Raw genomic sequence first — 62,118 nt, 5'->3', positions numbered from 1 at the left:
AGGATACTCAACCTTGATAAGTCAAAAACTCATATTCTAAGGATTAGGATTGCCAAGAGAAAAGCTCCAGATTAAAGATCGATGCAGCTGAATGCTCATGCCACTTTGCTGTTTCTTACCTGTATAATGTTGGTCCAGTGCTTGAAATTCTGGAAGGCAGCAGCGTTTAGGTTGTTTTTATAGACAGCTTTGGAACGACTCTTGGCATGTTTAAAGACGAACACATGTTTAAATGGGAGAGAATATAATGATCTGACCGGTTATTTTGAGTTCTAGCATTTCATTCTATGATTTCATACTTCGGGTGGCTTCATATGATGTATTATGATTTGCGTGTATGGTTGATGTTAGTTTTCAAGTGGTTCGGGATAGATTTGATATAATGATTCTCAATTTGGAAGCTTTAATTTGGAAGAGTTGACCAAGGTTTGACTTTTGAGTAAACGACCTCGGATTGGTGATTTGATGATTTCGAATAGGTTCGTATGGTAATTTTGGACTTGGATGTATGTTCGGATTTGAATTTGGATGTTCCTTGAATATTTTGGCTATATTTTTTGAAAGTTGGTAATTTGAAGAATTGGAGAGTTCATAGGTTTGATCGGGAGTTGATTTCTGTATTATCGGACTACTATTGTCTGTTTGAGACCTTGTATAGGTTTGTTTAGTTGATTGGAACTTGTTTACAAAGTTTGGATGTGATCCGGAATGTTTAGGTGTGATTCGGACACGTTCGGTGAAGTTTGAAGGTTTGAAAGTTAAGAGAATGATTTCTATCTTTGATTCTCAATTTTGATACTAATTGTGGTGTTTCAAACCTTTGGATAAGTTTGGACGATGTATTTGGACTTGTTTGTATGATTGGACGGGGTCCTTAGGGGCTCAGGTGAGTTTTGGGGTGGTTTCGAACCATTTTTAAGCCCTTTTTAGTTGCTGATTTTTTGCTACAGGTGTATGACTTGAAATCGCGTAGCTTTGGGCCGCACGAAGAGTAAATTGCAGTTTTGGTCTTGTGAATCGCGATAGCGGAAGTCTTGTTCGCGATCGCATAGAAGAAATTTCTGTTGTCACTAGGCTGAGTTTGAGAGCTTATATTTTGCAATCTACAAGGAACTTGGAGATAATCCAAAAATAAAAGTTGTAGGCCATTATGTATAGGTTTCACAAAATTAAACCGTTTGTCATTTGGAGATTTTTACAGAAAGTTATGGCCATTCTTCTAGAGGCTGTCTGGAGAGAGTTGAGCAAATTTATTCAGGTTTGTTCATCGCGACCGTGAAGCTTCTTGGACGCGATCACAAAGGGTAAAATCATGTTGGACATTTTGTGAACCGTGATTGCAAGGTTGGTGACCGAGATCGCAAAGAAGGACGATAGCAGGATTTTAAAACATCTAATTTTGGGATTTGGAGTTTTTTTCTTCACTTTTTGACTACTTGGAGCACAAGTATGGTGATTTTGGAAGAGATAAATACCCAAATCATGAGGATAATTAATTTTAATATTTTTTTTCATTATATATCTTGCTTTTTCATTTATTATTACACATAAATTCAGTATTTAAAGAGAAGAAATTGGGGGGGGGGGGACTTGATCTTAAGAGAATGAATTTTGGGGTTTTTAACATAAAATTGGAGTTGGATTTAGAAACTAATTATATATTTGGACTCGATAGTTTATGGGTCATCAAAATTTGGTTTTGGTTTAGAATTTCGGGCATGCGGGCCCGAGTTGACGTTGTTTATTTTTTGGGAATTTTTAAAAAATTGAAGCTTTATGGATTGGGATCGCTTTCTATCGCATTGTTCGATTTCCTCGCGATTTGAGGTTGAAGGCTAGACCGTATGAGGTAAGTATATTGCCTAATCTTGTTGAGGGAATAACCCTTAGGATATGACTTTATTTGTCTAATTGAAATGTGTGAGAAGCGACATATATGCGAGGTGATGAGCATATATATGATTGCTATGTATGATTCATGACCGAAGTAGTCTTTAGCCTGTACCACGCCTTGATTTGGATATTGTGCTTCTTGTATTAATGCTTTATATATTTGTATGACTGCGTGAACTCCATGAATCATGATAGAGATCATGTGTAGGTGATGACACCCTGTTTGAATATGATATTCATTATTGTATGGTGTATCTTCCTAACCTGAGCTGTATTTGTACACTTCGCACATGCATACACCTTAGCATGCTATTTAACAGTCCATGGGTACGTGAGTTGATATTCGTTGATCATATACATGTATTCTTATATGCTTTCTGTGTGATGGACTAGATTGTTAGCACTTGAGTTATCTGTGCGGTTGTTGGGATTATGGCACGTGACTTGCCTCTACGGTGGTTATGATTATGGCATGTGAGTATTCTGTGCAGTGATTAGGCACATGAGTTATTCGTACAACGTGTGGTGTCATGGCCCAAAATTCTACCTTAAGGATCGTGATGGCACCTAATCTCTAAAACTAGGTAAGTCGATCACTTACAAAAGTTAAACCAATTAAACATGACATAATGAACACAAGGTTTAATATAAGTAAAGAAATAAAGGTGATACAAGCCTACGCGGCAATAATCACAATAAATTCCCAAGACTAGGTAGTACAAAGTCATAAAATCTAGCTAAATACATATAAATATCTCAAAACAAAAGACAACACTGATCGGATAGAGAATTGACAGTATAATTTAAAAGGAAAGGACTCCAAGGGACTGCGGTGATCTAGCAACTCAACCTTGAATCCTCGCGATCAAAGAAGCTAACACTGCCTGGAACCATTGCCTCCAATACATGTATCTACACAAAAATGAGCAGAAGTATAGTATGAGTATACCACGATCAGTACCTAGTAAGTATCAACACTAATCTCGGTGGAGGAGTGAGGAGGTACAAGTCAAGATACTCACTTACATTTAAACTTGTGCAGAATATTACTATAAAGCTAACAACGAAAAGAAAATAAATAAATGGCAACGAAGGATAATCGATAGATAAAACAACAAAAAAATCAAAGTACATATAAAATACGAGTGAAAGCAATTAAGGGAAAACAATGACAGTTCTAATCATCAAACCGTTACGATAAAAGAGTTACAACAAGAATCACCCCGAGGTACCACACCTCAAAATCACAAATCACGAGTCCCAAATCATGTATCATATACACATGGCACCTCGTGCCCACATTATCAATAACCCTCACACGGCTAAGATCTCGTGCCACAATATAAGTCACAATCGCATGGACAACTCACGTGTTGCAAGGACAATACACGTGACAATATCACAATCCGTTCGACATGATCACATGCTCAATATTACAACTCGTCTGGCGTGGTCACGGGATCGATATCACAATTCGCCCGGCATGGTCACGGGCTACCAGTCCAACCATATCGTAGAGAAAGCAGATTTACAAGAATATATGTACATTATCAATGACCATCAAGTTGCATACTCCTCGACTGGTATAAATGACATGTTACGTTGTATGCATGTGCAAGTGTACTATCACAGCTCAAATCAATAAGTAATATCAGAGACACCGAGTAGCACATTGGAAACAACACAACAAATCACGTAATATGCATGACACGCATAAGGAAGTCAAAAATCAACAACCAGAATACTCCTTTTTCATCAACAATATGTCCTCAGGCCATCACATAACATCCCCATATAGCCACCCTTATCTCACCATGTTGAAAATTTCATAATAGCCACCCGTATCACTCTGTCTAGACAATATATCAATAGCCACCCGTATCGCTCCGCCTAGACGATATATCAATAATCACCCATATCGCTCCACCCCAACAACAACACAATAGTCAGCCATATCACTCTGCCCAGACAGTATATCAATGGCCACCTGTAATGCTACATCCTGACAATAACATAATAGCCACCCGTATCACTCCGCCCAGACAATATATCTATAGCCACTCGTATCGCTCCGCATAATCATCAACAGTGAAATACCACCCTTATGCTTCACACAATAACAATCAATCCCTACAACATGTCCATATATGCCACAATATTGCCAAAATAACAATACCAATATCACAATAAAGCATAGCTGATCACGCCCAACTATGCCTTATAAAAAGGACTAAGCGGTCATTGAAAATTTAAACCGATTTACAAGTTCGGAGTCGAATCTCATAGAGAACTAAGGCTTAGCTACAGCTGTTCAATATTGCAAAGAAACACAAGTTCAAATAATTTTCTAGTTATAAAGATTTGATTTTTATTTTTACTAATTAACTAGCAAATATTATAAAGCAGTACAATTATCAACTAACATGGATGAAATTCTAGAAGTGACTAAGGAGGTCTAGAGTTATGATTTCCCCAATTATCGGAATCCTTTCCGCTACGTTTCCTACAAATTTGCCTAAGTCTTCTCTATCGACCATGAGCACTCTAATTGTCGTAACTCTCTCCTGAGTAATTACCATAATTTACAGGGTATATTCTCCCGAATTACGCTAGCTGGCATTAAGTACAGATCACTCAGATCGCATCAAGGTTTCGTTATCCCTAAATCCACCTTTAAACCTTCGTGTTGATCCCTCATATACGTTTAGGAGTGATGTTTTACAACAACTATCTAAATATGCACTCTCTCCCGAGTCATACATACTAAATAGGCAATGCTAATTGAGGGCCCTTCAATCAACGACAAGAATAATATAGTTGAACAAATAGTGAAAATACTACGGCAAATCTATATTAACGTAACAAGAAAATCATCCTTCAATAGGTTCCATCAACACCCTAGATTAGGAAATTAGCTACTCAAACTCATAGTAACAATATCCCAAATATTTTGCATAATTAAAATACAGAGTAAAGATGAAAAGATGTAGAAATAGATGATTCTAACTCCTAAGAGGTAATTCCACTAGCTTTCCTTGCCTCTGGCTGCTGAAAAACATTCTCTCCAAGTGGTGTTTTATGTCTATTTATATGTGTAGAAGAAACCCTAAATGTGTGGGCCGAGTCCTAGTCAAACCCGAAATGAATTAAGTCTTCAAAACTCGGATTGGACCTGGCCTCAGGCCTGGCGTCGCCAGCCTAACGCCTGGAATTTGGCTGGCCTCGCCAGGCTAAAGCCTGGTCCAGCCTGGCCTTTGGCTTGCCTCGCTAGGTCTCTCCTTTTTACTGTTCTCGGGCACACTTTCAACGTTTAAGTATCCCTTTTGCTCTACTTTCATCTCTAATTCACCTAAACATAAAATAGACTCCATTATGCACAAATAAAGTGTAATTTATCATTAAAGCATGTAAAATGCAAGGCACATAATGTACGAAACTATGGAATTATAGCCACACATCAATACCCCACACTTAAACATTGCTCGTCCTCGAGCAATCAATCTACACTTATAGATACGACCTTTTTAAGCAATTCTCCTAACTCATTACACTAAGAATTTTTAAAATAGTTTAAGCACACAAGTGTGACATCCTCGCCTCAAGATTCGACTCACAAATACCATGCCTTATTCACAATTCACTTACTTACTCTAACATGGATGTCAACAACATTACCTTTCCTTTATGAATCACGTTCCCTCACACAACAAAAGAGATTAGTTCCACACACAATAAATTTTAAGACCGTAGGAACTCAAGAAAGGAAGAATTCACTCGCTCTCAGAAATAACATTCTTATGCTACAAAAGATGCACCATAGGCTTGCCTATAGTGTAATACTCTACTAATCGATTTCATTCAGTCTAAGATCAAGTAGGACTTTCATTGGTTATAATGTAGGATGCAGGTCGGGTAGGATACATTTGGATATGAGTGACTACACCTCCCTTAAGCACTTCAATACATATACTTTAACACACATCCCATACTTATGCCAAACCAAACATTCCACCTTCACTTCAATTTATATTTACTCCATATTTCTTTAAGCACAATTACGTCAAGAGTCACCACTATCAAGGAATATTTTTCACAGCAATATAGCTAATTTTTCTTTTCTTTCTTTTTCAATTCAAGTGGCTCTTACTTTTTCAAAATAGTGCACATTTCTCCTTATTTCATTAGTTCCACAATTCAAGTGCTCATGAGTGGTGAAAAGGTTCAAATATATGGTCGATTAAAACAAATGGGTACGGCTTGTAATGTGGTTACCACAGAAACAGGATTATAGGCTCAACCGGGTTAACTACGATACATAACATTTAGGTGGAAAAGCTTTATTTATTTGGTTTAACAAAGAAACGCCTATATCACTTCCTAGACTAAACAATACTACTATTTCGCTTTGCAAACACACGGGGCAAGTTCTAGACATCAAATGCAATGCATAGAATACATACAAAACCTCACACAGACGTGGCACATCATTCATTCAGGATTGGTTTTATCGCGACACTCGAGTCAAAGCAGTTAAGCAAAATATAGAATCTACGATTTTAGGTACTTATGCGAGAGTCAAAAACCGAGCCTAAGCGTCACAATCATAGTACTAACTATTCTCAAGGCATAACAAAGTCAAGAGATATTGCTTCAATTCAATTTATATCACAATGGTTCCTATTCCTAAAAAACAAATAAAACTAACTACACCCGGTTCAAACAAAACCCTTGGAAAAGAACCGCGGCACAAAGAAAAACCAAGGGGGAATTGCTACACTACCTAACAAAAGAAAATCTTTTTGTTTGTTTTCTTTCGACTTAAATCCCTCAAGAAAATTGTCTAATAGATCCATCGTTGGGAAAAGTCCAATCTTTTCTATTTCTGTTCTCTAAAAAATTTATTCAATTAAATTAACACAAATAAAATAGCATAGAAAGTCACCCAGACAATCTCCTCACCCCACACTTAAAATTGTGCATTGTCCCCAATGCACACCATAACTAATAAGAGGGTAAAAGAAACTCCCTGGTAGGCCAAAGACCGAAGAATCCGTAGCTCATGGGGTACTCAGACTTCTCCCAGGCTTGGTCCTTCGTGCGGGTACCTCACACTTAGTTCCAACCATCTGGTTTGTTGTTGCATCCTTCCAATAGCTTTTCTTTCCATGCTCCTAGAAAATGAAAAATCGACAATACCAAAAATAAAAAAAATAATTAAAAAAAGCAGTAAAGCTGGGTTGCCTCCCAACAAGCGCTTGATTTAACGTCGCAGCACGACGCGAATCACTTTCTTCCTCCACTTTGAACTTATGAATTGGAACCCAAGTTTTGATTCTGCTCTATGATCATTCTCCTGGGATGGTGGAATGAATCTGACTACCCAATAAAACAATGTAGTATTCTGCACTTCTTGGCCTTTAGATGAGATGTGTATTCCTGACTTTCTGGCAAGAAGAATTTCAGAATATTGGCACCTTGTTCCTCATTTATTGACTCCTCAAGTGGCTCGGATGACTCTATTTCTATATCATCATCCAAACACAATGTGGAAAAATGCTTGGAGTGTAGACCAATGCGCTCAACTACATGAACATTGGGACTTCCTACATCTTCAACACTAATGACACTAGAGTCAACTAAATATATATCATCAATGTCCTTGCTTGACTCTAGTATCTCTTCTACAACATCGGCATCCTCAAATTCTAGTTTGATTGATTGTTGGTGTTCTACTATGGACCTCTCTATTGGTACCTCAATTTCTGCATCTAATTCACGCTCTTCCTGGATACTATTCACAATATTGGCTTGTTGATCATTAAGATCTTCAACCAGTTGACTCACTTGAACTTTCAAGTTATGAATAGTTTCCTCTTGCCTTTCTATCTGCAGCTGTCTTTTACTATTTTGTTCCACAATGCACTTTAACATATCATATTGTTCCACAAGGTACTTTTACATATTCTTGATCTCTTTCAGGTCATCTTCCCTGGGTTCTTTATTCCTATTAACTTCACAAGAAAAAGAAGAACCATCAAAGTAAGGGGTTGGGAAAACATAAAAAATATAAGCACAACCATGAAAGTGACTATCTTGACCACCACACATATCACACACATTCCACACATAATATTGAGTTGATGCACATAACTCGCTCTCGGGAATATTTTGACAATTTTATCCCGGGTGGTTTCCTCCACTATATGCATAAGGAGGATCAAAAGTAAAATTACCAACATCAAAACTCATATAATTCCAAGATGTCATGTCTGTTTTTAAAAAATTAACAAGTAAAACAAAAAAAACAAAAAAAATCAAATACAAGAAAGCAAAAATAAAAGTTCAAACTTGCAACCTAGCAATATATACACCTACAGCTATAAGTGTTTCTTTATCAACCTAGCAATGTATTTCTTTGCAATATAAACACCTACAACTAAACCGTTAGTTCCCCGGCAATGGCGCCAAAATTTGATCACGCCCAACTATGTCTTATAAAAAGGACTAAGCGGTCATTGCAAATATAATCCGGTTTACAAGTCCGGAGTCGAATCCCACAGAGAACTAAGGCTTAGCTACAGCTGTTCAATATTGCAAAGAAACACAAGTTCAAATAATTTTCTAGTTATAAAGATTTGATTTTTATTTCTACTAATTAACTAGCAAATATTATAAAGCAGTAAAATTATCAACTAACATGGATGAAATTCTAGACAAGACTAAGGAGGTCTAGAGTTAAGATTTTCCCAATTGTCGGAATCCTTTCCTCTACGTTTCCTACAAATTTGCCTAAGTCTTCTCTATCGACCATGAGTACTCTAACTGCCGTAACTCTCTCCCGAGTAATTATCACAATTTACTAGGCATATTCTCTCAAATTACGTTAGCTGGCATTAAGTACAACTCACTCAGATCGCATCAAGGTTTCGTTATCCCTAAATCCACCTTTAAAATTAGGTATTGATCCCTCATATACGTTTAGGAGTGATGCTGTTCAACAACTACCTAAATATGTACTCTCTCCCGAGTAATACATACTAAATAGGCACAGCTAATTGAGGGCCATTCAGTTAACCAAAAAAATAATATTGTTGAACAAATAGTGAAAATACTACGGCAAATCTATATTAACGTAACAATAAAATCATCCTTCAATAGGTTCCATCAAAACCCTAGATTAGGAAATTAGCTACTCATACTCATAGTAACAATATCCCAAATATTTTGCATAATTAAAATATAGATTAAAGATGAAAAGATGTAGAAATAGATGATTCTAACTCCCAAGAGGTGATTCCACTAGCTTTCCTTGCCTCTGGCTGCTGAAAAACATTCTCTCCAAGTGGTGTTTTATGTCTATTTATATGTGTAGAAGAAACCCTAAACGTGTGGGCCGAGTCCTAGTCAAACCCGAAACGAATTAAGTCTTCAAAACTCGGATTGGACCTGGCCTCAGGCCTGGCGTCGCCAGCCTAACGCCTGGAATTTGGCTGGCCTCGCCAGGCTAAAGCCTGGTCCAGCCTGGCCTTTGGCTGGCCTCGCCAAGTCTCTCCTTTTCACTGTTCTCGGGCACACTTTCAACGTTTAAGTATCACTTTTGCTCTACTTTCATCTCCAATTCACCTACACATAAAACAAACTCCATTATGCACAAATAAAGTGTAATTTATCATTAAAACATGTAAAATGCAAGGCACATAATGTACGAAACTATGGAATTATAGCCACACATCAATACCCCACACTTAAACATTGCTCGTCCTCGAGCAATAAATCTACACTTATAGATACGACCTTTTTAAGCAATTCTCCTAACTCATTACACCAAGATTTTTTAAAATATTTTAAGCACACAAATGTGACATCCTCGCCTCAAGATTCGACTCACAAATACCATGCCTTATTCACAATTCACTTACTTACTCTAACATGGATGTCAACAACATTACCTTTCCTTTATGAATCACATTCCCTCACACAACAAAAGAGATTAGTTCCACACACAATAAATTTTAAGACCGTAGGAACTCAAGATAGGAAGAATTCACTCGCTCTCAGAAATAACATTCTTATGCTACAAAAGATGCACCATAGGCTTGCCCATAGTATAATACTCTACTAATCGAGTTCATTCAGTCTAAGATCAAGTAGGACTTTCATTAGTTGTAATGTAGGATGCGGTTCGGGTAGGATACATTTGGATATGAGTGACTACACCTCTCTTAAAGCACTTCAATACATATACTTTAACACACATCCCATACTTATGCCAAGCCAAACATTCCACCTTCACTTCAATTTATATTTACTCCATATTTCTTTAAGCACAATTACGTCAAGAGTCACCACTATCAAGGAATATTTTTCACAGCAATATAGCTAATTTTTCTTTTCTTTCTTTTTCAATTCAAGTGGCTCTTACTTTTTCAAAATAGTGCACATTTCTCCTTATTTCATTAGTTCCACACAAAAGCCGAACCAACCACCCTACACTTTAACTTTTAAAAAGTTCATAACAATTCAAGTGCTCATGAGAGGTGAAAAGGTTCAAATATATGGTCGATTAAAACAAAGGGGTACGACTTGTAATGTGGTTACCAAAGAAACAGGATTATAGACTCAACGGGGTTAACTACGATACATTTCATTTAGGTGGGAAAACTTTATATATCTGGCTTAACAAAGAAATGCCTATATCACTACCTAGACTGAACAATACTACTATTTCGCTTTACAAACACACGGGGCAAGTTCTAGACATCAAATGCAATGCATAGAATACATACAAAACCTCACACAGACATGGCACATCATTCATTCAGGATTGGTTTCATCACGACACTCGAGTCAAAGCAGTTAAGCAAAATTAAGAATCTACGATTTCAGGTACTTATGCGAGAGTCAAAAACCGAGCCTAAGCGTCACAATCATAGTACTAACTATTCTCAAGGCATAACAAAGTCAAGAGATATTGCTTCAATTCAATTTATATCACAATGGTTCCTATTCCTAAAAAACAAATAAAACTAACTACACCCGGTTCAAACAAAACCCTTGGAAAAGAACCGCGGCACAAAGAAAAACCAAGGGGGAATTGCTACACTACCTAACAAAAGAAAATCTTTTTGTTTATTTTCTTTCGACTTAAATCCCTCAAGAAAATTGTCTAATAGATCCATCGTTGGGAAAAGTCCAATCTTTTCTATTTCTGTTCTCTAAAAAATTTATTCAATTAAATTAACACAACTAAAATAGCATAGAAAGTCACCCAGACAATCTCCTCACCCCACACTTAAAATTGTGCATTGTCCCCAATGCACACCATAACTAATAAGAGGGTAAAAGAAACTCCCTGGTAGGCCAAAGACCGAAGAATCCGTAGCTCATGGGGTACTCAGACTTCTCCCAGGCTTGGTCCTTCGTGCGGGTACCTCACACTTAGTTCCAACCATCTGGTTTGTTGTTGCATCCTTCCAATAGCTTTTCTTTCCATGCTCCTAGAAAATCAAAAATCGACAATACCAAAAATAAAAAAATAATAAAAGAAAGTAGTAAAGCTGGGTTGCCTCCCAACAAGCGCTTGATTTAAGTCGCGGCACGACGCGAATCACTTTCTGCCTCCACTTTGAACTTATGAATTGGACCCCAAGTTTTGATTATGCTCTATGATCATTCTCCTGGGATGGTGGAATGAATCTGACTACCCAATAAAACAATGTAGTATTCTGAACTTCTTGGCCTTTAGATGAGATGTGTATTCCCGACTTTGTGGCAAGAAGAATTTCAGAATTTAGGCACCTTGTTCCTCATTCCTTGACTCCTCAAGTGGCTCGGATGACTCTATTTCTATATCATCATCCAAACACAATGTGGAAAAATACTTGGAGTGTGGACCAATGTGCTCAACTACATGAACATTGGGACTTCCTACATCTTCAACACTAATGACACTAGAGTCAACTAAATATATATCATCAATGTCCTTGCTTGACTCTAGTATCTCTTCTACAACATCGGCATCCTCAAATTCTAGTTTGATTGATTGTTGGTGTTCTACTATGGACCTCTCTATTGGTACCTCAATTTCTGCATCTAATTCATGCTCTTCTTGGATACTATTCACAATATTGGCTTGTTGAGCATTAAGATCTTCAACCAGTTGACTCACTTGAACTTTCAAGTTGTGAATAGTTTCCTCTTGCCTTTCTATCTACAGCTGTCTTTTACTATTTTGTTCCACAAGGCACTTTAACATATCATATTGTTCCACAAGGTACTTTTGCATATTCTTGATCTCTTTCAGGTCATCATCCCTGTGTTCTTTATTCCTATTAACTTCACAAGAAAAAGAAGAACCATCAAAGTAAGGGGTTGGGGAAACATAAGAAATATAAGCACAACCATGAAAGTGACCATCTTGACCACCACATATATCACACACATTCCACACATAATATTGAGTTGGTGCACATAACTCGCTCTCGGGAATATTTTGACATTTTTTTCCCGGGTGGTTTCCTCCACTATATGCATAAGGAGGATCAAAAGTAGAATTACCAACATCAAATCTCACATAATTCCAAGATGCCATGTTTGTTTTTAAAAAATTAACAAGTAAAACAAAAAAAACAAAAAAATCAAATACAAGAAAGCAAAAATAAAAGTTCAAACTTGCAACCTAGCAATATATACACCTACAGCTATAAGTGTTTCTTTATCAACCTAGCAATATATTTCTTTGCAATATAAATACCTACAACTAAACCGTTAGATCCCCGGCAACGGCGCCAAAATTTGATCACGCCCAACTATGCCTTATAAAAAGGACTAAGCAGTCATTGCAAATATAATCCGGTTTACAAGTCCGGAGTCGAATCCCACAGAGAACTAAGGCTTAGCTACAGCTGTTCAATATTGCAAAGAAACACAAGTTCAAATAATTTTCTAGTTATAAAGATTTGATTTTTATTTCTATTAATTAACTAGCAAATATTATAAAGCAGTAAAATTATCAACTAACATGGATGAAATTCTAGACAAGACTAAGGAGGTCTAGAGTTATGATTTTCCCAATTGTCGGAATCATTTCCGCTACTTTTCCTACAAATTTGCCTAAGTCTTCTCTATCTACCATGAGCACTCTAACTGTCGTAACTCTCTCCCGAGTAATTACCACAATTTACTAGGCATATTCTCCCGAATTACGCTAGCTGGCATTAAGTACAGCTCACTCAGCTCGCATCAAGGTTTCGTTATCCCTAAACCCACCTTTAAACTTTCGTATTGATCCCTCATATATGTTTAGGAGTGATGTTGTTCAACAACTACCTGACTATGAACTCTCTCCCGAGTAATACATACTAAATAGGCACAACTAATTGAGGGCCCTTCAATCGACCACAAGAATAATATAGTTGAACAAATAGTGAAAATACTACGGCAAATCTATATTAACGTAACAAGAAAATCATCCTTCAATAGGTTCCATCAACACCCTAGATTAGAAAATTAGCTACTCATACTCATAGTAACAATATCCCAAATATTTTGCATAATTAAAATACAGAGTAAAGATGAAAAGATGTAGAAATAGATGATTCTAACTCCCAAGAGGTGATTCCACTAGCTTTCCGTGCCTCTGGCTGCTGAAACACGTTCTCTCCAAGTGGTGTTTTATGTCTATTTATATGTGTAGAAGAAACCATAAACGTGTGGGTCGAGTCCTAGTCAAACCCGGAACGAATTAAGTCTTCAAAACTCGGATTGGACCTGGCCTCAGGCCTGGCGTCACCAGCCTAACGCCTGGAATTTGGCTGGCCTCGCCAGGCTAAAGCCTGGTCCAGCCTGGCCTTAGGCTGGCCTCGCCAGGTCTCTCCTTTTCACTGTTCTCGGGCACACTTTCAACGTTTAAGTATCCCTTTTGCTCTACTTTCATCTCCAATTCACCTACACATAAAATAGACTCCATTATGCACAAATAAAGTATAATTTATCATTAAAGCATGTAAAATGCAAGGCACATAATGTACGAAACTATGGAATTATAGCCACACATCAATAGCCCGCGGCTCAACAACAATGCATACAAGAATTTCAACAACGACAAAATAAAACGGGAAATAACTCGACAATGAAAGATATTTCATATAACAACAACTTCAATTAAAAGAATTAATAACCTAAGAGTGTAAATCGGTCAATTTTTACATATAAACTCGAGTACACACTCGTCACCTCGTGTACACATCTTTCACATAATTCAAATAATGCAATTAGACCAAATCCTAAGGGGTATTTTCCCCCCACAAAGTTAGGCAAGACACTTACCTCCAAAGCCCTTAATCAATACTCTTAAAAGCTTTTTCCTCTAAAATTCACCTCTGCTCGGCTCAAATCTAACCAAAATTGACTTAATAATATCAAACACAAAAGCGACAAAAATGTCGCAAATGCGAACTCTAGCTTTTCGCAAAAGCGAGGCCTCTATCGCACTTGTGAGGCTGGCTTCGCAAATATGAAGCTTGCCAGTCCACTACTTCTTTTCAAATGCGGTCTCTATTACGTAAAAGCGATAGTCGCAAATGCGACCCTCGTTTCGTAAATGCGAGAACAAAAACACAAGCAAATATGAACCTTCCTCAAAACCTCCGGAACACGTCCGAAACTCACCCGAGCCCTCAATGCTCCACACCAAACATCCACATAAGACTAAATACATCATACGAACTCGTTCGCACAATCAAAACACCAAAATAACATCCAAAATCACGAATCGGACACCAAAACACATGAACTTAATAAATTTCTAAAATCACAACCATGCGTCCGATTCCAATCAAACCAACTTGGAATGACTCCAAATTTTGCAGACAAGTTTCAAATGACAAAATGGACATGTTCCAAGTCCTGAAAATGAAATCCGAACCCGATATCTATAAAGTCAAAACATGGTCAAACTTAGAAAAATTCTAAACCTTCAGATTGCCAACTTCGCCAAAAAGTGCCAAATCAACCTAGGAACATCTGAATCCAATTCCGGTCATATGTCCAAGTCTAAAATCACCATCCAAACCTAATGGAACCATCAAAACTCCTATCCGAGATCAAATACGCAAAAAGTCAAACTTGATCAACTCTTCCAACTTAAGGCTTCTTAAATGAGAATCATTCTTCCAAATCAATTCTGAATCGCACGAAAACCAAAACTGACCATATAGAGAAGTCATAATACATAATATGAAGCTATTTAAGACCTTAAACCACCAAACAGGATGCTAAAGCTCAGAACGACTGGTTGGGTCGTTATATTCCCCCTCTCTTAAACAAATGTTCGTCCTCGAATGTGCCAAGAGTCATTCCAAAGCCATCAATTCACTGAATAAACTCACCATGCGCATACCCACGACGATCCCACATCACCTCAATCCATATAAGCCAGTTAATACCACCTAATCGAAGACCCTTCCTTCATCCTTAGTTCACAAACCTTAGATCTTAATCTCATCACCCTGGCCTCCTCCTAAGACCCGATTCTCACATATACGCATTGTGTCGAACCCAACCAGTTACAACAGGTCGTGAATACATCCACAAGGTATAACCACACGACGTAACCCATCGCTCATAAGCACATAGCAATAACTCTGATCAGAATAACTGCCCATCATCAAACCCGATACCGGTAAATAACCTCATAACAACTAAAACATTGTTCCAAACTGTCAAAACACTGCTAATAATGTAAGAAACATATGAAAACTCCTAACCACCCACCGACCAACAAGCTACACCAAACATGACCTAAACACATACGTTGCAATCCGAACCTAACAAGCACACCTCGAATATAACTGAAGGTGGAAAGAGAAACACATGAGAAAACTATCCAACCAGTCCAACAATTACCACTCCCCATTAGTATCTTACTACGAATCCATTCCACAAGGGAGAAATAAAATATATTAACTAATCACAAAGAATCTCATCCTAACATAACTATATCGTGTCACATAGCCCAGTCCAAACATACCGATCCACACAAAATGCAAGGGTCCCATTCTCAACTATGAATCACAAGTAGAATAGACATCATACCAACCGAAAAAATTTCACTACCTCACCTTGTGGAACAAAATCATAAATTGTGGCCAAATTATCTAGCAAATACATCAAAACCTGTCATATTAAGTAAAAGAAATTTCATCCTAGTCTCATAACCCTCAATAGTGAACAAACTAGAACGATAAACATGGTCTACCACAGTAGGACCCCTCAACAAGTGCAGACACATAAACGGAGTACAAGAATCACGAAACATATCCATATGTGAAGCAAGTTAGGATGACTCATACTAATAAATATTACCCGATCAAATAAAACTAATGTATCTCTATGACAAACCGGAACTAGACCTATAATAATATTATTTGGTGAACGGCCTCGACCCTATCAGGAAAATCATAACAACTAGCCTAACATCTCCCGCTAGGACGCCCTCTACCTGTATGTCCTCCACATCTAGCTGGATGTACAGGTGGAGTAACAACTAGAGTGGAACCCATATCCTGAGTACTCTGATGAAGTCCACCTCTCTGGAGTCTGGGACAATCTCTTATAATGTGCCTAGTATCACCACACCAATAATAACCTATATGCGGATGTGGTTGTTGGTACTGAGTCTGTGCCAGATGACTGGAATAACTTTTGTAGGAACCCTGTACAGTAGGCATACTGAAATATGGTTGTCCGATATGAGTACCCTTGGGTCCCTAGCTAGCGGGAGCACTACGGGTAACCTAAAGTACGGATTGAACTCACCGACTGACAGAGCCCCCGCCATGATGGGTCAGAGTCAAAGAGTATAATCCACTTAATCCTCCATGACCTCGAGGCCTCTTGGCCTCACTATCCCCCCATCTCCTAACTATGAATACACTTCATCTTCCTAGTAATATCCACAACCTGCTGGAATGGAGTATCAGTCTCCAGCTCCCATGCCATCCCAAGTTTGAGATCATAACTGAGCCCCTCGATAAAACTGCAGACTCTCTTTCTAATAGTAGAAAACAAAGCACGTGCATGACGAGATAGCTCACTGAACCTCACAACATACTCGAGCACAGTCATAGACCCCTACCGCAACTGCTCAAACTCAGAGGGCCACTACCACATCCCAAACCTGGGGGGCGAGAGCGGCATCCGGTGCCTCACTTAACCAAGCGTACCAACTTGAGACTGAGGGACTCTCAACATACAATGTCATACTTTGCTCATAGGGCCACATTTCAAGACAATTTGTGAAACAAAATATAAAATTGAACGGAAACTAGCTCTGACTGAACATCAATATAAAGTTGGGCCGACAAGGCCGTCATAACTACTATAGCTGACAACCAACAAAAATATACATACCAGGCCTACAAGCCCAACATACTGCACTGATTGACATGATATGTCTACAAGCCTCTACTGATAGATGTATTGTGGTCGGAACAAGGCACGGACCTATCCATAATATATATACATATATGCATAATATGTACTCAAAACCCTAGACCCGACAACTCTAAAGGACGTGGAGCTTACCGATCAAGCTGAGCACGGACAACACTTACGGAGAAGGCCTACCAATCTGTCTATCCAAACTTGCATGCATGAAATGCAACGTCACCAGGAAAGAGACGTCAGTAAGAAATAATGTACCGAGTATGTAAGGCAATAGAATAACTGGAAGTTGAAATTGAACTGATAATGTAATAACTGAAAGTAATTGGAAGTCAAAGATGATATGGAGATATACTTACCTGCTGATACTGACTCAACTCTCGCAATATAGTAAGTAAAATAGTTGTCTTGCCCTATAAGGCTCGGTATATGTAACTGCTCGGCCGTAGTAGGCTTGCTCATAGATGCTCGGCCATACTAGACTCGGTATCTCGGCAATTCTGGGCTCGTTCATAGGCACTCGTCCACAGTAGGCTCAGTATATAACTTACCATCTGATCAAAGGTTGCCCAATAGGGGCCTACCCACCGATTATCGCTCGATGGTGGTGAAAATACTGTAATACTATATGTATATATATATATATAGACCCTCTACTCTCTTCACTGGAAAAAAATAATACTTAACTGAATATAAAGCCCTGATAAGGGAGAATACTGTAACTTATGAGATTAGGATAATGTACATAAATTCAAGAATACGAACTTCTTTTTATGTCTTGTTATCAAACACATATAGCTACGGGATCATGCCAAAATGAAGAAAAGGTTAAGCCTTAACATACCTTATCACAATCTTTCCAATAACCACGTTGAACTCGTCTCTTCGCACCTTAATCTACAACAACGATAATAATATTATCATTAAGTTATGAAAGGTACAACTATCGGATAACGAACAAAAACTTATTTTATATTAAAACAGACAACATCTCCTCTATAATCTTTACTTCCTCCCAATTAGAGATAACCACAACAACAGAATAACACAATAATAATAACATATATACATTATTTTCCAACCTTATATACACCACAAAATACTACAAAACAGCCCAACACACACTAATCTCTTTATACACAAAACGACCACCGTAGTAGTATCAAACAGACCGAAAATACTACGATGAATGACCAGCCCACCACCCTGCATTTATGTGGTGTTTATCCATACCATATCTCCTCCAAAACTCCCTAAAACAGTAGGAAAACACACAATCTAATAGCAACACGAAACAACCCACAAAATAGTCCACTACAAGTGGAATAACTCGAACCCACGGCTTCCGATCACCGTCCCGTGGGTTCTTACAATTATAGAACGACTTTCCATACATTTCCATCAGAAACATTGGGTGAAAGAGAGCACTATACTTACCTTATTTGTTGAATATCCCAGCTCCAATAATGGTTCTTCAAACCCTAGATTTTCCTCCAACTAGAACTTGAAAAGAAGGGAAAATCAATTAGGATTTGTGTTCAATTGTTTTGGGAGGATTTTTGCAGGGGCTTATCTCTGGTTATTTTGCTATATAATGAGTGTAATATTTTCAGGAGATAATCCCTTAAAAGGTCTCATTGGCCGACCCTAAATAGCCCCTTTTTGGATATATTTAGTTCTCTCATTTAAGCAAGTAGGTGACACACCTACTTGTCACCTAGCGGTCTGCGCAGTCTCGCAAACATGCATATTTCTCTCTACTCGAATGTTGTATTGACAAACGGTTTAATGCGTTAGAAAATAGACTCATAAATCATCCATTTGATGTGTGGATCACCCCGTAGCTCTAAGTATATTGGGAGAAAATCACAGTGACATTCGAACCAAATTTCAGTAAAACATATTAACGTAACCTGTGATGGCTTTCATCGACTTTTGTTCCACAAATCATTTGACCTCAAAACTTAGCACATGACTATCATAAGACTAAAATAAATCATAATATAACCCTCTTATCATGTTAAAAACCCTAGTCTCACCCCAAAGGTACGGGTTATAACATTCCCAACTTGTCAACTTTCGACGAAACATTATTTTCTTCAATTCATTTAGCTTCTGAATCTTCTAACCCTCTTTGTACTTGTTGTTCATGATCTTCAATATTTATAACCTCCGAGGTAACATGATAACTTACTTTATATACTTTCAAATATGATCTCATTTTTGGTCTTACATTAGTTTGCTTACGACGCACTTTTACGTACGAAAATATGGGGTGTAACATCATTTCTCCCTTAGGAACATTTTTCCTCGAATGTTTACTCTTAGAGACTTTGGAAAATTTTGCTAGAGTCTCCTCCGTACACTAGACTAAAACCAACTTGCACGCAGCCAGAAAACATACTATATATGCCACACATGGCCAATGTCCATAAATAGCAACACTTGGCCTCACACGGTCGTCAATCATAAATATTGAAAGGCAAAAATAAGAGATTACTTGATGACCTATTGGCTTGAATAGAGCTGTGATGAAGTATCCCATCTCGAGCCATATCTTCAGTTTGACTTCATTTATTCCTCCGCTTCCCATGTCATCTCTTCCACATTCTTGCTTCTCCATTAAACTTTTATGGAGGCTACCTCCTTATTTCGTAGCTTGCAAATTTGTCGGTGTAGGATGGAAATTGGAACTTCCTCGTATGATAAGTCCTCCGTGATCTGTACAGCATCAGTGGGCACTACTCGAGTAGGATCGCCAATGCACTTTTATAGCATAGATATGTGAAAAACCATATGGACAGACTCCAATTCCGATGGCAAATCTAACTCATAAGCTACTCGGGCCATTCTTCGAATAATCCTACAAGGCCCAATATACCGTGGGATAAGCTTGCCTTTCTTTCCAAACCTCATCACGCCCTTCATAGGCACCTTTAATAATACCCAGTCATCAACCCCAAACTCTTAGTCTCGTCACCGCACGTCAGAATATGACTTCTGATGACTATGAGTTGGCAGCAGTCGCTCCTAGATAAGCTTTACTTTATCTACGGCCTGCTGAACCAAGTCTGGCCCATGTAACCCAGATTCTCCAACATCGAACCACTCTATAGGAGATCTACACTTATGCCCATACAAAGCCTCGTACGGAGTCATCTGGATATTGGAGTGGTAATTGTTATTATATGCAAACTCGATAAGAGGTAGATGTTCATCCCAACTTCTTTTAAAATCCAACATATATGCTTGTAACATATCCTCGAGCATTTGAATTGTGCGCTTGGCTTGTTCATTAGTATGTGGATGAAAAGTTGTGCTGAGATTCACCTGAGTCCCTAGACCTCTCTGAAATGACCTCCAAAAATGTGTTGTAAACTGGGCCCCACAGTTATATATATAATAGATACTGGTACTCCGTGTAGCCGTACTATCTCTTTAATATATAACTTCGCATAATATTCGGATGTATATGTAGATCTCACCGGTAGGAAATGGGCTGATTTCGTGAGCCTGTCGACTATCACCTATATAGAATCAAACTTATGATCTGAATGAGGAAAATCTGTGACAAAGTCCATGTTTATCGCCTCCCATTTCCATATCAAGATCTTTATAGTCTGTATTAGCCCTCCGGGCTTCTAGTACTCTACCTTCACTTGCTGGCAACTAGGACACTGGCGACAAACTCAGCAATGTTTTTCTTCATATCATTCCACCAGTACACATCCTTAATGTCATGATACATCTTCGTCAACCCAGGATGAATGGAGTACCACGAGTAATGTGCCTCGGACATAATCCTTCCTCGTAGCCCTACTACATATGGGACACACAGACGACCCTTGTATCTGAGAACCCCATCTTCCTTGAGCTCTAACAGAGGCTTTTTCTACTGCGGAACTTTCTCTCTCAACTCGACCAACTCTAGGTCCTCGTACTACCTTTCCTTTACTTCAGCTATGAGAGATGATTTTGTAGTGTTTTGGAGTACAACTCCACCATCGTCATAATCTAATAATTGAACCCCCAAACAAGCCAATTGATGAGGCTCTCTAGCTAATTCTCTTTTCTCAGCTTCTACATGTGCTAAGCTACCCATAGATCGACGACTTAAGGCATCTTCTACAACATTAGTTGTACCTAGATGGTAGAGAACGTTAACGTCATAATCTTTCAATAACTCTAGCTATCACCTTTGTCACAAATTCAACTCTTTTTTCTTGAAGATATATTGCAGGATCTTATGATCTATAAATACATCCACATGAACACCATATAAATAATGCTGCCATATCTTAAGTGCATGGACAACCGCAGCTAGCTCGAGGTTGTGGGACGAATAATTCCTCTTGTGCTTCCTCAACTACCTTGAAGCGTACGCAACTACTTTCCCATGTTGCATCAGGACATATCCTAACCCGACACCTGAGGCATCACAATACACGGCATAACCCTCTAGACCCTCTAGAAGTGTTAGAACTGATGCTGAGTTCAACCTGTTCTTAAGCTCTTGGAAACTCCACTCGCAAGCCTCTATCCACTGAAACTTAGTAGCTTTCTATGTCAGCTTCGTCAATTGTGCCGAAAGGGAATAAAACCCCTCTACGAACCTCTGGTAGTATCATGCTAAGCCTATAAAGCAACGAACCTTTGTCAGAGTGGTAGGCCTAAGCCAGGATTTCACGGCCTCAATCTTCTGAGTATCTACCTTTATACCATCATCGGATACAGTATGCCCCAAAAATGCTATAGACTTCAACCAGAACTCACATTTAGAAAACTTAGCATACAACTTACGATCACGGAGGGTTTGGAGTACCGCTCGCAGGTGGTCCGCATGCTCCTCCTCTGAATGTAAATAAACTAGAATATCATCAATAAATATTATCACGAACAGATCTAAAAATGGCCGGAATACGCTATTCATCAAGTCCATAAATACGACGGGTGCATTTGTCAACTCGAAGGACATAACAAGGAACTCGAAGTGGCCATATCAGATCTTGAAGGCTGTCTTTAGAATATCTTTGTCCCAAACTTTGACCAGGTGGTTCCCTGACCTCAAATCTATCTTTTGAAAAGAATCTTGCCCCCTGCAACTGATTAAACAAGTCATCGATCCTTGGAAGTGGATATTTATTCTTAACAGTTACCTTGTCCAGCTGCCTATAATCGATACACATCCTCAGCGAGCCATCTTTCTTTCACACAAACAGTACTGGTGCACCCCAAGGTGAGGTACTAGGCCTGATGAAACCTTTCTCCAGCAAATCTTTTAACTGCTCCTTCAACTCCTTCAATTCAGTAGGTGTCATTCTATACAGAGGGATGGATATTGGTTGAGTTCCCAGAAGCAAATCGATGCTAAAATTAATCTCTCACTCTGGAGGAATACCTGGAAGCTCATCTAGAAACACATTTGCATACTCTCTAACTACTATAATAGATTAAAGTATAGGTATCTCAGCATATGCATCTCTAACTCGCACAATATGATAAATGCACCCTTTTGCGATCATTTTCCTCGCCTTCAGATATGAAATAAACCTACCTCTGGGTGTCGCTGTATTACCTACCCATTCAAGGACTGGCTCACCCGAAAAATGAAATCTGGCTACCTTTTCTCGACAATCAACTATGGCATAGAAAGCTGCCAACCATTCCATGCCCATGATAGCATCAAAATCCATCATCTCTAGCTCAACTAGATTGGCTGAGGTCTGATGACTACAAACTATCACCGTACAACCTCAGTAAACCCGTCTAGCAATAATCCGTTCTCTGACCAGTGTAGATACCGCAAAAGGATCACTTAGTATTTCAGGCACTATACCAACTTGCACGCAGCCAGATTACATACTATATATGCCACACATGGCCAATGTCCATAAATAGCAACACTTGGCCTCACACGGTCGTCAATCATAAATATTGAAAGGCAAAAATAAGAGATTACTTGATGACCTATTGGCTTGAATAGAGCTGTGATGAAGTATCCCATCTCGAGCCATATCTTCAGTTTGACTTCATTTATTCCTCCGCTTCCCATGTCATCTCTTCCACATTCTTGCTTCTCCATTAAACTTTTATGGAGGCTACCTCCTTATTTCGTAGCTTGCAAATTTGTCGGTGTAGGATGGAAATTGGAACTTCCTCGTATGATAAGTCCTCCGTGATCTGTACAGCATCAGTGGGCACTACTCGAGTAGGATCGCCAATGCACTTTTATAGCATAGATATGTGAAAAACCATATGGACAGACTCCAATTCCGATGGCAAATCTAACTCATAAGCTACTCGGGCCATTCTTCGAATAATCCTACAAGGCCCAATATACCGTGGGATAAGCTTGCCTTTCTTTCCAAACCTCATCACGCCCTTCATAGGCACCTTTAATAATACCCAGTCATCAACCCCAAACTCTTAGTCTCGTCACCGCACGTCAGAATATGACTTCTGATGACTATGAGTTGGCAGCAGTCGCTCCTAGATAAGCTTTACTTTATCTACGGCCTGCTGAACCAAGTCTGGCCCATGTAACCCAGATTCTCCAACATCGAACCACTCTATAGGAGATCTACACTTATGCCCATACAAAGCCTCGTACGGAGTCATCTGGATATTGGAGTGGTAATTGTTATTATATGCAAACTCGATAAGAGGTAGATGTTCATCCCAACTTCTTTTAAAATCCAACATATATGCTTGTAACATATCCTCGAGCATTTGAATTGTGCGCTTGGCTTGTTCATTAGTATGTGGATGAAAAGTTGTGCTGAGATTCACCTGAGTCCCTAGACCTCTCTGAAATGACCTCCAAAAATGTGTTGTAAACTGGGCCCCACAGTTATATATATAATAGATACTGGTACTCCGTGTAGCCGTACTATCTCTTTAATATATAACTTCGCATAATATTCGGATGTATATGTAGATCTCACCGGTAGGAAATGGGCTGATTTCGTGAGCCTGTCGACTATCACCTATATAGAATCAAACTTATGATCTGAATGAGGAAAATCTGTGACAAAGTCCATGTTTATCGCCTCCCATTTCCATATCAAGATCTTTATAGTCTGTATTAGCCCTCCGGGCTTCTAGTACTCTACCTTCACTTGCTGGCAACTAGGACACTGGCGACAAACTCAGCAATGTTTTTCTTCATATCATTCCACCAGTACACATCCTTAATGTCATGATACATCTTCGTCAACCCAGGATGAATGGAGTACCACGAGTAATGTGCCTCGGACATAATCCTTCCTCGTAGCCCTACTACATATGGGACACACAGACGACCCTTGTATCTGAGAACCCCATCTTCCTTGAGCTCTAACAGAGGCTTTTTCTACTGCGGAACTTTCTCTCTCAACTCGACCAACTCTAGGTCCTCGTACTACCTTTCCTTTACTTCAGCTATGAGAGATGATTTTGTAGTGTTTTGGAGTACAACTCCACCATCGTCATAATCTAATAATTGAACCCCCAAACAAGCCAATTGATGAGGCTCTCTAGCTAATTCTCTTTTCTCAGCTTCTACATGTGCTAAGCTACCCATAGATCGACGACTTAAGGCATCTTCTACAACATTAGTTGTACCTAGATGGTAGAGAACGTTAACGTCATAATCTTTCAATAACTCTAGCTATCACCTTTGTCACAAATTCAACTCTTTTTTCTTGAAGATATATTGCAGGATCTTATGATCTATAAATACATCCACATGAACACCATATAAATAATGCTGCCATATCTTAAGTGCATGGACAACCGCAGCTAGCTCGAGGTTGTGGGACGAATAATTCCTCTTGTGCTTCCTCAACTACCTTGAAGCGTACGCAACTACTTTCCCATGTTGCATCAGGACATATCCTAACCCGACACCTGAGGCATCACAATACACGGCATAACCCTCTAGACCCTCTAGAAGTGTTAGAACTGATGCTGAGTTCAACCTGTTCTTAAGCTCTTGGAAACTCCACTCGCAAGCCTCTATCCACTGAAACTTAGTAGCTTTCTATGTCAGCTTCGTCAATTGTGCCGAAAGGGAATAAAACCCCTCTACGAACCTCTGGTAGTATCATGCTAAGCCTATAAAGCAACGAACCTTTGTCAGAGTGGTAGGCCTAAGCCAGGATTTCACGGCCTCAATCTTCTGAGTATCTACCTTTATACCATCATCGGATACAGTATGCCCCAAAAATGCTATAGACTTCAACCAGAACTCACATTTAGAAAACTTAGCATACAACTTACGATCACGGAGGGTTTGGAGTACCGCTCGCAGGTGGTCCGCATGCTCCTCCTCTGAATGTAAATAAACTAGAATATCATCAATAAATATTATCACGAACAGATCTAAAAATGGCCGGAATACGCTATTCATCAAGTCCATAAATACGACGGGTGCATTTGTCAACTCGAAGGACATAACAAGGAACTCGAAGTGGCCATATCAGATCTTGAAGGCTGTCTTTAGAATATCTTTGTCCCAAACTTTGACCAGGTGGTTCCCTGACCTCAAATCTATCTTTTGAAAAGAATCTTGCCCCCTGCAACTGATTAAACAAGTCATCGATCCTTGGAAGTGGATATTTATTCTTAACAGTTACCTTGTCCAGCTGCCTATAATCGATACACATCCTCAGCGAGCCATCTTTCTTTCACACAAACAGTACTGGTGCACCCCAAGGTGAGGTACTAGGCCTGATGAAACCTTTCTCCAGCAAATCTTTTAACTGCTCCTTCAACTCCTTCAATTCAGTAGGTGTCATTCTATACAGAGGGATGGATATTGGTTGAGTTCCCAGAAGCAAATCGATGCTAAAATTAATCTCTCACTCTGGAGGAATACCTGGAAGCTCATCTAGAAACACATTTGCATACTCTCTAACTACTATAATAGATTAAAGTATAGGTATCTCAGCATATGCATCTCTAACTCGCACAATATGATAAATGCACCCTTTTGCGATCATTTTCCTCGCCTTCAGATATGAAATAAACCTACCTCTGGGTGTCGCTGTGTTACCTACCCATTCAAGGACTGGCTCACCCGAAAAATGAAATCTGGCTACCTTTTCTCGACAATCAACTATGGCATAGAAAGCTGCCAACCATTCCATGCCCATGATAGCATCAAAATCCATCATCTCTAGCTCAACTAGATTGGCTGAGGTCTGATGACTACAAACTATCACCGTACAACCTCAGTAAACCCGTCTAGCAATAATCCGTTCTCTGACCAGTGTAGATACCGCAAAAGGATCACTTAGTATTTCAGGCACTATACCAACTTGCACGCAGCCAGATTACATACTATATATGCCACACATGGCCAATGTCCATAAATAGCAACACTTGGCCTCACACGGTCGTCAATCATAAATATTGAAAGGCAAAAATAAGAGATTACTTGATGACCTATTGGCTTGAATAGAGCTGTGATGAAGTATCCCATCTCGAGCCATATCTTCAGTTTGACTTCATTTATTCCTCCGCTTCCCATGTCATCTCTTCCACATTCTTGCTTCTCCATTAAACTTTTATGGAGGCTACCTCCTTATTTCGTAGCTTGCAAATTTATCGGTGTAGGATGGAAATTGGAACTTCCTCGTATGATAAGTCCTCCGTGATCTGTACAGCATCAGTGGGCACTACTCGAGTAGGATCGCCAATGCACTTTTATAGCATAGATATGTGAAAAACCATATGGACAGACTCCAATTCCGATGGCAAATCTAACTCATAAGCTACTCGGGCCATTCTTCGAATAATCCTACAAGGCCCAATATACCGTGGGATAAGCTTGCCTTTCTTTCCAAACCTCATCACGCCCTTCATAGGCACCTTTAATAATACCCAGTCATCAACCCCAAACTCTTAGTCTCGTCACCGCACGTCAGAATATGACTTCTGATGACTATGAGTTGGCAGCAGTCGCTCCTAGATAAGCTTTACTTTATCTACGGCCTGCTGAACCAAGTCTGGCCCATGTAACCCAGATTCTCCAACATCGAACCACTCTATAGGAGATCTACACTTATGCCCATACAAAGCCTCGTACGGAGTCATCTGGATATTGGAGTGGTAATTGTTATTATATGCAAACTCGATAAGAGGTAGATGTTCATCCCAACTTCTTTTAAAATCCAACATATATGCTTGTAACATATCCTCGAGCATTTGAATTGTGCGCTTGGCTTGTTCATTAGTATGTGGATGAAAAGTTGTGCTGAGATTCACCTGAGTCCCTAGACCTCTCTGAAATGACCTCCAAAAATGTGTTGTAAACTGGGCCCCACAGTTATATATATAATAGATACTGGTACTCCGTGTAGCCGTACTATCTCTTTAATATATAACTTCGCATAATATTCGGATGTATATGTAGATCTCACCGGTAGGAAATGGGCTGATTTCGTGAGCCTGTCGACTATCACCTATATAGAATCAAACTTATGATCTGAATGAGGAAAATCTGTGACAAAGTCCATGTTTATCGCCTCCCATTTCCATATCAAGATCTTTATAGTCTGTATTAGCCCTCCGGGCTTCTAGTACTCTACCTTCACTTGCTGGCAACTAGGACACTGGCGACAAACTCAGCAATGTTTTTCTTCATATCATTCCACCAGTACACATCCTTAATGTCATGATACATCTTCGTCAACCCAGGATGAATGGAGTACCACGAGTAATGTGCCTCGGACATAATCCTTCCTCGTAGCCCTACTACATATGGGACACACAGACGACCCTTGTATCTGAGAACCCCATCTTCCTTGAGCTCTAACAGAGGCTTTTTCTACTGCGGAACTTTCTCTCTCAACTCGACCAACTCTAGGTCCTCGTACTACCTTTCCTTTACTTCAGCTATGAGAGATGATTTTGTAGTGTTTTGGAGTACAACTCCACCATCGTCATAATCTAATAATTGAACCCCCAAACAAGCCAATTGATGAGGCTCTCTAGCTAATTCTCTTTTCTCAGCTTCTACATGTGCTAAGCTACCCATAGATCGATGACTTAAGGCATCTTCTACAACATTAGTTGTACCTAGATGGTAGAGAACGTTAACGTCATAATCTTTCAATAACTCTAGCTATCACCTTTGTCACAAATTCAACTCTTTTTTCTTGAAGATATATTGCAGGATCTTATGATCTATAAATACATCCACATGAACACCATATAAATAATGCTGCCATATCTTAAGTGCATGGACAACCGCAGCTAGCTCGAGGTTGTGGGACGAATAATTCCTCTTGTGCTTCCTCAACTACCTTGAAGCGTACGCAACTACTTTCCCATGTTGCATCAGGACATATCCTAACCCGACACCTGAGGCATCACAATACACGGCATAACCCTCTAGACCCTCTAGAAGTGTTAGAACTGATGCTGAGTTCAACCTGTTCTTAAGCTCTTGGAAACTCCACTCGCAAGCCTCTATCCACTGAAACTTAGTAGCTTTCTATGTCAGCTTCGTCAATTGTGCCGAAAGGGAATAAAACCCCTCTACGAACCTCTGGTAGTATCATGCTAAGCCTATAAAGCAACGAACCTTTGTCAGAGTGGTAGGCCTAAGCCAGGATTTCACGGCCTCAATCTTCTGAGTATCTACCTTTATACCATCATCGGATACAGTATGCCCCAAAAATGCTATAGACTTCAACCAGAACTCACATTTAGAAAACTTAGCATACAACTTACGATCACGGAGGGTTTGGAGTACCGCTCGCAGGTGGTCCGCATGCTCCTCCTCTGAATGTAAATAAACTAGAATATCATCAATAAATATTATCACGAACAGATCTACAAATGGCCGGAATACGCTATTCATCAAGTCCATAAATACGACGGGTGCATTTGTCAACTCGAAGGACATAACAAGGAACTCGAAGTGGCCATATCAGATCTTGAAGGCTGTCTTTAGAATATCTTTGTCCCAAACTTTGACCAGGTGGTTCCCTGACCTCAAATCTATCTTTTGAAAAGAATCTTGCCCCCTGCAACTGATTAAACAAGTCATCGATCCTTGGAAGTGGATATTTATTCTTAACAGTTACCTTGTCCAGCTGCCTATAATCGATACACATCCTCAGCGAGCCATCTTTCTTTCCCACAAACAGTACTGGTGCACCCCAAGGTGAGGTACTAGGCCTGATGAAACCTTTCTCCAGCAAATCTTTTAACTGCTCCTTCAACTCCTTCAATTCAGTAGGTGTCATTCTATACAGAGGGATGGATATTGGTTGAGTTCCCAGAAGCAAATCGATGCTAAAATTAATCTCTCACTCTGGAGGAATACCTGGAAGCTCATCTAGAAACACATTTGCATACTCTCTAACTACTATAATAGATTAAAGTATAGGTATCTCAGCATATGCATCTCTAACTCGCACAATATGATAAATGCACCCTTTTGCGATCATTTTCCTCGCCTTCAGATATGAAATAAACCTACCTCTGGGTGTCGCTGTATTACCTACCCATTCAAGGACTGGCTCACCCGAAAAATGAAATCTGGCTACCTTTTCTCGACAATCAACTATGGCATAGAAAGCTGCCAACCATTCCATGCCCATGATAGCATCAAAATCCATCATCTCTAGCTCAACTAGATTGGCTGAGGTCTGATGACTACAAACTATCACCGTACAACCTCAGTAAACCCGTCTAGCAATAATCCGTTCTCTAACCAGTGTAGATACCGCAAAAGGATCACTTAGTATTTCAGGCACTATACCAACTTGCACGCAGCCAGATTACATACTATATATGCCACACATGGCCAATGTCCATAAATAGCAACACTTGGCCTCACACGGTCGTCAATCATAAATATTGAAAGGCAAAAATAAGAGATTACTTGATGACCTATTGGCTTGAATAGAGCTGTGATGAAGTATCCCATCTCGAGCCATATCTTCAGTTTGACTTCATTTATTCCTCCGCTTCCCATGTCATCTCTTCCACATTCTTGCTTCTCCATTAAACTTTTATGGAGGCTACCTCCTTATTTCGTAGCTTGCAAATTTGTCGGTGTAGGATGGAAATTGGAACTTCCTCGTATGATAAGTCCTCCGTGATCTGTACAGCATCAGTGGGCACTACTCGAGTAGGATCGCCAATGCACTTTTATAGCATAGATATGTGAAAAACCATATGGACAGACTCCAATTCCGATGGCAAATCTAACTCATAAGCTACTCGGGCCATTCTTCGAATAATCCTACAAGGCCCAATATACCGTGGGATAAGCTTGCCTTTCTTTCCAAACCTCATCACGCCCTTCATAGGCACCTTTAATAATACCCAGTCATCAACCCCAAACTCTTAGTCTCGTCACCGCACGTCAGAATATGACTTCTGATGACTATGAGTTGGCAGCAGTCGCTCCTAGATAAGCTTTACTTTATCTACGGCCTGCTGAACCAAGTCTGGCCCATGTAACCCAGATTCTCCAACATCGAACCACTCTATAGGAGATCTACACTTATGCCCATACAAAGCCTCGTACGGAGTCATCTGGATATTGGAGTGGTAATTGTTATTATATGCAAACTCGATAAGAGGTAGATGTTCATCCCAACTTCTTTTAAAATCCAACATATATGCTTGTAACATATCCTCGAGCATTTGAATTGTGCGCTTGGCTTGTTCATTAGTATGTGGATGAAAAGTTGTGCTGAGATTCACCTGAGTCCCTAGACCTCTCTGAAATGACCTCCAAAAATGTGTTGTAAACTGGGCCCCACAGTTATATATATAATAGATACTGGTACTCCGTGTAGCCGTACTATCTCTTTAATATATAACTTCGCATAATATTCGGATGTATATGTAGATCTCACCGGTAGGAAATGGGCTGATTTCGTGAGCCTGTCGACTATCACCTATATAGAATCAAACTTATGATCTGAATGAGGAAAATCTGTGACAAAGTCCATGTTTATCGCCTCCCATTTCCATATCAAGATCTTTATAGTCTGTATTAGCCCTCCGGGCTTCTAGTACTCTACCTTCACTTGCTGGCAACTAGGACACTGGCGACAAACTCAGCAATGTTTTTCTTCATATCATTCCACCAGTACACATCCTTAATGTCATGATACATCTTCGTCAACCCAGGATGAATGGAGTACCACGAGTAATGTGCCTCGGACATAATCCTTCCTCGTAGCCCTACTACATATGGGACACACAGACGACCCTTGTATCTGAGAACCCCATCTTCCTTGAGCTCTAACAGAGGCTTTTTCTACTGCGGAACTTTCTCTCTCAACTCGACCAACTCTAGGTCCTCGTACTACCTTTCCTTTACTTCAGCTATGAGAGATGATTTTGTAGTGTTTTGGAGTACAACTCCACCATCGTCATAATCTAATAATTGAACCCCCAAACAAGCCAATTGATGAGGCTCTCTAGCTAATTCTCTTTTCTCAGCTTCTACATGTGCTAAGCTACCCATAGATCGACGACTTAAGGCATCTTCTACAACATTAGTTGTACCTAGATGGTAGAGAACGTTAACGTCATAATCTTTCAATAACTCTAGCTATCACCTTTGTCACAAATTCAACTCTTTTTTCTTGAAGATATATTGCAGGATCTTATGATCTATAAATACATCCACATGAACACCATATAAATAATGCTGCCATATCTTAAGTGCATGGACAACCACAGCTAGCTCGAGGTTGTGGGACGAATAATTCCTCTTGTGCTTCCTCAACTACCTTGAAGCGTACGCAACTACTTTCCCATGTTGCATCAGGACATATCCTAACCCGACACCTGAGGCATCACAATACACGGCATAACCCTCTAGACCCTCTAGAAGTGTTAGAACTGATGCTGAGTTCAACCTGTTCTTAAGCTCTTGGAAACTCCACTCGCAAGCCTCTATCCACTGAAACTTAGTAGCTTTCTATGTCAGCTTCGTCAATTATGCCGAAAGGGAATAAAACCCCTCTACGAACCTCTGGTAGTATCATGCTAAGCCTATAAAGCAACGAACCTTTGTCAGAGTGGTAGGCCTAAGCCAGGATTTCACGGCCTCAATCTTCTGAGTATCTACCTTTATACCATCATCGGATACAGTATGCCCCAAAAATGCTATAGACTTCAACCAGAACTCACATTTAGAAAACTTAGCATACAACTTACGATCACGGAGGGTTTGGAGTACCGCTCGCAGGTGGTCCGCATGCTCCTCCTCTGAATGTAAATAAACTAGAATATCATCAATAAATATTATCACGAACAGATCTACAAATGGCCGGAATACGCTATTCATCAAGTCCATAAATACGACGGGTGCATTTGTCAACTCGAAGGACATAACAAGGAACTCGAAGTGGCCATATCAGATCTTGAAGGCTGTCTTTAGAATATCTTTGTCCCAAACTTTGACCAGGTGGTTCCCTGACCTCAAATCTATCTTTTGAAAAGAATCTTGCCCCCTGCAACTGATTAAACAAGTCATCGATCCTTGGAAGTGGATATTTATTCTTAACAGTTACCTTGTCCAGCTGCCTATAATCGATACACATCCTCAGCGAGCCATCTTTCTTTCCCACAAACAGTACTGGTGCACCCCAAGGTGAGGTACTAGGCCTGATGAAACCTTTCTCCAGCAAATCTTTTAACTGCTCCTTCAACTCCTTCAATTCAGTAGATGTCATTCTATACAGAGGGATGGATATTGGTTGAGTTCCCAGAAGCAAATCGATGCTAAAATTAATCTCTCACTCTGGAGGAATACCTGGAAGCTCATCTAGAAACACATTTGCATACTCTCTAACTACTATAATAGATTAAAGTATAGGTATCTCAGCATATGCATCTCTAACTCGCACAATATGATAAATGCACCCTTTTGCGATCATTTTCCTCGCCTTCAGATATGAAATAAACCTACCTCTGGGTGTCGCTGTATTACCTACCCATTCAAGGACTGGCTCACCCGAAAAATGAAATCTGGCTACCTTTTCTCGACAATCAACTATGGCATAGAAAGCTGCCAACCATTCCATGCCCATGATAGCATCAAAATCCATCATCTCTAGCTCAACTAGATTGGCTGAGGTCTGATGACTACAAACTATCACCGTACAACCTCAGTAAACCCGTCTAGCAATAATCCGTTCTCTGACCAGTGTAGATACCGCAAAAGGATCACTTAGTATTTCAGGCACTATACCAAACTTCCCCGCGACAAATGGGGTAATATACGCTAAAGTAGATCATGGATCTATCAAGGCATAATCATCGTGAGAGCAAACAGTCAATATACCTATCATAATGTCTGGTGAAGACTCCTGGACCTGTCGACCCACTAAAGCATAGATACAGTTCATATTACCGCCTGAACTGGAACCTCTACCTCTTCCTCGACCTCTACTAGCTGAAGACTGAGACTAGCGCCCTGAAGGATACACGAACATAGATGATCCTGTTGTTGAAATCGTTGGTTGTGCCATACCCCCAGAATCTCTATTTGGGCAATATCGCATCATATGCCCCAAACACCCACATGTATAACAAGTGTCGGAACCTGCTCGGCATTGGCCCAAGTGTCCTCTACCACAAAAGTCAAACCGCAGCAGAAATGACCATGTCTGCCCTGAACTTGGATGTCACTGCAAACCCAATGCCCATGAGCTCTCACCTAGTCCTGACTGAGCATAGCGGTCATACCTGTAACCTTGTAACTGAGGCGGTGGAGGCCTAGGTGGTCGTGCGAAGTATTGGGGGCTATAACAATCCTGAGACTGCTCCTGAGACCTGGCAAATCTCATCCCCTTACGCTGCCTTTGCTCACTCCTCTCTGTACCCTACTACTGACACCTGCCCCTTTCTATATACTGGGCGAATGCCTGAATCCGAGAGATATCCATATTATCCTGCAATGCAGCGGTATCACATGCCTCGGTCAACTCTAGGGCCAACCCTACTATAAACATATGGATCTTATCCTGCATAGTAGCAACTATGGATGGAGCATATTTGGCCAATGAGTCAAAATGGAGACTATACTCTCGAACGCTCATATTGCCCTGCTTGAGGTCTAGAAAGTGATCGACTCGAGCCTATCAGACCTCCTACAGTAAGTACTGGTCAAGGAAGGCATCTAAAAAATTCTCCCAAATAGCTGGATGTGCATCATGTCCCCTGGACCTCTCCCATCCCTCGTACCAAAGGACGGCTATATCTCGGAGTCAAAAAGCTGCCAGATCAACTGCCTCTTTCTCTGTGGCATGCATAACCTGATAGATCCTATGAAGCTGATCTACGAAATCCTGCGGGTCCTCCCTCTGATCTGTCCCCGTAAACTATGGGGGACTCAAGGCAATAAACACTCGGACCCTTGAACTCCTAGACCCCTTAGAAGATCATGCACTAGTTGATGCCCTAGCTTGTTGATGGGTAGCTACCAACTATGTCAACAAATGCACCGCACTCCTTAAGTCCTGATCTGGTGGAGGTGGAAGGGGATTAGATGTGTAGTATCCCTAGGAATCTCCTCAGGTGGTGGAGGAGCCGGTAATGGCTGAGTAGGGGTCTCGCACTGGGCCTAAGACTGGGCCCCATCTACTGAGGGTACCCTGCTGGTTCCCTCACCAACTATTGTATCTCTCCTCTGACTAGCCGTAGTCTTCCTAGTCACTGTTATCTCTATTTGCAAACACCAACACATAAGTTTAACTCAAATTTCCTATAACTCCGTTCTACAGCACGATTTAGATTTGAAAGAAGGGTAACCAACTCCTAAATGCCATGTAGTTCCCCGCTTATATAATGTGGTGCACAACACATCTATAAACGAGACCCTACTGGACACGGCTTGTAGACTCCCTAGGATAGAACTGCTCTGATACCAAGTTTGTCATGTCCCAAACCTTGGGGGGGAGGGGGGAGAGCGGAACCCGGTGCCTGACTTAACCGAGCATACCAACTTGAGACTGAGGGACTCTGAACATACAATGTCATACTTTGCCCATAGGGCCACATTTCAAGACAATTTGTGAAACAAATTACAAAACTAAATGGAAACTAGCTCTGACTGAATAAAGCTGGGCCAACAGGGCCGTCATAACTACTACAACTGACAACCAACAAAAATATACATATCATGCCAACAAGCCCAACATACTGCACTGAATGATAGGATATGTCTACAAGACTCTACTGTTGGATGTACTGTGGTCGAAACAAGGCCTGACCTACCCATAATATATATACATACATACACAATATGTACTCAAAACCCTAGATTTGACAACTTCGAAGGACGTGGAGCTTACCGATCAAGCTGAGCATGTACAACACCTACGGAGGAGGTCTACCAATATGTCTATCTGAACCCGCATGCATGAAATGCAGCGTCCCCAGGAAAGGGACGTCAGTACGAAATAATGTAGTGACTATGTAAGGCAATAGAATAGCTGAAAGCTGAAACTGAACTGATAATATAAAAACAAAAAGTAACTGGAAGTCAAAGATGATCTGGAGATATACTTACCTGCTGATACTGACTCAACTCTCTTAATATAGTAAGTAAAATAGTTGCCCGGTCCTATAAGGCTCGGTACGTGTAATTGCCCGGCCGTAGTAGGCACGCTCATAGGTGCTCGGCCATACTAGGCTTGGTATCTCGTCATTCTGGGCTCGCTCATAGGTTCACCGCCATAGTAGGCTCGGTATATAACTTACCATATGATCAGAGGTTGCCCAATAGGGGCCTGCCCACCAATTATTGCTCGATTGTGGTAAAAATACTGTAATAATGTGTGTGTGTATGTATATATATATATATATATATATATATATATATATATATATATATATATATATATATATATATATATCCTCTTCTCTATTGACTGGAAGAAGATAATATTTAACTGAATATAAAGTCCCGATAAGGAAGAATACTGTAACTTATGAGACTAGGAGAATGTACATAAATTCAAGAATACGAACTTCTTTTTATGTCTCGTTATCAAACACATGTAGTTACTGGATTATGCCTAAATGAAGAAAAGGTTAAGCCTTAACATACCTTATCACAATCTTTCCAATAACCACGTTGAACTCATCTCTTCGCACCTTAATCTACAACAGCGATAGTAATACTATCATTATGTTACGAAAGGTACAACTATCGCACAACGAACGACAAACTTATTTTATATTAAACGGGCAACATCTTCTCTATGATATTTACTTCCTCCCAATTCGAGATAACACCAACAATACAAGAACACAACAATAACAACATATATACATTATTTTCCAACCTTATATACACCACAAAATACTACGAAACAGCCCAACACACACCAATCTCTTCATACACAAAATGACCACCGTAGTAGTGTCAAACAACCCGAAAATGTTATGACGAATGACCAGCCCATCACCCTGCATTTATGTGGTGTTTCTCCACACCCTTTATCCTCCAAAACGCCCTAAAATATTAGCAAAACACGCAATCCAACAACCCACAAGACAGTCCACTACAAGTTGAATAACTCGAACTCACGGCTTCCGATCACCGTCCCGTGAGTTCTTACAATTATAGAACGACTTTCCATACATTTATAGCAGAAAAATTGGATGAAAGAGAGCACTATACTTACCTTATTTGTTAAATATCTTATATCCTATCTTGGTTCTTCAAACCCTAGGTTTTCCTCCAACTAGAACAGGAAAAGAATAGAAAATCAATTAGGGTTTGTGTTCAATTATTTGGGAGAATTTTTGTAGGGGCTTATCTCTGGTTATTTTGCTATATAATGAGTGTAATATTTGCAGGAGATAAGCCCTTAAAAGGGCTCTTTTGCCTACCCGAAATAGCCCCTTTTTGGAAATATTTAGTCCTCTCATTTAAGCAAGTAGGTGACACACCTACTTGTCACCTATCAGTCTGCACAGTCTCGCAAAAATGCATATCTCTCTCTACTCCGATGTCGTATTGATAACTTTAATGCGTTATAAAATAGAATCATAGATCTTCAATTTTACGGGTGTTTCCTCCGTAACTCTAAGTATATTGGGAGAAAATCGCAGTGACATTTGACCAAAATTTCAGTAAAACTTATTAACGTAACTTGTGATGACTTTCATCGACTTTTGTTCCACAACTCGCTTGACCTCAAAACATAGCACATGACTATCATAAGACTAAAATAAATCATAACATAACCCTCTTATCATGTTAAGAACCCTAGTCTCACCCCAAAGGTACGGGTTATAACATTCCCAACTTGTCGACTTTCGACGAAAAATTATTTTCTTCCATTTCTTTAGCTTCTGAACCTTCCAACCCTCTTTTTACTTGTTATTCATGATCTTCAATATTTTTAACCTCCGAGGTAACATGATAACTTACTTTATATACTTTTAAATATGATCTCATTTTTGGTCTTACGTTAGTTTGCTTACGATGCACTTTTACGTACGAAAATATGGGGTGTAACAGCCACACATCCCTGAGGGTCTGTGGAACTCTCTCTCTCAAAGACAGATCAGAGAACTGAGTCCAAGTAAGTGGAGCTGCGTCAACTGGCCTACTCCACTCATAAGCCTGCCACTATCTATATGCTGACCATGTCAGCTGGAAAGTAGTAAGATCAACCCCGCTCACCTTAACTATGCCCATCGTGAGCAGAATACGGTGACACTGATCTAAAAAACCATGCGCATCCTCATAAGTTTTGCCACTGAAAGTTGGAGGATCATACTTCTTGAACTTCTCTAACCTCTTCTGCTCTGCCTTTGACGTTGCTGGCCTGACCTCATATTAGAAAACTAAGTCCAAGTAAGTGGAGTTGCGTCAACTGGCCTACTCTCCTCATAAGCCTACCATCATCTATATGCTGACCTCGTCAGCTGGAAAGCAGTAAGTTCAACCCCCACTCACCTCAACTATGCCCATCGTGAGTAGAATATGGCGAGACTTATCTAGAAAACCCTATGCTTGCTCAGAAGTTGCGCCACTAAAAGTAGGAGGATCATACTTCTTAAACCTCTCTAACCTCTTCTACTCCACCTTTGACGTTGTTGGCCTGACCTCAAGCTGAACTACGACCACTGGTTGTACCGGCATAACACATAAAACCTGATCAACATGAGCCCGCTGCTCTAGAATACGGGCGGCGGGAGTCTGAGCTCCTCCCCCAGCCTATGAATTAGTTGGTGTAACTGGGATCAATCCCGCCTGAGCCAATGTACCAAACATGCTTAGGAAGTGCGCTAAAGTCTCCTGAAGTCCATGGGTAGTAACAGGCATCTCAGGTGCCTGCTCCCCGATCGGAGCTACTGGTGGCTCCTCGGCTGCTGCTTTGGCAGGTGCTCTAGTTGTAGCACGTGCCCCTCCTTAACTTCTACCTTAGCCCTGGTCTCTCGTGGCTCTAACAGGGGTCGCGGGTGTCTACTCAGCTAATCCAGTAGCATGTGTCCTCACCATCTGTGAGAGAATAGAAATACAAAAGCTCAACTCTGAAATCAATAAATCTGCACGATAGGAATGAAAGAAGTGGAATTTATTAATAGTTCCATTGCCTCTCGAAAATAAGTATAGACGTCTATGTACTGATCCACAAGACTCTACTAAACTTGCTCGTGACTCATAGATCTATGAACCTAGAGCGTTGATACCAACTTGTTACGATCCAAAATCCCTTCTTAATGATCGTGATGGCACCTAGTCTCTAAAACTATGTAAGCTGATCACTTACAACAATTAAACAATTTAAACATGATATAATGAACACAGGGTTTAATATAAATATTTTCAAGGGCAAACACCAAAAACCGTGCCACCATCATGGAGACACTGCGCCACTTCAGCTATCAATCTGGACAAATGGTCAATACCCTAAAGTCCAAAGTTGTCTTCTCCTCAAACTACCAACATGATACAATAGATAGCTTAGTTTTGGATATTAAGGCCAACACTTCTTTTGGGAAATATTTAGGTTTTCCAATCTTTCATAAGAGGCCAACTAATAGGGACTTCCAGTTCATCATTGATAGTATGCAAGCTAAGCTAGCTGGCTGGAAAACTAACTTTTTGAACATGGCTGGGAGAAATACCTTAGCCAAGTCCTCTCTAGGGTGAATCCCTAGTCATGTCATGCAATACATGAAGTTACCTGCCTAGGTGTGCGACCAAATTGAGAAGATTCAAAGGAATTTCATCTGGGGTACTACGATTATTAAGAAAAAGAAGCACCTGATCAAGTGGGACATCATTACTAAGCCTAGAGATGCAGGGGGCCTTGGAGTGCATAAAGTTGACCTTAGGAACACTTCCATCCATGCAAGCCTAGCATGGAGGATGTATAACAACCCTAATGCATTTTGGGCTAGGGTGTTATTTCATAGGCACCGCACTAGAAATCACCACAACATGCACATTGCCTCTAGAACTTGGACAATTATTAGGAATGGGTGAAAAGTGAGCAGGGAAGCCAATAGGTGAATAATGCATAAAGGTGATAGAATCAACCTATATAATGACAGATGGATTCAAAACTTAGAACCCCTTAGAGCCTTGGTTAGTGGCCCCATTAATAGGGGAGAGAAAAATAGAACTCTGGCCACCTGTCTCCTTAATGACCATTGGAATCCTAAGAGTCTTTCTTTCAAGCTGCCCGACAGTGTGATTTCTAGCTTTAACTCCACCATTTCGAATGCTAATCCTCTTAGAATAGATAAAATGACGTGGAACAAAACCTGTAATGGGCTATTCTCTGCCAAGTCTTCTTACTCCATGGTCCTTGAGCAATCTGTTAAACTGTGCCACAATCCAGAAAGGGAATTCAACTGGATTTGGTCAAAAAAATGTGCCAAACAAAATCAAATACTTCTTATGGTTGTTGACCCATGACAGACTTCCTTTTAGCAAACACCTGCATTACAGGGGGATCAATCTGAACCCTAGTTGCTTCTTTTATAACAAACAGGAGGAATCCATTGAGCATGTCATAGTCAATTGTAGACAATACCAAACTATTTTGGGATAACCTAGCCCACATGAGCCTCAATAACCATAATATCAAACTTCAGTTATCTCCTCAAATGGAGTGAGTTGATTCCATTCTGCTTATGGGAGATTTGGCTCACTAGAAACAACAATTGTTTCAATGAGAAAAGAGAGCCAGTTGTAAGAATGCCATAACTAGAGTTGTTAAATTCATTCATATGGCTGGAGGATGCACTGACATACCCACCATCGTCTTACAAATCAAGTGGCATCCTCCCAGGAGAGGCCACTATAAACTCAACACAGACAGTGCCACTCTCCAAAAGGGGTTTATAGGAGGATTAAGAGGAGTAATATAAAATATCAGTAGGGATTGGGTGATGGAATTCATGGAAAAAATAAATTACACCAACACTCTCCACTCTTAACTAACAACTATCATGCAGGGACTAAGAATGGCAGTCTCAAACAATTTCATACCCTTGAAAGTTAACATAGATTGAACTGAGGTAATACACTGTATCAATAAAGGCAACCTGATTTATGAAACTATTATATGTGAATGCAGGTCACTCCTAGCAGCACTGGGGCATCCTTAAGTAAATCACATCTACAGAGAAGCCAATAAGGTAGCAGACAAGCTGGCCAAGGAAGCAAGCAAGATGACAGAAACAACAACAAACTCTTTGATAGTTCCTCCGGTGTTTGCCAATGAAGCAATATGGGCAGACAACCTAGGAACTATGTTTGAAAAAAATAAGGGGCTGTAATATTTCTAATGTAGAAATAGACTACACGTTTTATGTGCAGGTTGATATCTCTCTATATGCTTCTGTTGTAACTAACATCCAAGTCACTGAAGTTTTAAAGTTTAAAACTTTAGTAACTTTTAAAGATGTATGAACTACAAAGCAAAGCAAAATAATTATAATTTAAAATTTTCAACAATCAAAAGTAAAGTAATAACGAGACAACAACAATATAACAAAATGACCAAAAGAGTTTTCGTTTAAATATGTCTGATTTGGATACTGTAGAATACCTTTTCAAGAAGATGAAGATCTGCTCTCAACCTCTCTCTTGTTTACCATAGTTAAACAAGTACCATAAGAGGGGAGCCATAAAAGGTAAGCAGGTCATTGATTGATTGAGAAAATGATGGATTGAAGTCATCTAGGATTTTGTGGGATTAGGGTTCTCGAGATGAGAGAGGTGAGAAGAGGAGAGAATGGAGGCGGCGGCAGAGAGGTAATGTGGTTTTGGGTTTGAAAGGGGTTTATAAGAAAGGGAGTCGGTGCTTGAGGAACGTTGGATTGAGGATGGAAAACGTCTATGATCAAAAGGGTAATTAGGTCGGTTTGGGGGGTCAACTGGGTTTGGTCGATGGTTATGGCTAGTTTATGTTAGGCTGGGTTATTGGGATATGGTCTATTGGCCCAAATTAGTCTGAATTTCAGCCTTTGTTGGGTTGATTTTCAAAATATATGTAATTAAATAAAAATTAATTTTATAAAAAATTAAATAAATATATAAAATTTTATTTTATAAAAATAAATACTTAAAATAGTAAACTAAGTTTATAAAAATAGGAAAATATTATTTTGACAAAAAAAATATAATAAATATAATTAATTATGGAGAACATAAGCTATTATTGTAAATAACACAGAAATGATATAAGTACAAAATTATAAAAAATGCTATAAAAATATCATAAAATGCATAAAAATGGTATAAATGTAAGTAAAATATTTTTACCAATTAATAAATTATAAATAATTTTAAAAATAATAAATAAATTAATCATTATTTACAAAAATGTTGAAATCAATCGATTATTTATAAAAATACTCATAGAATATATAAGAAAATTATTTGTATATCAATCTACCATAATATCAAATTTAAAATGCTATGAAGTAATAATAAATTATAAATTACTATTTAAAACATGTAATAGGGCAATAACACAAGAAAATACCATATAACTAGTATTTAAAATCCTCTTCCCATATTTTCATATAGTTATTGATACATTTGGACAGTATTGTGCTATTGAAATATCTTCTTGTATTCATTATTGAGCTCATGACTATGTACTGCCTGATTTTGAGAATTTGGTATTATATATCACTATATTGGTTATCGTTGGAGTGTTATTATGCTATTTCAGACATTATATCTTATTTTATTGTTGAAATCTTTAATGCATGTTGGCTTACATAGTCTTAGAGGTTAGATGCCATCACGACCTTTGGTGGGATTTTTGGGTCGTGACAAAACCATGAATCCGAGCTTGTTTGCTCAAAAGTCAAACTTTGGTCAACTCTTCCAACTTAAAGCTTTCAAATTAAGAATTACTCTTCCAAACTACTTTCGAACCTCTTGAAAATAAAAAATTCAACCATACTCGCAAGTCATAATGCGTCATATGAGTCTACTCAAGGTATCAAATCATAAAATGATATGCTAGAACTCAAAACGACCGATTGGGTCGCTACTATGTCTCACATCTTCCCCTTAATTTATTTAAACTCCTTGTAATTTTCATATTTATAGACCTTTAAAAGTTATGCAAATACTTAGTTAGATAATTTAAATACGCTAATAGTTAATAGTTTAAAACTGAAATTATTAATATGGTGCACTTCTACTTAAACTCATTTAAAATCGAGTGCTACAGTCATCATGTAATTAAGTATAATTTTACTTTGAATAAGATAAGGGGGTAAAGGGACGCCCCCAAGGCTTAAGTGTATAAATGACTTTTTCAAAATAAGTGTAGGAGATAAAACGTGTATTTTTCATATGTAAGTATGTAAAGATACAAAAATTATTACTCTCCTGCAATTTATCCTGCATGGATAAATAATCTGACATACCCTCAAATTTACCAAGATATTTTATTTCGGAACCTCATCTTTGCCTATTACCTATTGAGCACCTCTTCTTGCTATCATTATACCTATTGAACACATATTTGACAGCTTCAAACGAGCCAAGTTGTGTGCGGGGCGGCTCAATGATATTTGTGGCCTAAAGACAAACTTCAATAGGGGGCCCTAAGATTTTTGTTGTAGAAGAAAACTCATAATTTTATTTAAAATTTATTTTTCTAGCTTTTTGAGATGCGAAATTATTAATAATTTATTTGTAATTGATTTCTTCTAATAATTCTTTTTCAATTGATAATATAGCTAATTCATTTAATCTATCTTGAGACATTATTGATCTTAAGTAAGATTTTATTAATTTTAATTTTGAAAAACTTCTTTCCGCTGAGGCAACTGTTACAGGAATTGTTAACATTATTCTATAAGCAATATAAGCATTTGGAAAAGAATCAAGTCTTTTTATATGATTAAGTATATCGATTAGATTATCATCTTCTACGTGTATTATTTCCCTTAAAACTTTTAATTCATAAAATAAGTCTAAACCATCAATATCAGAGTTACTATTATGTTTCAAAGAACATTCAAGGTTAAGACAATTTTTATTTAAGTTGTGATCATCTAGAGATCTCAATGTTTTGCCACTAAATAGGAAACCAAAAATATTTTCATACGCTTCAAATTGCTCAAATCTAATTTGAAGTGAAAAAATAGCTTGGTCTACTATGTATAAGAAGTAATCAACTCTAAAAGATTCTTCAAGAGATTTTGTAATTTCATTATCAACGTTCTCATCAAATTGTTTCTTTCTACATATTACATGTTTATTACGAAATTCAGGTTCTATATTCAACTTATATGCAATTTCCTTAGCAGAAATCATGGCATTTGCAAATCCTTCTTCTCTATATTTTTTTGAAAAAAGAAATCAAACCCCTAAGTTGATCTATGGCAACATCAATATGCATATCTTTTGATTGTAAATGTTTGCTAACTGAATTAACTGCAAATAGTATATCATACCATATAGTCATACCCAGTAAAAACTCAAAATTTTCAAACTCATAAGTTGCTAAACAACTAGCTTCACTTTTAGTTTTTGGATCCTCACTAACTTCTACTAATTTCAATAAAGCATTTCTTATTTGTGGAGTTTGAAATCGTATTGCTTTAATACTTTCAATTCGACTTTCCCAACGCGTTTGTGATAATGATTTAAGAGTTAGGCTAGGTACATTATCTTTTAAAATTTTCCATCGCTTAGTAGAAGAAGAAAATAGTGAATATATGCGTTGTACTACTCCAAAAAATGATATAGCTTTGGTACAAGAATTAGCCATATCACAAAGTACCAAATTTAGATTATGACAATCATATGGTGTATAAAATGATCTAGGATTTATGTCGAGTAGTCTTTTTTGCACTCCTTGGTGTTTTTCCTTCATATTGGATCCATTATCATATCATTGTCCTCTTAAATTATCAATATCAAGTCCTATACTTTTTATCTCATCTACAATAACTTCAAAAAGACCTTTTCCACTTGTATCATCAACTTTTAAAAACTCTAAAAAATATTCAGTAATTCATACTGGAGTTATAGTGATGTCGACACTCCGTAATATAAAAGATATTTATTCTTGATGACTTGCATCTGGAGTGCAATCAAGTATGATTGAAAAGTACTTTGTTTCTATAATTTTATCAATAATTTTATTCTTAATTTCACTCGCTAATAAATTTATCAATTTATTTTGTATATTATGTCCAAGGTAATGATTATGGATTTCATCATGCTTAATTCGGCGAATATATTCCTGCATGATTGGATCAAATTCTGCAATCATTTCAATTAGACGCAAAAAAATTCCGTTATTTTCTTGATAGATCCTTTCATTTTTTCCCCTAAATGTCAAATTATTTTTTCCAAGAGTTTTTATCACAACAATAATTCTTGATAATACAGTTTTCCAGTGCTCTCTATCTCTATTGATTTGTTCTTGAACATCTTTATCAATTGTTTTACTTTATTGCAATCTCATTTCTAAATCAATCCATGCACCCATATTAATAATATGCTCTTTTGATGTTTCATGAGCTTTGAGCTTAGCACTTATATTTCTCCAATCATTACTACCATCACTAGCTAATTTACTGCTACAAAAGCTAGAAGTCGTATTAAACAACTTACAACAAAAACAAAATACCTTATCCAAATCGTTAGAGTAAACTAACCATCTTCTTTCATGTCTTTCTCCATTAGCCAATTTTTGAATATAATTTGTAGTAGAAAAATGTCTAAAGAATTTATCCTTTGGAAAATCTATGTTAGTAATTTTAACTGGCCCCTTTTCTACTAATAGATCTCTCAACTTTGTATCTATACTCAGGGCCGGCCTAATGGCCAAGCAAGTAAAGCAGTTGCCTAGGGCCCCTTATTTGTAGGGGCCCCAAAATTTTTTGATTTTTAATATATTTGTCCATTCATTTTAATAATATTAAGTATTTGAAAAGAAAATAAAATATTAAGTTTCAAGGAAAGGACGTTGGAGAACAATGAGAAATGGAATCTATTTTGGGAATTCAAGCCCCACGCGTGAACAACTAAGCATCCCACTATGTTGTGTCATTTATCTACTATTATTATTATAAATGGGCCCATATTCTTTATCTTTTTTATCTTTCTCTCTTCAAAGCTTCTCTAGACTCTATATTCCAAAATTTCAATCTCATTCGGTTACCACCTCAAAATAAAATACCAGAACACAACTACACAAGTACCATCTGTTTGATTTGCTCTCAAGTATTTTGGCCTTATATCAAGAATTTTGAAGTAGCAAAAGCTTATCAAATTATCTATTTATTGTCTTGTTGAATCGGGTTTGATCGTTCTATATTTTATTATTTGCATCTACTTTTTAATTTTTTAAAAATATATTTTCTTTGTAAGTATATATTGTCTTTTTAGTTATTTATTAGAGTTTTAGTATGTCAACTAGAAAATATGAATCCGGATATTCAAAACGTCAAAAAAGGAAAAGGATTGAAACTCTGGTACAATCCTAAAAAGGAGCACTTGATAAATTTGTAGCGAATAGTAAAAATTCTAAATCAGAAAATATCGAAGATTTTATGATAGATGAACAAATCACTAATATAATTGAGATAGACAATAATAAAATTCAAGAAGAAGAGGAAGGAGGAGAAGTTGTCGAGAAACCTAATATATATCCTCAAGAAAAATAAGAAGTTCTAAATAAGTTGGATAATTATACTCTCAGGAATATATATGATCCTAGTCAATGGACTAGTACAGATACAAAGTTGAGAGATCTATTAGTAGAAAAGGGGCCAGTTAAAATTACTAACATAGATTTTCCAAAGGATAAATTCTTTAGACATTTTTCTACTACAAATTATATTCAAAAATTGGCTAATGGAGAAAGACATGAAAGAAGATGGTTAGTTTACTCTAACGATTTGGATGAGGTATTTTGTTTTTGTTGTAAGTTGTTTAATACGACTTCTAGCTTTTGTAGCAGTAAATTAGCTAGTGATGGTAGTAATGATTGGAGAAATATAAGTGTTAAGCTCAAAGCTCATGAAACATCAAAAGAGCATATTATTAATATGGGTGCATGGATTGATTTAGAAATGAGATTGCACAAAAGTAAAACAATTGATAAAGATGTTCAAGAACAAATCAATAGAGATAGAGAGCACTGGAAAACTGTATTATCAAGAATTATTGTTGTGATAAAAACTCTTGGAAAAAATAATTTGACATTTAGGGGAAAAAATTAAAAGATCTATCAAGAAAGTAACGGAATTTTTTTGCGTCTAATTGAAATGATTGCAGAATTTGATCCAATCATGCAAGAACATATTCACCGAATTAAGCATGATGAAATCCATAATCATTACCTTGGACATAATATACAAAATGAATTGATAAATTTATTAGCCAGTGAAATTAAGAATAAAATTATTGATAAAATTATAGAAACAAAGTACTTTTCAATCATACTTGATTGCACTCCAGATGCAAGTCATCAAGAACAAATGTCTTTTATATTACGGAGTGTCGACATCACTGTAACTCCAGTAAGAATTACTGAATAGTTTTTAGTGTTTTTAAAAGTTGATGATACAAGTGGAAAAGGTCTTTTTGAAGTTATTGTAGATGAGATAAAAAGTATAGGACTTGATATTGATAATTTAAGAGGACAAGGATATGATAATGGATCCAATATGAAGGAAAAACACCAAGGAGTGCAAAAAAGACTACTCGACATAAATCCTAGATCATTTTATACACCATATGGTTGTCATAATCTAAATTTGGTACTTTGTGATATGGCTAATTCTTGTACCAAAACTATATCATTTTTTGGAGTAGTACAACGCATATATTCACTATTTTCTTCTTCTACTAAGCGATGGAAAAATTTAAAAGATAATGTACCTAGCCTAACTCTTAAATCATTATCACAAACGCGTTGGGAAAGTCGAATTGAAAGTATTAAAGCAATACGATTTCAAACTCCACAAATAAGAAATGCTTTATTGAAATTAGTAGAAGTTAGTGAGGATCCAAAAACTAAAAGTGAAGCTAGTTGTTTAGCAACTTATGAGTTTGAAAATTTTAAGTTTTTACTGGGTATGACTATTTGGTATGATATACTATTTGCAGTTAATTCAGTTAGCAAACATTTACAATCAAAAGATATGCATATTGATGTTGCCATAGATCAACTTGGGGGTTTGATTTCTTTTTTCAAAAAATATAGAGAAGAAGAATTTGCAAATGCCATGATTTCTGCTAAGGAAATTGCATATGAGTTGAATATAGAACCTGAATTTCGTAATAAACATGTAATAGGTAGAAAGAAACAATTTGATGAGAACGTTGATAATGAAATTACAAAATCTCTTGACGAATCTTTTAGAGTTGATTACTTCTTATACATAGTAGACCAAGCTATTTTTTCACTTCAAAGTAGATTTGAGAAATTTGAAGCGTATGAAAATATTTTTGGTTTCCTATTTAGTGGCAAAACATTGAGATCTCTAGATGATCAGAACTTAAATAAAAATTGTCTTAACCTTGAATGTTCTTTGAAACATAATAGTAACTCTGATATTGATGGTTTAGACTTATTTTATGAATTAAAAGTTTTAAGGAAAATAATACACATAGAAGATGATAATCTAATCGATATACTTAATCATATAAAAAGACTTGATTCTTTTCCAAATGCTTATATTGCTTATAGAATAATGTTAACAATTCCTGTAACAGTTGCCTCAGCGGAAAGAAGTTTTTCAAAATTAAAATTAATAAAATCTTACTTAAGATCAACAATGTCTCAAGATAGATTAAATGGATTAGCTATATTATCAATTGAAAAAGAATTATTAGAAGAAATCAATTACAAACAAATTATTAATAATTTCGCATCTCAAAAAGCTAGAAAAATAAATTTTAAATAAAATTATGAGTTTTCTTCTACAACAAAAATCTTAGGGCCCCCTATTAAAGTTTGTCTTTAGGCCACAAATTTCATTGAGCCGCCCCTGGTCTTCGGAAGATAACAATATACATGATGATGGCTAGAATTAAGAAAAAAGATGTAATAATAGCGGCATATGGATCCAAGAGGAATGATGTGGTAGTAGTAGTGGCCTATACGAAAAATAAGGAGGATGAGTGAGGATGCGAAGCATACTAATTTGTAAAGGTTTATGGTGGATAGATTTGTGGTATTCCCCGCCGAAACGAAGAAGAAGAAGGCAGGGGAGGAGGTGGTGTCATTGTGTAGCTCTCATAAAAGTTCCGTACAGTTTTAACACTCTAAAGCTTGTTCATAATAATTAAAATATTATTTCACATGCTAATATGTCACGACCTAAAATCTTACCTAGTCGTGATGACACCTAACCCAATATACTAAGTAATCCAATCAACGAATAATATAACTCAAGTGAAAAGTCATCAATATCCATGAATAGAATAAATGAGTTACATAAAACCTCCCAAGGATTGGTAGTACAAGTCATGTGCCACTATGATTTTTGAATTATAAAACTAGTACGAAAATAAATTCAATATCTGTTTGGAATATATATGAATAAAAGCTCAAATTCTAAATTGCCAAGAACAAATGGCAGCTATATCAAGAACGCAGTTACATCTTCAATGCTAGCCTCTGCTGTCCACAACAGCTTAGTTCCAAGATTTGCACGCAAGGTACAGAAGTGTAGTATGAGTACAACTGACCCTATATACTCAGTAAGTATTATGACTAACCTCGGTGAAGTTGTGACGATGCGTCGGGTCAAGGATACTCACTTTACATAACATGTACAACTCAATAATACATATATGAACACATCAATAATATCAAATTTAAGCATGAATTATAGGTACAACCAGTCAGTGCATGTAGAAAAAATGCGCGCAAGTCTCTTAATAGTTCAACATATAAAGAAGATATGCATTTGATATCAGATAAATCGTCAACCATTGCATATAGAGAAGATATGCACAGGTACTATTCCAGTTTAACAACTCAACATATAGAGAAAATACGCGTCTAACATCACTAAATCATCAAAGCTTACATATAAAGAAGATATGCGTAAAATATCAAATAATCCGTCCACGGTTGTATATAAAGAAGATATGCATAAAATATCAAGTAATTCTTTAACAAATTCATATAGAGAAGATATATGTGATTAGACAAGTCATATTGCACAAATTGACATATAGAGAAGATATGTACTTTGAATCAATTCTTAGATCGCGTAGCGTATAAGTAATATATGATTAGAAGGCATGTATCTGGGACTATCATATAGAGAAGATATGCAGTAAATGAATATCATGTATACACCTACAGAGTTTTCATAAAGAGAAGATAAACAAAATTCAACCACTGGCCAGTTTTCATAATCTGCATGTACGTCATCAAGGAGAAACATGAGAGTACGACCCTAGGGGGATGGATCCTTATCCACATGTAACGACCTGACTAGTCATTTTGAGACTTAGCATTCCATTCGGTGGATTAAGGTCTTGAGTAGCTTCATATTATGTATTATGACTTGTGTATATGATCGGTTTCAGTTTTCGAGCGATTCAGAATTGATTTGGAAGAATAATTCTCATTTTAGAAGCTTTAAGCTGGAAGAGTTGATTAAATTTTGACTTTTTATGTATTTGATCTGAGATCGGAGTTTTGATAGTTTCGCTAGGCTCCGACGGTGATTTTAGACTCGGGCGTATGCCCAAAATTAGATTCGGAGTCTCCTAGGTTGATTTAGCACTTTTTGGCGAAGTTGGTAATTTGAAGGTTTAGAATTTTCCTAAGTCTGGCCATGGTTTGACTTTATGGCTATCGGGTTCAGACTTCGATTTCAGGACTTGGAATAGGTATGTTTTATCATTTAAAACTTGTCTGCGGAATTTGATGTCATTCCGAGTTGGTTTGATCGGAATCTGACGCATGGTAGTGATTCTAGCAATTCTTTAATTTTATTGTGATTTTCATATGTTTTGGTATCCAATTCATGATTCTGGATGTTATTTTGGTATTTTGATCATACGAGCGAGTTTGTGTAGTATTTTTAGACTTGTGTGAATATTTGGTGTGGAGCCCCGACAACTCGGGTGAGTTTCGGACGCGTTCCAGAGGTTTTGAGGAAGATTCAGATTTGCTCGTGTTTTTGTTCTTGCATTTGAGAGATGAGGAACGCATTTGCGACTATCACTTTTGCATAATAGAGGGTACATTTGCGAAGAAATAGTGGATTGGCAGGCTTCGCATTTGCGCAGCCAGCCTTGCAAATGCAATAGAGGCTTAGGCTAGGGGAAGGTCGCTTTTGCGACCAACTGGCCGCTTTTGCGAAAGGCCAGAGTTCGCATTTGCGACATATTTGTCACTTTTGCGATTTGTTCAGGGTTGTTCAAGCTTCGTTTTTGCGAGGGTTTGCATTTGCGACTTCTGCAACTGAACATAACGGTTTAATTTCGGGACATAGCTTCATTTATCACATTTTTTAGCCTTGCGATTTTGAGGAGAGATTTTCATACCAAACTATTGGTTAAGTGATTTTGATCCATTTTTATTAAATAACATGATTGTTTAATGAGATTTAATATCTAAATCATGATATTTGAAGAGAAATTATGGGCTTTTGACTATGTTTTGAAAAATAAAAATTTGATATTTGAGATGCGAACTGGACTCGGATTTGAAAACTAAATATATATTTGGACTCGTGGGGCTATGGGTAGTCAAGATTTATCTTTCGACTTGGAGTTTGACCGGTTGGGCCCATGTTGATATTTGTTGACTTTTTGGGAATTTTGTAATGATCTTAGCTTTATTAATTGAAATTGATTTTTCTTGCATTGTTTGATGTTATTAAGTTGATTTTGGTTAGATTTGAGCTGAGCGGAAGTGAATATTAGAGGAAAAGCATTTTTAGAGTATTGATTGAGGGCTTTTGAGGTAAGTATCTTACCTAACGTTGTGTGGGGAAACTATCCCATAAGATTTGGTCTAATTGTATTACTTGAATTATGTGAAAGACGTGTATACGAGGTGACAAGCGTGTACCCGGGCTTACATGTGAAAATTGACTGGTTTAAACTCTTAGATTATTAATTTGCTTTTAATTGAAGTTGTTGTTATATGGAATACCTTTCATTGTCAAGTTATTTCCCGTTCCATTTTGTTGTTATTGAAATTCTTGTATACATTGTTATTTAGTCATGGGCTATGTTTTATTGTGATATTGGTATTATTATTTTGGAAATATTGTGGCATATGTGAACGTATTATGGGGATTGATTGTTGTTGTGCAGAGAATAAGGGTGAAATTTTATTGTTGCTAATTATGCAGAGGGATACGAGTGGCTATAGATATACTGTCTGGACGGAGTGATACGATTGGCTATTGTATTATTATCAGGACAAAACGATACAAGTGGCTATTGATATACTATATGGGCAAAGTGATACATGTGACTATTGTGTTATTGTCTGGGCAGAGCGATACGGGTGGCTATTATGAAATTGTCAATGCGATGAGATAAGGGTGGCTATATGGGGATGTTATGTGATGGACTGGGGACCTGTTGTTGTTGATTTTTGACTTCCTTTTGTGTGTCATGCATATTACATGAGTTGTTGTATTTTTTCGAATGTGCTACCCGGTGTCTCTGATATTACTTGTTAATTTGAGATGTGATAGCACTTGCACATGCATACACCGTAATATGTCATTTATACCAGTCCAGGAGTGTGAAACTTGATGTTCATTGATCATGTACATGTATTCTGGTATATATACTTTCTTTATGATATGGTTGGACTGGTAGCCCATGACTATGCCGGACAGATTGTGATATTGAGCCCATGACCATGCTAGGTGGATTGTGATATTGAGCATGTGACCATGCCATGTGGATTGTGATATCGGCACGTGAATTGTCCGGGCGGTTGTGACTTATATTATGGCAAGGGGTCTTAGCCGTGTGAGGGTGATTGATAATGTACGCACGAGGTGCCATGTGTATATGATTCGTAATTTGGGACTCGTGATTTGTGATTATGATGTGTGGTACCTCAGGGTGATTCTTGTTGTAACTCTTGTGTCGTAACAATTTGATGATTACTACTGATGTTGTTTTCCCTTAATCGCGTTCACTCGTATTTTATCTGTACTTTGATTATTTTGTTGTTTTATCACATGATTACCCTTCATTGCCATTTATTTATTTTTCTTTCCGTTGTTAGCTTTATAGTAATATTTTGCACATGTTTCTATATCTAGTGAGTGTCTTGACTTGTACCTCATCACCACTCCACCAAAGTTAGTCTTGATACTTACTGGGTACTGATCGTGGTGTACTCATACTACACTTCTTCACAATTTTGTGCAGATACAGGTATTGGAGGTAGTGGTTCCAGGCAATGTTAGCTTCTTTGATTGCGAGGATTCAAGGTAGAGCTGCTCGATCACCGCAGTCCCTTAGAGTCATTTCCTTTTAAATTATACTGTCAATTCTCTATCCGAACAAAATTGTATTTTATTTTGAGATATTTTTACGTATTCATCTAGAGTTCGTGACTCTGTACTACCTAGTCTTGGGAAATTTGTTGTGATTATTACCGCGTAGACTTGTATCACCGGTCATCAGCAAAGAATAGGTGTGAGATTTTTGGCCAAATGTGGCTAATTTTGATAGGGAACCAGCTACCATTGTACACTTGGGCTTCAATGCTCCTAGAGAGTTTTTCCATGCACATGATGAAAATGTAAGGGGGCATAGGGTCCCCTTGTCTGATACCCCTACTAGGATGAAAGAATTAAGATCTACCCCCATTTATTTGGACAGAGATAGAGCTTGTATAATGAAAGACATTATTAACTTAGTCATATTGTAGGTAAATCCAAATGACACCAGAGTATCTCCAATAAAGGGCCATTCTAATCTGTCAAAAGCCTTTTCTAAGTCAATTTTGAGGATCATGTTAGCATTTTTCCCTTTCATCTTAGTAAAATGGCTTATGTATTCCTGCACAATGATGGCATTTTCACTGGCCCTCCTATTGGACAAGAAAATGGCTTGGCTTGGGCCAATAATGGTAGGTAGGACAGGCTTGATGACAATTATTTTGGTAATCAGTTTGTACATAGTGTTGCATAGCCCAATAGGTCTGAAATTCTTAAGGATTGTGGCATTGGCATACTTGGGGATCAGACAGAGATAGGTTGTGTTTACTTCAGGCTTCATTTCTAGGGTATAGAAAGTATGATTACAGAAATGGGTGATCTTGTTCTCTAGGATATTCCAGTATATTTGGTAGAAGAGAGGGTGGAGACCATCAGGGCCAGGGGCCTTTGTAGGTTTGAAAGAAAATATGGCCACCTTGATCTCACTACTCCTTAGAGGAGCATTAAGAGTAGATTTCTCGCTAGTGGGTAGGGTATGAGTACCATAGGTTGAGCTCTGGCAGGGTGTGGATGAGAATTAATGTTCAGTACTGAAAAGATTGTAGTATTGGTAAATAGTGTTTTTTTATCCCATGTTGCTCTTCATTCCAGTTCTCTACCTCATCCTGTATGGCCATGATTTTGTTCCTTCTTCTCCTATTGAGAGTTGAGGTATAAAAAAACTAATATTAGAATCCCCTTCCATCAGCCAATTAATCCTAGACTTAGTTTTTCAAAAGACTTCCTCATAATTAAGAATAGAGGAATATTCCTCTAAAAGCTTACCCTATAGATTCAGGAGGAAAGTTCTAAAGGGGTAGGCATTAGATTTCTGAATGCCCCCAAGTCTGGCAAGAATATACTTCTTCTTATGAAAGATATTGCCAAACACAGTTCTGTTCCATGTCAACACTTGGGCCTGGAGCTGAGCAGTACCCCTTTCTAGGCCACCACTCCCCTCATAGGCTTCTTAGACAATGTTAGAGAAGGATGGGTGACTACACCACATGAGTTCAAACCTAAAAGTTTTAGAGGAAGTATTGAAGGCATTGGGCCATAAGCTGACCAGCATAGGGCAATGGTCATAATGGGTTCTAGGGAGGTGGATCATATTATTATAAGGGTATTCCTGAATCTAATCATCATTAGAAAAGCACATATCTAGTATTTCTAGGATTAGTTGACTCCTATTCATGTACCTCATGTTAGTCCAAGTGAATTTACTTCCCTTAAAACCCAAGTCAATTAGCTTGCAATGGTTCAGGCAGTGCTAGAACACTCTTGGGGCAGAGATACAGTTTTCTCTTTCTTATCTCTAGCCCTTAGGACTTCATTGAAGTCCCTACCTACCAGCCAGCTATGCCTATAACCATCAAAAATGGTTCTAAGCTGGTCCTAGAGAGTCTTTCTGGTAGCATAAGTGTTGTTGGTATAAACAATAATGAAAAACCAAGGGGTGGAAGATGGAGTTACCTTGACCATGACATTGATGCCTTGGGGAGTGGTGGAGACCTCATCAATCTTCAGGATGTTATCTTTGCACATGATGACAATGCCTCCTGACAGTCCCACAACAGGGTTCTGGATTTGCCCTGTGAAGCCCAGCTCCTAGATCAGGTGCTTCTGCTCAGTCATCCTAGTTTCCATGAGCACTAGCATGGCAGGCTTGTGCAATTTGACTATTTCAGCACAATGTCTCCAAAATTCCCCACTATTAGCCCCCTATCATTCCAGATTATGAAATCCATTAGTAACTTGGGGTTGGTTTGTGACTTCCTTTTCAGGCATTTGGTTTTCCCCTTCACTGTTGAGCCCTTATGGTTCTCCATTCCAGGAGAGGTCTGGGTGGTTAACTGGGCCATCACTGGTTTTAGGTCACAGCTGAGTCTCCTGAGTTTGCTCTAAGCCTGATCTTAGGCTTACTCTGCACATTGCCATATTTCTTGGGCATAGTACGATAAGCATTTCTCCCCCGAGCCTTTTGAACTCTATTGTTTCCTCCTGTTGTAGGAGCATTGCTTTGGTCTTGGGCACTCCCGGACTTTCTATCATTTCCTCTAGTTGTGTGTTGGTTGCCTCTAGGTGTTCATGGACACTTTTCAACCATGTCATTAATGATGGGGTTATTGTCCTCGCTGGTGTCCTTGGAGAGAAGGTGGGATGGGGATCCCCTCCCCTAGGGAGACTAGTGGAAAGAAAGGAAGGGTGTGGAATATTTTCTCCATGAGGGAGCTCAACCGGTCTGTTGTCATTGTCTGCTGGCTCAATGCAAACTGGGCTTGCATAAGTATTGCCATCCATAATTGATGACCATAATTCAGCAGTGCATGGTTCAGGCTAGCTGTGACTATATTGGCCAGGTAATGAGGATTTTGGATGACTACTGTGATGGGCAATGTCCCTATTGTGAAGGTCAGGAGAAATGCAACACCCTGTAGAGTCATCTCCAACCGTGAGGTTGGGGTGTGATCTGTGGGTAGGGGGTAGATAATACTAGTATTGGGGTTGGATCCACCCCCTGGCTTTGCATGTTGTTGTTGTTTGTTGGGTTGTTTGGTTTTCTCACCATTCTTGGTGTCTGGACTGGCAATGGGGTTTTTTCCTTCTGTCATACACCCCTTTTATTTTAAGCAAACTCCTTCACCATTGGTTTCCGTGCATGAAGATTTCTCATCATTTGAGATCTTTGAGAGGCGACGGCGTCAGTCAAATCAACTGAGGGGGAGTGATGATGGGAAATGGGGGCTGTGGTATGAGAGGGTGAGTGATAATGCATAATTAATTCCCTTTCCCCCTGCCCAATATTAGTAATATTAGTACTGAGGTTAGAATTATCCCCGTTAGTGGTCCCCACAAGTTGACTTATATCAAAGTTAGGTGGTATCAAATTTGGGGTTGCATTTTTGGAATTATACTTACCCGATGTGGGTGCGTATTTTTTCCCTAGGGGTATGTGAGAGATAGGAGATACGTGTATGTTAGCAAGGCACATGCCTTGCGTGTGCTCATTATTTTCCATAGGCTGTAATGCGTGCTTCTGGCTTAGGTTATGTGCTAGTGGCCTAGACATTTGGAACTTGGGCCCATTTAGCTTTAGTTGCCTGTCCGGTTGGGTGCTGTTTAGACGAGGCCCGTATGGTATCTGTTGGGCTTGTCTAATTTGGCCCAGTTTCTCTATGGCCATAGCGCCGCCCTACTTCACAGCCCTTGTGTCACCCTCTTCGATGCTACCAAGGACGAAAAGCTTACCTGAATTCGATGGTCATTTCCCGATTTTCGGCCTGCTCTCTATTGCATCTAGTTGTCTGTGCTTTTTGTTTCCTTCCGTTCTCCCTTGCCATCTTGATCTTCGTGGGAATTCCACCACCTTCCAGTCCTCATCCCCCCAAGTACTATAGATCGTCGTTGAAGTCTCTGCAACTCTTGTGTCCCTATTGGCCATTAATTTAGGCATTTTCTGAATAGATGACCTAATCGCCCACACCCTTTACACAGGATACCCTCCCCATCATACTCAATTAGTTGCTTATGATCCCCAATTAGCACCATCGTTCGTAGGGGTACCTCATGGGTGCCTTCTTCAGATGCTTATATCTTTTTATTCGGACGTCATATGAATGAACGGTTAAGAGTGTTGGAAACTACATATCAAGACCTTCAAGTTGGTATACAATATGTCCCAAAATACCTCATATACACATGAAATGTATTTCTCAAAAATCTTCGTTACAATGCAAATCCTTAGTCGGTTTTTTCGCAACTTAAATCCGATTTTTCCCAAACTTTATATTTTATATCCAAACATCATATATATTCATATTATGACTTTACGCTCATTTAAATTCATGTTTAACAAATCTCATATACATTATACGTCACCTTGAGATGCACATGATGTAACACTATTGGTGGCTATAAGACTAGTGTTGGCCCTCTATTGCTTAGTATGGTGGATTTTGATGTGATTTTGGGTACGAATTGGTTATCTCCTAACCGTGCTATCCTTAATTTTCATGCTAAGACTGTGACGATGCCTATGACCCGTACCGTGCTATCCTTGATTATCACGATGAGACTATGACATTGTCTATGATGGGGTTGCCAAGGTTGGAATGGAGAGTGTAATGACCCGGCCGGCTGTTTTGAGTATTTTAGCCACGTTACCCCATTTACTGCTCATTTTATGCTTACTAGTTGCTATGTGACTTGTCGGGGCAGTTGGTTCAGTTCCGGGGGTGTTTCGGAATGAGTTGAGACACTTAGTCTCAAGGTTGGAAGCTTAAGTTGAAAATGATGACCAAATGTTAACTTATGTGTAAATGGCTTTAGAATGGGATTTTGATGGTTCCGATAGCTCCGTTGGATGATTTTGGACGTAGGAGTATGTCCGGATAGTGATTTGGAGGTCCGTAGTTGATTTAGGATTGAAATGGCTAAAGTTGGAAAATTAAAAGTTTTCGAAATTGAGAAGTTTGACCGAGAGTTGACTTTGTGTTTACCGGGCTCGGATTTTGGTTCTGGGAGTTGGAATAGGTCCGTTATGTTATTTATGACTTGTATGCAAAATTTGAGTTCAATCGGACATGACTTGATAGGTTTCGGCATCGATGGTAGAAGTTGGAATTCCTAAGTTTTCATTAGGCTTGAATTGGGGTGCGATTTGTGTTTTTGATGTTGTTTGATGTGATTTGAGGGCTCGACTAAGTTTGTATGAGGTTTTAGGACTTGTTGGTATATTTAGTTGAGGTCCCGTGGGCCTCGAGAATGATTCATATGGGAATCAGGTTGAAATTTGGACTTGAGAGGAAATCTGGGTTGTTGGTGTTTGGTGTCATCGCACCTGCGGAGGTTTGGTCACAGGTGCATGACCGTAGAAGTTAGGGAATGGTCGCAGGTGCGGTTTGGGCAAAGTTGGGCAGTGATTGCAGGTGCGAAGGGTTGTCCGCACCTGCGAGATCGCAGATGCGGAGAGGTGTCGCAGGTGCGAGATTGGGAAAGGAAGCTTGGGGACGCAGGTGCGAAAGTATATCCGCAGATGCGGATGCACATCTGCGCATGAGAGACCATAGATGCAAAAGTGGGCCGGAGGTCCTGGATCGCAGACACGATGGAAAATTCGCAGAAGCGGGACCACAGATGCGGTCAAGTGATCCGCAGAAGCGAAAGCACTAGGTAGATTATATTTGTTCGAGGGTTCGTGATTTTATCATTTTTGGACATTTCAAGCTCGGGCTATGGCAAGTTTTGAGAGGGATTTCTAGGGGTTTCTTGAGGTAAGTCATTTTTGATCATTTGTATTCAATAATATTGTTTTTCCATTGAATTTCCCACCTAGTTTGTGTAATTTGAGGTGGAAATTAGGAGTTTGAAAGGCTAGGGATTTGGAGAGTTTAATTTGGGGGTTTGAGTGGTGATTTGATATCGGAATTTGATAAATTTGGTATGGTTAGACTCGTAATTGAATGGGCTTCCAGATTTTGTGACTTTTATTGGATTCCGATACGTGGGCTCGAAGGTCGACTTTTGAGTTGACTTTTTGACTTTTGATTAAGAATTTAGTATTTTCTTACGGAATTGATTCCTTTAGCTCGTGTTGATTGTATCGAATTATTTGTGGCTAGATTCGAGGCATTCGGAGACCGATTCATGAGGCAAGGGATTATTGGAATAAGGATTTGTACGGTGTAAGGTAAGTAACACTTTTAAACTTGGTTCTGAGTGTATAAAACCCTGAATTACATGTTATGTGATTGGTGTTGAGGTGACGCGCATGCTAAGTGACGGGCATGTTGGTGTGCACCGTAGGAATTGTGACTTGGTCAATTCCATGGAACTGTATAGTTGAATAATCTTGTCGTTACCCATATTTTTACCATGTGTTAGAGAAGTTGAGTTGTCAGTCATGTTATAAATCATGCTTAGGCTATGTGTTGGTACTGTTGGGACCCACAGAGGTCGTGTCACATGTTAAATTATTTGTTTAATTTGCCATTTTGTACTCAGTCATAGCTAGTATTTGCAGATTAGATCTCAGTCTTTGTTTTCCTTTATTGATATATTATATCATCATTGTTCGGGCTGATTATCATGATTTTTGTGAGCCCGAGAGACTGGAGAGATTGATGACTGAGTGAGGCTGAGGACCTGATTGTGAGGATATTTATGGGATCGAGCTGCACGCCGCATCATTTTTATTTGATTCATGCCATGATTGACTTATTATAGCGCTTAGGCTGGAACTGCCCCTCCGGAGTCTGCACATCCATAGTGAGCGCAGGTACCTACTGAGTACGAGTGCGAGTGCCGAGCACAAGTGTCGAGCGATTAAGGATGATTGAGTAGCTGTGAGGATGGAGTGACTGTGAGGAATGAGTGACTGTGAGGATGGAGTGAATGGGAGGACTGAGTGACTGATACTCCGAGAGTATGCATATGATTTCAATATTGTTTTATACTTCAGTTGGCATTTATAACTGTCATATAGATACCGAGATTTACCATATCATGTTTCAATTGAACTTGACATGATTTACCTGTTTGGGCTTTAACTCTTAAACTTGAAAGCATGCCTACATTTTTGTACTGCAATCATGTAATCGAACTGCGCATGTGAAGCTCGTCACTACTTTCAGCCCAATAGTTAGACTTGTTATTTACTGAGTTGGTTGTACTCATGCTACAACCTGCACTTTGTGTGCAGATCCATGTGTTTCCGGACACGGTGGGTGCTTATTCTTTGAGTTGTTCACTCGTTCGGAGATTTTTGAGGTAGATGCTCTGGCGTCCACAGACCTTGACTCTCCTCCCCTATCCCTCAGTCTTATTTATTCAGTTTCAGTTTTTCTTAGATAGTATTTCAGACTTGTATTGTATAGATGCTCATGTACTCATTGACACCCTAGTTTTGGGAATTTCTGTATTGAGTTGCGACGGTTAGTTTTACGAGATTTTTATTTATTTACACCTGTTTTAGCATATCTTAATTTGAAAGTGTTGAAATTGTCTGAGTAGTCGGCTTGCCTAGTACCATGATAGGTACCATCACGACAGGTTGAGTTTTGGGTCCTGACAGGGAGGTTCTCTTAGTCACACTCCTAGTAGAGTAATTTAATTTCTTAAGGCTCAACGGATAGTTGAGAGTGGTGTTCGGCGTATCTAGCTTTTATTCGAGATGTTAGTGTTGATACTCCTACTATTGAGTCAATTCCAATAGTAAGGGAGTTTCCGGGTAAGTTTCTTGCAGACCTATCGGACATGCCACCCGATAGGGATATTGATTTTGGCACCAGGCACACAACCCATATTCATTCCTCCGTATCGTATGACTCCAGCTGAGTTAAAGGGGTTCATCAGGCTTAGTGTATCACCTTGGGGTGCGCCAGTGTTGTTTGTAAGGAATAAGGATGGTTCCATAAGAATGTGTATTGACTACTACACTTGAACAAGGTTACCATCAAGAATAATTATGCATTGCTACACATTAATGATTTGTTTGATCAACTTCAGGGTGCCACGGTGTTCTCAAAGATTGACTTGAGATCAGAGTATCACCAGTTGAATGTTAGGGCTTCGGACATCCCTAAGATGGCGTTCAAGACTCGTTATGGGCATTATGAGTTTTGGTTGATGTCTTTTTGTTGTACTAATACAATCAATACAAGCTATAGGAATCGATTCCATACGGTAAAGCTAAGTTCTTTAATAAAAGTCAAAAAGTCAACCCAGGGCCCACATATCGTAATCTAAAAAAATTTATAAAATCTGAACACCCATTCAATAGCGAGTCCAATCATACAAAAATCACCCAATTCCGTCCAAAAATCGACACTCAAATCCCTAAATCTTACTCTCCAATCCCTAGTCCAAGATACCCCAAATTCCACCTTAAAACACACATAATCTAGGTGAAAACTTCAATGGGTATTCAATAGTAATGAATACAAATGATCAAAAGTTTCTTACCTCTTGAAATCTAGTGAAACCCTTCTCAAAAATCGCCACTAGCCGGGCTTGCAAAGTCAAAAAATGAGAAAATCCTCAAAACCCTCAATTTTATCTTCTGTCTAGGCATCTCGCACCTGCAGTTCACTTAACCGCTTCTGCAGTCCCGTAGGTGCGCCAAACTTTTACAGTCCCGCAGTCTCTCATAAGTCCCCTAGCTTCAAGTATACGGACCAAACTCCGCACCTGTGGAATCGCACTTGTGCCCGAGACTCTGCTTCTGCGAAAGCTCCTGCCCCTCTCCACATCCGCATTTGCGCTCCACTTCCCGCATCTGCGACCTCGCAGGTGTGGAAATCTTTGTCGCACCTGCGCTCCTAGGCCTTCTCCCCAGAACGCGCACATGAGACATCTCACCCGCACATGCGGCCA

General features: G+C 38.7%; 1 long non-coding RNA gene across 2 annotated transcripts; it reads right to left on the bottom strand.

Moving 5' to 3' along the window:
• Nucleotides 1–4,877: 4,877 nt before the first annotated feature.
• LOC138891563 (uncharacterized) lies at nucleotides 4,878–41,689 on the bottom strand. Of its 2 annotated transcripts, none has more exons than XR_011407920.1 (3): nucleotides 41,385–41,689; nucleotides 17,479–18,234; nucleotides 4,878–5,242 (listed from the first exon to the last, which is right to left on the bottom strand). It is a non-coding gene; the product is annotated as an uncharacterized lncRNA (long non-coding RNA). The 2 variants fall into 2 exon arrangements; XR_011407919.1 differs by lacking the exon at nucleotides 4,878–5,242 and adding an exon at nucleotides 13,394–13,839.
• Between the last annotated feature and the right edge of the window lie 20,429 nt (nucleotides 41,690–62,118).

The sequence above is a fragment of the Nicotiana tomentosiformis genome, chromosome 5 (genome assembly GCF_000390325.3).
Source record: "Nicotiana tomentosiformis chromosome 5, ASM39032v3, whole genome shotgun sequence".
Taxonomy (NCBI): domain Eukaryota; kingdom Viridiplantae; phylum Streptophyta; class Magnoliopsida; order Solanales; family Solanaceae; genus Nicotiana; species Nicotiana tomentosiformis.
This window is presented reverse-complemented; position numbering and strand designations above follow the sequence as displayed.